This window comes from Haliotis rubra, unplaced genomic scaffold (genome assembly GCF_003918875.1).
Source record: "Haliotis rubra isolate DU_JTF1 unplaced genomic scaffold, ASM391887v1 Scf193, whole genome shotgun sequence".
Lineage (NCBI taxonomy): Eukaryota > Metazoa > Mollusca > Gastropoda > Lepetellida > Haliotidae > Haliotis > Haliotis rubra.
Window position 1 is genome coordinate 971,851 of NW_025765925.1, and position 72,089 is coordinate 1,043,939.

The following is a 72,089-nucleotide window of genomic DNA, read 5'->3' on the forward strand; positions in this document are numbered from 1 at the left end:
CATCCAATGGTCCTCAGTGCCTGGATCAAACATATCCGTTGGAGTGAGAGAAGTATCTGAAGGATCCTACTTTCTGGGTGGAACAGGAAGCTGTGATCTGTTCCTGTCAGGCTCGGGGAATGCCACAGCTTCATACTGTTATCCAGCAAGTACTGGCGCGAAAATCATCAATACAGTAAGTGTTTGAACTTTCTTCACACTGAGCGAATTTGAGTATACATCACGAATGATCGTGTCAGTGGGACCTTGGATACATTTCCGATCAATTGACGAGGTACATGCCATCAGGAGCAACATCCGTCCCAAATATTCGTCATGTAATATAGACAGGGAATATTTGGGATACGTGGCGTAACTCGTTAACGTTTCCTACATTCAGAAACCACATGAGCACACAATAAAAGTGATAACTTGGTCGAGCCCTTAATTAGCAAGATCCTTACGGAACAAAACCCTACACATAAAATTTCTGCTCATTACACGCCATAGTTATCTTCAGTATTATATATGCCTATGGTCGATTCCAGCATCTGGGGAACACACTGATTTTAATACCAAAGCGTTCGTGGAAATTCGGTAATACCACTTATATACCGTGAGCGACGTGTGAGTATTTGCTTGCGTGTGATTGCGTGTGTGTACATGTGTGTAGTCAGTACAGAAAGATCTTACTGATGTTATGGCTTGTTCTTCAGAGCTAGACATATCTGCCATCAAAGGTCAATAAAGTACCATGCAGTCAGGATACTTCTTCTTACGTACATTAACTGACTTCAAGTATGACGTTTCCAGAAAACCCTTCCATGGACCGTAGGCTTTTGAGCATACAGGCATCTTCTTCATCTGAACTTATGATGCATACGACACCTACTTTTCAGATGACTTCAAGTCAAACCCTTTCACTTTTAACTTCTGCTGGAGCAACATCTTCAGAAATAACTAGTTTCGGCGGAGCAATTGTTGAGAAAACCCAAAGTGATCAACATTCTTCCTTCCCCGGGGAGGGCTGTGTCAGTTTTAAATCACTCATGACAAACCTCACTCAAGATCAACGTAAGAAAATGATTGACAGTTTCCGACTTCATCTGCTTCTGAACCAGAAGGATCTGTCGACCTACAAGAGAAGGCACACCAGTGCCCCTGACACAAGAGTGTATGCACGAGCTCTGGGGACTTACGGTATCGTAATACTTTTTTGTGCTCTTTGTATCCTAGACCTGTCGGTACTTTGCCATGACGTCATCAACTTGGCGCCATCGAAACGGATTAGAATGAGCAAAAACATTTGAAAGGGGGTTCTTCTATGCACAAAGTACATCAATGTTAAGCAGTATATTGTAACAATAGAATCAGAAATTAATGGAATGCTGTGCATAATTGTATAATAGTAGGGGTACAAGAATCATCCATGTATGTCAAATTGTGTATAACTGACCCTTGTGGAGAAACGAAAAAAAACGACACAGTGAGTTTGGGTTCTGTCCAACTAATTTGCACTCTGCTAAATACTAAATATGACCATGGTCTTCAGGAACATATTCTATAGAAGTGACTAAGATTTGTTAATTACTTAGTGTTAATGACGCCCCAGCTGAGCTGCAGTAAGACGCGCCAGAGCTGCAAGATCGTTTGTTTGAAATATGAATTCGCCTTAATCACATATGAAACTTCTCCATTTATGGTGGCTTATACTTATCCACACTACTATTTCGTGTACTATCTGGATAAAAAGACCATCAAGGAGTAATTAACTGGCGAACCTAAGCGAAAACCTGTTGATGCCGAGAAGGAAACATTACAAAACATCGAGTCATTTTGTGTTGCTGATGCCCTCATTTTCAAGCTTGTGACATACAATCCATACAAGAGATGGCTTGTGTCGATATATGAACATTTTGTACTGGAGGATGTCTCGGACCTTTCGTTGTGAACTATAATTTCTGAAACATGCTCTTTGGGTGAATGAGTGAGTTAAAATTTAAAGTCACATCGGCAATATTTCAGCCATATCGTGACTAAACCAAGTTTAAAATTCACCATAAATACATGTAAATTATAAAAACCTGTCATCGAAGGACAGTAAAACCGACTAGAATATCACAGTATCCAGAAATAAAACAAGCATCACTCTCTAAAATTGGATTTTAGATTAGGACAATACAGTATAAAAATGGGCTATAGATTGCCAACAACTGAAGGTAGATCACCATACCAGGGACCATGGGGACTTACATTGCTTTTGCTACCTGCATGGACACATGCTCTTTGGGTTGAGATCTGGACTCCTTGAGGGGCCAAGGTAGAGTTTCTACCGCCTCTAGGCATCAGCAATGACCGGCGGCGCGTGACCAATGAGGCCTAGCATTGTCGTCCATACAGAATGGCATTGTGTTCAAAACATGGGTATCGAAAAGTGGTACTCTCACAGCAAACGGTACCTGCTCCAGGATATTCCATTATGCAGTCTTTCTGTGGCATCAAACACGAGCTCCACTATCAATCATTAGCAAAAGGAAATCGACTTTTGCTCGACCTGTGGACCCATTCTGATGACCTCAAAATCCAGTGAGCTTGACACGAAGCTGAGAGGTCGTCCAGCTATACACTCGGCCGATTTTCCGCGATTTCGGAACGTTCTGTTGGACTAATGACGATGTGTAAGCCTGTTGTCATGAACGGATCAATACTTGTGGTTCTGAGAAAGGCTGTATACTCTCTACGCTGATGGTTCTTACCGTCATTAGTTTGCTGATATTGTCTGACCAATCGGCTGAGATGACCACCAACGTTCTTTGCAAAAGCCATCCTCCTCCATCTATCCATCCATCCATCCATCAATCGATCGATGCACCCATTCATCCGTCCCAGCTTCCCTGTAACGCGTGTGTATATACTGTCCTGGACAAAAATAGATTAGAGAAGGTAGCTGTACATAAACTGTACATAACTGTACACAAAAGTATTTTTACGTAATGTTACCTAGTTTATATTCCATTACTACAATTGTGCAGATATGGTGAACAAAAATACACAATCGTTATTTGGTGGTGAAAAAAAAAGTAAGAAATATTTATGGGATGTGAGAAACGAAATAGACAAGAAGTTATTTGGTTGGTTGTTTAGCGCCGTAATATTCCAGCTATAAATAATCTGTAAAAATCGAGTCAGGACCAGAAAATACAGTGATCGACAGCATGAGCATCGATCTACGAAATTGGAATAAGATGACAACCAAGTAAGCGAGCATGACCACCCGATGCCGTTAGGCGCCTCTTACGACAAGCATGGGTTGCTGAAGACCAATTCTAACCCGAATCTTCACGGTTCCAAAAAGAATGAGTTAATAGGTGGTGAACAACGAAATAAACAAGATGTATTTATTCGATGGTGAAAAGGACGAAAAATAAGTCAATGGGTGGTGAAAAGAACGAAATCGGATGGGTATGTTTTTACCAGTACTGAGCCGAAAAACGTTTTTATAACGTTCGTTACGTTCGGATCATGGCCCATTTCCAGTGAATACTTTCTTTTGCGAGGTAGATTTGTCTCGAGCACTTCTCGTACATGAGGCATTGTTCCATTCACACACTGAAATGTACCAGTATTCTGTCATCAACACATTCTCCTTCAGCCTTGACACTTCACTACTACGACCTTCTTGCTGGACTCCACTTGCAAAACGCATTGGATGCAGGTTGAAAAACATTTGAATACGAACGAATGCAAATTTTTACAAACTAGTGTTTAAACAAAAATACGTACACATGTTTTTACCACAGTTTAACAACAATGTCAAATAAGCTTGGAGGACTAATGGGATCATCTGGTGAGTGAGGGGCGACCTCGAGAATTTAGTCGATATTTTGTTCAGAACAACTGTTCAGAACAACTGTTTTTGAACTCAATAATTTAGAATAGAATAGAATAATACTTTATTGCCTTTTCAGGAATTTGTGTTACATCAACAGAGCTACTGACACATCAGAGAAATACAAATACGTAACATATTTACATAAATTCATGAATTTAAGTATCTTCACATGTGTTTAAGAGAGATATGGTACTTAGAATAAAGGCTGTACGAGCTCTCTTAGTTTTCTCAATTGGAACTTCGTAGTAGGGCCCGAAGGGAGGAGGTTGTATTCCGAATGTAAGTAGTGAGTTGGGTCAGATATAATTTTGACAGCTTGATTCACGATTTGCCGCTCAAATATTGATGATAAACATTCAAATTTGACCCCAGCGATTTTACTTGAAGTGTTAACAATTTCGTCTATGTTAGATTTGAGATGACCTGAGAAGGAAAATGTTAAAATACTCTGAATAAATGCTACATAAAACGATGACATCACAGATGGGTTTACATTAAAAGATCTGGGTTTACACATGAGATGAAGACTTTGCTGACACGTGTTGTATAGAGCTTCGGTGTTTGAGTTCAGTTCAGCTAAGAGTCAATGAAGGTTCCCAGAAACCTATACTCCGATACTGTCTCAACACATTCACCGTTGATTATCACTGGAAGCATTTGTGTGGGTTTACTCCGAAAGTATATTATCAATTATCAGTCTTAAATGGTTAATGTCTTCCTTATACAGTTCTTCAGAATCAGTGTTGCTCAGTTTGCCGACAATTGCTGCATCATCTGCGAACTTTACAGTTGAACAGGTTGAATTAGAGCTTTCACAATCATTAGTGTAGAGGGTGAAAAGAACAGAGATATTACACAGCCTTGTGGTGCACCAGTGTTGGTGGTCCGTTTACTCGATACAACCCCGTTAGCTTTCACGTACTGCTGTCTGTCAACAAGAAAGTTTTCAATCCATTTGATGAGGTATGAGATAATGCCCATGTCTAACAGTTTCTGTATCATGATATTTGGCTGGATGGTGTTGAACGCAGATGAAAAGTCAACGAAGAGGATCCTGATGTATGACTTAAGTGTCTCTAGATGTTTATAGACATTATTAAGGAGTGACAGTGTGGCATCAACAACTCCTCTCCTTGACCTGTAGGCGAACTGAAGCGAGTCCAGTATGTTGGCAACTTCATTGCTATAGATGTGAGAGCAACTGGCATGTAGTCGTTGAGCTCTTTAGGTTTTGTCTTTTTAGGAACTGGTGCAATTTCTGATATTTTCCAGAGCAAAGGAATAACGTGTGCATCCACTGAGAATCCAGAGAAGACTGTACACAGTTGAACTCTGCACTCCTTCAACAAAATGCAAGTTTGTCAGGTCCTCTTGCTTGTCGGATGTTAATTCTCGAGAAGCTTTGAATGACGTCACCTTCTGATATATGTATACGACTTTCACTGTCTGTACGGCTTCACTGACATGAGCTCTCATTAGTAAAATCGTGACGATCAAAGCGGCTGTAGAAAGTGTTGAGGTCCTCAGCGAGGGTTTTATTGTCCCCGGCGTTGATTGTCTGTCGTCGCTTGTTCTTTACAGTCAACGTGTTCACGCCTTGCCAGCTTGTTGCAGATTGCTTTGCTGAAACTGTCTCTCCACTTTCTCTTTGTATGCTAGTTTACACTCACGAGCTTTCAGACTGATGTCATTCTGTATGCATTTGAGTTTTATTCTATCTTTCTTCATGTAAGCTCATTTCTTTTCGTTTAATAAAGATTTCATCTCTTTTGTAATCCACGGCTTGTTGTTTGGGAAAATTCTGATTTCTTTTTCTGGTATTATCTTGTTGACACAAAAAATTATGTAATCAGTAATGACGTCACACATTCATTCTAATGCTTGTTCTTCATCATAGAACATGTCCCAATATGTACACGTAAAACATCCTTGTAGAGTTTTAATAGATTCTTTGTTCTATGTTTTGACAGTCTTAGCAATAGTCTGTTTAACCTTTGACGATATGTGGGCAGCAAATACACAGAATTATGGCCCGAAGCTCTTAGGGGTGGTTTACTATATGATTAGTAGGCGTTCTTGATGTTACCATAACACAAGTCTAGGATCTTGTCTTCCCGTGTGCAACATGGTACATACTGATTGTAGGTGGGGAGCACAGACTTCAGGGTACATGCATTAACAACAATTATTATTCTGTTTGACTTGCTATATTGCTGTTTGTCACCACTCCTTTGATGTTCACAAGACCGGACTAAAATGTCTAGATGCTGACAACAGGTTAATCAATTTTTCACCAATCAATAATACAATCAGCGACAGCTTAAATAAAAAACAAACTGACCTCCACACGTATGGATATGACCAGTGCACGCAGCAGAAATGGACGAAGTCGGTCTAGTACTGTTCTTGACAATTTTTGTGGCGTATTTGCCAGATTCCGTGCAGACAGGTAAGTACAGTTATATGCGATTTCTATAAGTCGTCACTTTTTCGGGAACCTGCTTTATATTCTAAATGGTAGGATTTAAAAGAAGAAATGATAAATGTTTGGACCCAAAATTCATTTGGCCGCACCTAAAACAAAGACAAAAAGAACCGTTAAAACTCGGTGATGAGGGTTGCCTTCATCTTGTTTGGATCAATCTAAAACTGTTTGTTTGTGAACTTCAAGAAACACCCCTAAATATACAAACACACGTTCCTTCTAATCACACCTGAAAACAACAACGTAAATATTTTGAATAGTGTTTTGATTCTGAAAACATTGTGTTGATGTTGCCAAACCACGACAGATATCATTCCAAACGTCCAAACGTAGACGAATCAGTGTAGTGTTGACATGTTCATGACATATATGGAAATGGTCGAGTGACCCGTATTTGCCGGGTGGTAATCATCGGTCTTCCAGTTCTGGGACTTTCTGGGTAACGCGTCTCATTAGTCTGATGATGGTCTGCCTTGTACAGCCGAACGTTCTGGCAATATGGCGGTTCGAAGCCAAACTCTGCGACTTTCTTGTGGTTTGTTTTTACTTCCCTTCTGATAATGTTGCATCAACAATCACAATCGACTGATTCATAATACTGTTGGCGCATAACATGCATGTGCGATTCCACAAAATCACGATTTTCATCATATTCCACACACAACACTTGTAAATCACAATCAAAACAATTTTTCAAATATTTTAGTCGCCTTTAAAACATCCCTGAGTACTTTCTGTTGTACTTCTGTTGAATAATGCGCGTGAAACCTACATGGGGCATTTATCAGCAATAATGTATATGTTACACTCAATGGGTGCAATCGGCAATACATCTTGCCCATTGTATGCAATGGTCAGAGGCATGTTTAAGTTTTAAAATCTTATTCAACGAAGCCAAAATGACAAAGTATTTTTACAAAGATCTATTCACCGAGTTATTTTATAAAGACATAACTTCTGTAAAACACAAATAAAATACTACTATAATAGATGTCGTGTCTGATTAACGCTCCTGTTGAGATCATGCCAGATGTTGTTGACGCCACTGTTGGTGTGTCTGCTGATGTTCACACTACCGATGTCGTGTCTGATGTTAACGCTCCTGTTGAGGTCATGCCAGATGTTGTTGACGCTACTGTTGGTGTGTCTCCTGATGTCATGACAGTTGCACAGACTGAGTGTAACATGTAAAACAAATCACCACACACGCCACATTATTATATAGCCACTCCCAAAGTGGAAGAATAAACAAAAATGCACTGAAGAACACTGGAAATGTATCGAAATGAAAATTGAATAATTGTGTTTGTGTTTGAATAATTGTGTTTAAATCCTTCACAGATTGTTTCAAAACGTAAGTTTAACCTAATCTAGTTCATTCCCCATGCTATTTATGACCAGTTACACGATTATATTGTTTAGGCTTGCCAAAAGAGAAACATGTGTCACATTGTAAATTGTCGAATTCCAGGATATCTTACTGAAACGATTGAACATAAAAACGCAAAGAAAACTATATTTGAGAGTGATTTATCGTCCTGTCATCTAAAGCAAAATGTCTATTTGAAACGAAATCAAACAGTTGTAACACTGAAATCAGTTGGCTCACATACAGCTATATATAGGTATAAACAACGGTTACAGACGTACATGAAACAATAAATATAACTAGTGCTGTAATCTCTTGTCTTATAGCCTCAACCAAAGGAGACTGGTTCATCCTACCAACATTGCTCGGGGAGGGAGGAATATGTCCAGGCGAACTCCTTATCTCTTCGTTCAAAGCACGCGAAGATAATGGAACCATACGACATCATGCAGGAAATACGTCGACGTCATTCACAGCCAGCAGACAACGTGGTTATGGATGGAATGCAACTATGCATAATTCAGCACCAGGGCATACACGTTCAACTAACAGCCTCTCTGTGTCATCAGAACATCAGATGACTACTGTGATGGCTGTTAGCTCGTCACTTGGACCAACAGATGGTTACCTGGTCTTCGACGTTATATCATGGCGCAGGAGGTACTATGTCATCACTCACGACGAAGGTAGAAGTCAAGTTGCTATCACTGCAAGCACTGCCATAACTAGTGTATCGGTCAGGTTACCAACTGGGTGTGTGTTGGTCGTGGATGAAGTACAAATCACGGCTCCAGAATATGTCAACGTCACTTTGGATCAATTTGAAGTCCTTCTTCTCGAAGCTGATACTGACCTTACAGGGACCTATGTTCATGCAGACCAACGTGTTAGTGTGGTCAGTGGAAATAGGTTTATCGGAGAAGGAAGCCATCTTGTTGAACAGACTTTACCAATCAGATCATGGGGGACGAGTTTCGTATCTGTACTGAATACCGACAGTCACTGGGGTCCAATCGATACTTATAAGATCATATCCGCTTTTCCTGAAACAAAGATACTTGTTGGCAATAGTAGTTACAACATAGAGGTGCCTGGGGAGTGGATTGTTGTAAACATAGGCACACTTGTGGAAATCGTGTCAGACAAACCTGTGATGGTGATGAAATTTAGTAATAGCAACATCAATGGGACCCCGACATGCATGACACATATTGTCCCCATGGAGCAGTGGGAGACTAAATACTCGTTTATTACACCCATAAACTTCAATAGACACTGGGTGACTATCGTCACTCATACAGACCAAATACAAGCAATAACAATGGACACACAGCCAGTACAGTTCGACTTCCAATGGTCCTCCGTTCCTGGATCAAACATATCCGTTGGAGTGAGAAAAGTATCTGAAGGATCCTACATAGTGGGAGGAACAGGAAGCTGTGCTGTGTATCTGTCAGGCTCGGGGACTACCACAGCTTCATACTGTTATCCAGCAGGTATGGGCTCGACATCCATCAATACAGTAAGTGTTTCACCATTTGTTCAAACTGATTGAGTATTGTTTTATATATTTTACAGATTAAGATGAAAATGCAGCAGAGAGGGTTCGGGTGATCCTGGCACAGTCGGGCTGGTAAGGCTCATCATCAGCTCAGGGCCCTTGCCCCTCTACACACAGCCCAGACAGCGAATGGGACTTCTCCCAGGAAACGCTGCCTAGTCGAACCAACCAAGAACATTCCGGAGAATATGTATTATTATTATTATTATTGCTATTGTAGGGGTATTTATATAGCGCTTTAGTCCATCCCATCTACATGCATGTACATCATGAATGATCGTGTATGTCGGACCTTTGTTTCCGATCAAATGGTGACGTACCTGGTAAGTTGCATACCCGTCAAAGTTGCGTCATGTAAAATAAACAGGGAATAATGTGGGATAAGTGACATAACTCCCACTTCTAGAATTTAATTTTTTAAAATTATTATTATTATTGGATATTTATATAGCGCACATATCCACGCACTAGTGCATGCTCAAGGCGCTGGTAGTTTTTCCCTCGATCATTGGATGTCAATCTCAACGGCACATCTTATTATCAATCTCAACTCCCTGGGGAGCATACAACTCTTGCAGCCACTAAGCGCACCGAGTTATTGCGGCTTTCCCATCCGAAACCACATGAGCAAACAATCCAAGTGATAATTTGATTGCACGTATGAATAACAGATTCTGCACGCCGAGGTACGAAACTCCAGGACATATTGGGGGACATTACACAACTTGGCCAGTATTGTCATCTTCGTCAGTAATAGACTATCGATGTTGTATTCTAGAATCTAGAGAACACACTGAATTTAATACCAAAGCGGATCCACCACATATACACCGTGAGCGTCTTGCAAGTATTTGTTTGCTTTGGTTTGCGTGTGTGTAGTCAGTAAAGGAAGATCTTACTGATGTTATATCTTGTTCTTCAGAACTGGACATATCTGGCACCAAAGGTCAATGAAGTACCATGCATGCAGGAGACTTCCTCTTATGCACAGGAGCAAAATTCAAGTATGACGTTTCAAGTAAGCCCTACCATGGACATTGGGCTTTTGAGCATACAGGCATCTTCTTCATCTGAACTTATGATACATACCATACCTACTTCTCAGCTGGCTTCAAGTCAGGACCTTTCTCTTTTCACTTCACCAGCCGCGTCTGGCGTGGAAACACATCCCGAAACAGCTAGTTTCGACAGAGCAAGTGTTGAGAAAACCCAAAGTGATCAGCATTCTTCCTTCCCCGGGGAGGGCTGTGTCAGTTTTCAATCACTCATAACAAACCTCACTCAAGATCAACGTAAGGACATTATTGATCGTTTCCGACTTCATCTGCTTCTCAACAAGAAGGATCTGTCGACCTACAAGAGAAGGCACACCAGTGCCCCTGATTCACGAATTTCAGCACAAGCTCTGGGGACTTCCGGTATCTTGTTACTTATTTGTGCTCTTTGTATTCTGATCGTCATAGACCTGCCGGTACTTTGCCATGACGTCATCAACTTGGCGCCATCGAAACGGCTTAGAATGATGAAAACGGTTTAGAAGGGAATACAACAATTAGAAATGTATGTAATGCCGTGTTAAATTGTCCGTTGTAAAGAAACTAACGAAAAGCCACATTGAGTTTGGTTTGTGGGTTTACCGTCCCATCCAATTCATTTGCTCTCTGATAAATACAAAATCTTATCCCCTTGAAATTCCGGATTTGTCTTCAGGAACACGTGACAAAGCGACTGACGGAATCGGATATTCAGTCATGCATGTCATTGTATGATAGTTATGTAGATGCTCCCGGGTCTTTCACCGGATTGTTTGATCCAGACAGGATAATTTTCACATAGGTGTCATATACAATGGATTGGGCTTGGGCACTGTTCAATAAACAAGCAACAAAGCAACATTAAAACTTTTCTGAAACGAGTTTCCGAATTCACTATAATTTTTGTAATTAGTCATTTTAATTTGAAGAAACTCGGAAGGAACTCCGGCTGAACAAACCCTTACCGGACGTTCGTGAGTGTAAAATGCACAATCATGTACAGTTGATGAGTGTTGTAACCATGAAACTGAACTCAATCTATTTCCCTTATGAGTCAAACCAACGGTAATGTTTACAAAGTACACGTGCTTGGCTATTTTAGCGGACATCCAGTGCGCATATTTGCTAGAAGTGATGAACATATCCGCTCACAAGACTGGATGTCTAGGATTGGGTATTTTCTGTGTTGCACTCGGGCTCTTCATGTGAGTTTCTACTTACGTTTAGAGTTTGACTTCTGATAACTTCGAAGGTATGATCTGGTATCGGACGATTGTGAGTATAAAATACACAATTATGAACAGCTGATGAGTGTTGTAACTGTAAAATTGATCCCATTCTGTTCCCTCGTAGGTGAAACCTAATGTTTATACACAAGGTACACGTGCTTTGCTATTTTCAGCTGACATCCAGTGCGCATATCCGCTCACAATGCCGGATGTTTACGTAGGCTCTGTGCCGCAGTCGGTAGGGCTCTTCACGTGAGAGGTTCACTTTAGTTCACTTTACTTACTTTGAGAGGGGGGCGGTGGGGTAGTCTAGTGGTTAAAGCGTTGGCTCGTCACGACGAAGACCCGGGTTTGAATCCTCACATGGGTACAATGAGTGAAGCCCATTTCTGGTGTCCCCCGCCGTGATATTGCTGGAATATTGCTAAAAGCGGCGTAAAACCAAACTCACTCACTCATACTTTGAGAGGTTCACTTTAGTTAACTCTGAGTATTGGACTGTACGAACTCTCATCGACGTTCGTGAGTATAACATGCACGATTATCAGCTGCTGCTGAGTGTTGTAGCTATTAAATTGAACTCAATCTGTTTCCCTATTTGTGAAATCAATTGTAATGTTTATACACAAAGTACACGGGTTTTGCTATTTTTGGCTGACATCCAGTGCGCATATCCGCTCACAATGCCGGATGTTTACGTAGTTTTGGTGCTGTAGTCGTGAGTTAATACTTACTATGAGTGTTTGGCTGTAGTTAACTCTGAGGATGGAACTGTACGAACTCTTAGCGGATGTTTGTGCGTATAAGCTGATGAGTGTTGTAATTATGAGCAGCCGATGAGTGTTGAAACTATGACATTGCACTCAACCTGTTTCGATCTTCACGTGAGTTACTAATCACTTTGGAATCAAACTTATGTTAAATATTATGTTCGCATGCTATACATCCCATTTGCTATGCTTTTATACCGCATACACGAGGTTGTCATAGCCTTGTTTTGGTAATTCTTGTAGATACCGCTTGGAATGATACTCAGCCGGTGCATTTTGTAATCAAACCATTTCGTTAGCTTCTTTACTTTATTGATTGATGGGAAATATATGTGCAAGTTATTTTCGTTAATAATGACGAATAATGGCTGAGTTTGGAAGAGAAGTGGACAAGCCCACCTTTTTTCTTGGTTTTTACCTCTAATGGTTTTGTTCCTGCAGACACGCATCGATGTCACCCTTTTCGTTGTTTTGTATCTTTCTCTTTCCTCATTATTTTTCTTATGCAAAACATCTTTGTTCCCAGTACTCCAGTGCGAATCTCACATTCTCCTGTAACAATATCCCATTTTTTCGTTGTTTTGTGTCTTTCTCTTTCTTATTTATTTTTCTTATGCAAAAAGACTTTGTTTCCAATACTCCAGTACAAATCCCGCCTTCACCTGTAACAATATTCCAATTTCTTAATCATCTTAAAACAACTACTGTAACATACTGTTCAAAACCGTTTCCTTTTATATCCCTGATGAAGCATTTTATTTTATTTTTTTATCACTTTATTTAAAAACTATTGTTTTATCATCTGACTATGGGTAAGACAAAGAAACTTAGAATGATTTCAGCTAACTGTAGAGGCTTAGCTGGCAAAGATAAAAGAAAAGAAGTGATGAATTTATGTAAGAAAAAAAGCATATTCTATTATCTGTTTACAAGACAACCATGCGACTGAAGAAGATATTAACAGCTTGAAAAATGAATGGGGATTGTATAATTGTACCTTTTAAAGCTATACTTTTTGATAATGACATTGATCTTACTATAAATAAAACACGAGAGGATGAAAACGGTAATTATATTATTAGATATAAATAGAAAACTAGAAGATGAAAAAGGTAATTATATTATTGCAGATGTAACCGTACATGATAAAAGATTTACCCTTACCAATTTATATGGACCTAATATTGATGATCCCAATTTATATCTAAAAATATTTGAAAACATCTGTAAGTTTGACAATGAATCAATGATAGTGATTGTTGGTGATTGGAATTTGGTTCTGGAGCCTTCAAATGATTTGGCAAATTACCAAAATATTAACAACCCCATGGCCAGAGACAAAATTGAATCCTTAGATCTTATTGATATTTGGCGGGAACTAAAACCTGATTTAAGAAACTATACCTGGTGAAAAAAAAACCTAGACAGCAAGCAACACTGAACTTGTTTCAATTTCACAGGAAATGTTTAATCATACACTAGATTCTGACATCATACCTGACTATAAAACAGACCATTCAGGTATTAGCTTTACCTTCTCAAACACTATAAATCGAAAAAGAGGGAGGGGTCACTGGAAATTCAATAGTTCTTTACTCTTACATCCTGAATATGCTGATTTAGTCAGGTCAATCTTTAGGGAGACAACTAAAGAATACTCAGATACTGACTCTAATGTTGAAAATGTAAATGACTCAGACATCAAACTTAAGATAGATGACAGCTTATTCTTAGAAACATTACTGATTGAACGTCCGAGGTAAACAATATTTTTCATCTTATCTTAAAAAACAACAAAGGAAAAATCTAATGAACTAGAAACTAAAATAAGAGACTGCGAAGATGCTATTAGACACGATTTACAAAATGTAGATGAAGCCTTACTATATGAACTTTCCAAATTTAAATCAAAACTTCAACAAATTAAGGAAGAAGAAATGGAAAGGAATTCTACTCAGAAACATAATTGTATGGTATGATGAAGGGGAAAACCAACAAGATATTTCTGTTATTTAGAAAATAGGAATTATGACAGCAAATCAATAAATAATATTATTACAGATAAGGATGAATAAATTACTGACAGTGATGCAATTTTAAATGAATTTTATTAAAAAACTTTATTCTTCTGCTAAAAATTATGAGAATGATGCCCTTTTGGAAAATGTGATTCCGCCAATCTCGAGTCGCCACCTGAGACACAAATTGGAAAAAGAAATAGACATGAATGAAAATAGCATTGGCAATACAAAGTATGAAAAATTACAAAAGCCCCAGAATAGATGGATTTCCAGTTGATTTCTTTAATTATTCTGGAAAGAACTTAGGGTCTGTTTTTTTAGATTTATCAAAGATGTTTCAAGACGTAATAAGATGTCGCTTACCATGAAGAGAGGAGTTATCACTTGTATACCTAAGGTAATAAAACTAGGACCTCATTGAAGAACTGGAGACCAATTACTTTATTAAATGCTCTGTATAAAATAATAAGGGCATGTGTCTCAAATCGGTTAAAAACTACTCTTTATTCTCTGATACATGATAACCAGACTGGATTTATACCTGGCAGAATATTAAGTGAAAGTACAAGGCTATTATATGATATTATGTTTGAAACTAAGAAAAGAGACATGTCAGGTTTACTAATTTTGATTGATTTCGAAACAGCATTTGACACAGTTTCCAAACATTTTATCATTTCTGTCCTAGTAAAATTTGGTTTTGGTCCACAGATTATACGTTGGATTAATGTCTTAACTTATGACACATCCCCATGTGTTATTCAGAATCGACATCTCTCTGATTTCTTACCAAATCAACGGGGTTGTAGGCAAGGGGGTCCCATATCGCCATCCCTATTTCTTTTTTTGCGGAAATCCTAGGATGTATGATAAGACAACATGATAATATAAATGGTATTGTTCTTGATGATAAGGAATACAAATGAGGTTAATATGCAGATGATACTGAATTATTTTGAGATGGCTCAGATGAAAACTTGTATGCTCCCTTAGACACATTTAATACTATTTAGAATATGTCAGGGCTAAAGACAAACATCTATGAGACTGATCTGGACTGGCTCAAAAGCAGGAAGCAGAGATATACTTTGTCAAGATTTGACTCTAGAATGGAAAAGAAACCAATTTGAAGTGTTTGGAATACAATTTACGCCTGATTTCAATGATTTATGGGTTATTAACACAAAGAAAAGACTGGAAGAGATTAATAGATTACTGGCAACATGGAGAAAAAGACATTTGACCTTGATAGGCAAAATTATTGTTATCAATACATTTGCTATTTCAAAATAAGTTTATATTTTGAACACTTTACCTAACCCTCCTGAGGATTTTTATCACAGCGCTTAAGAGAATATTTTTAAAATTCATCTGGAATGACAAAAATGACAAAATTAAACGGAGCACTTTACGAAATAGGGGTTGGGGTGGGGACGGGGAGGTTTACGCATGATTGATGTTAACTATCTACAGTCAAACCATATTTAAAAAGAATAAATCCCAGTAACCCATGCAACTTTCCTTTAAAGGTTATAGTAAAACATGGACCAAATTGTCAGAATATAGTTGCAGTTGATAATCCGTTTTGAAAAGATGTCTTAAAGGCAAGGAACTTATATTGCATCAGAAATACTATATAGGCAGAGAACATTAATGAACGTTTATCCCAACCTTTATGGCAGAATACTAATTTGAAAAGCTCAAATCACTTAATTAGACACTGGGCTAAAAGTGGAACCTTGACAATAAAGGATCTTTGTGATGAACATGGATTTATATCCTTTGAAGATTTGAAGCTTAAATTTGATATAAGTGGTACACATTTAGATCTTGGATATGTTATATATATTTTACATGAACCTTGGAAAAAGACTATAAAGAAATATGGATACATAAGCATCATAGACCTCGATATACATTCTCTCCAACAGGATTCAGATCCCCAAGAAAAGGTTCGAGATTATTCTATGATGAATTGTTATCTGAAAATGTCAAACCACATATTTGCTAACAATGGGAAACTCTATTTGATTGTATTGATTTTATTGGCATATGATTTTTGATATTTGCAGAAAGAATTTAAGAGATGTGAAATTGTTACATTTTCAATATAAATTTCTGTACGGAATTGTTTATACCAAAAAAGAACTTTCCATAATGAATCTTGTTGACAATACAATATGTTCTTTTTGTAATGTTTCTAGTGAGACTTTATGCTATGCCATGTATATTGGGAATGTGATGAAACCTAACCTTTCTGGAAGAAACTTGAACAGTGGATTACAGAACGTATTCAGGAACTTAATTTGACAAAAACTTTGATTTGGTTTGGCATTTTAGGAAAGAACCCATTACTGAATCACATAATCTTCTCTGTTAAGAGAACACATGTCATCAGTTCCAAATTGCACAGATCGATGCTCATGCTGTTGATCACTGGATTGTCTGGTCCAGACTCGATTATGTACAGACTGCACCATATAGCTGAAATATTGCTGAGTACGGCGTAAAACTAAACTCACTCACTCACTCACAAGAGATATATTTCCGCTTACTCTTTGAAATTTGTTTTAACCAAAACATATTGCTGTTTATATTGATATTTAATGTATTATATCTCTATTGAGCCCACAAGCTTTTATGTACATATATTCGTCGGTATGCTTGTATTCAATGTATTTGGTACCATAAAAAACCCAAAACAAAACAAAAAACACACAAAAACCCCAAAACAAACGAAAAAACAACCAACCAAACAAAAGCAAACAAAAAAACCCAAACCAAACAAAAACGACAGGCCTCACACAACACTGAAAACTATGCACAATGAATTTCCCTCTAGTGTCATTCCAGAACTAAATCTTATTTCCAATACCACCAAAATATTGGTTTTGTGGTTATTTGTCACTGAGTATATTGTGTGTGTGTGTTTACAGTGTGTTAAATGAAGTTCACGAGCTATTGTGTCGTTAAATTTTGTGGAATGTTCACCAAATCGTAATGGTTTTGTGAGATGCCCTCCATGTTGTCTGACTTATCACCCTGATGTGGTAAATTTGTACCTATAACAGTTACGGTGCTGGACAAGTGGCACATTTGATCCCCAGTAAACCACCTGGTGCCCTCGGTAAGAAACACAATATAAAAACACCCAAAACTTACTGCCTGTCACTTAATCACCATGTACGTCTATTCGTTTATTTAAATAGAAATGCAGCCTCGTTAGTGCTGTTGTGTACAAATCGGTGTATTTCCAATTGTCCATCTTCAAAACTTCTTAATGTTTGATCACCGGTTATAATTAGAGAATTCCATCAACTTAAGATTCTGATAATGAACTGATTATGATTTATTCAGATGTAAGCCACCAACGTTTTATTGTGCAAATAAACATTTTATTGTTTGTGTCTTGGAATTCCATTGTCACTTTTCTTCAGGAGTTTGAAGTACTGCGAAAAGGTATTGATTATCGATTGACCAGCACTGGAAATGGGTGATGAAGGGGGCTATTGTTGTCAGTGACGTCGCATTGGAGATGTGCTATGTCTGGTGAATTGATGTGTGGAAACGGAGAGGTTAAAAAAGTATTTTTCATAGCGTGTATAAAACCCACTATAATTACTAACTGACGTTGACAACACAATGGCAATGGTATCGTGTTTATTTTACGCCGAAAATCACAAAGACTCTTTTCTTTTTTTCTGTCAACAGACAACTTATTTCACGTGAAGACCAAACTAGGGTAAAGATTAAAGCATGTTATGTCTTTGGAATGTCGGCTTCCATTTGTCACCTATCAAGGCCAGCTAAATGTTGGCTGCCATTGTTTAGCCTACATCTTTGTTGTGTTATTACTTTGGTTTTTCTCACATGTAGATATATATGCTCTCTGCTTCATAGCGTTCATTCACCTGATGAACTGTGTTCCTCATAATAAAGAAGTTGACATCCATAAACTCTCCTCCTTATCAAGACATGTTATTGTGTTAAGTTTAGTATTGAAGTTACTGTGGCGGTAGTTTGGAACTCTAAGACAAACAGAGGAAGTGTATAATAAGTGTATATAACGTACATCAAAGCTGTTTATCAAATGGTAAACCTTTGTTTTTAAAGGTGGAATGGTATAATATATTCTGACAAACAAATGTATCCATTCCGATGAAGGACATATCCGGTTTTCTGACAGTAGGTAGTTCATTTGTTGTATCAAAGAGTAATGAAAATTACAACTTACTTTTTCTTGTCTTTTTCCATTCCGCGGCCACGTATACTTCGTGAGTGGGGTTAATGAGTGGGGTTAGTGAGTGGGGTTAATGAGAACCCCGCCTGTATCTTTCTTTACAAAAATATCACTTGGTGTCTTGAATCAGAATTAGCAGCGTCAATCCAACATTCAGATGCAGACATTCAAAGGGCGGGTGGCTGTACTATCGTTGTGACAAGGCGCCTGGTGTTGATGGTATCCCTAGTAAGTGCCTTAAGTCACAAAGTGTTATCAATTCATTACATCATATTTTCAATGTGTGTTTTAATACAGGGAAAATTCCTGCTACCTGGGCTACAGGCATCATTAATCCAATACCCAAGTGTTCAACTTTAGATCCTATGGATCCTATGTCATATCGGGGTTTGACCCTTACCAACTCTATGTACAAACTGTATTGTAATGTTCTGAATAGTCGTTTACAGTCCTGGGCTGACTCTACTGGCGTTTTGAGTGATATGCAAAACGGATTTCGGAAGAAGAGAGCCACTACTGATCATATTCACAGTGTTTGTTCGTTTATTGAAAATAGAAAATGTAATAAAAAGGATACTTTTGCTGCTTTTATTGATTTTAAGAAAGCGTATGACTGTATTGATAGAAGAGTGTTGTGGGAGAAAGTAAGTGATATTCGCGTGAAAGGGAAAATGTTTTTAGCTCTTCAATCAATATATGATAAGGTAAAATGTAGTGTCCGTATTAATGGTATGTTAACATCGTGGTTTAATGTTAATCAAGGCTTAAAGCAAGGCTGTCTACTTTCTCCAATACTGTTTAATTTTTTCATTAATGGGTAAATATGCACCTAACGTTGCAGTGAATGGAGACATGGGATGGATCCCTCCAATTGTTAGACAATGGATATGTATTGTTAGACAATACTGTCGTTTTAGAAAAATGTCTTTTAGAATAAATAAGTATGTATTTATATGGTCGGAGAGTTGTGCGAGTGGATGTGTGAGAAATTGGAATTTCCGAGTAAAAGCAAGGTTAAATGAATGGGGCCTTAGTGTGGAAGCTGATGTTAATGTTAAACGGGTATGCGAGAAGGTGCGAGATATTTGTATGCAGAAGTATGTGAATGATTGGTATGATTTATTACACAAGCCAAGCGGTAGAACGGGAGGTAATAAATTACGAACGTATCGAATGTTTAAGGATGTGTATGGCTGTGAAAGTTATGTGAGTATGAGTATGCCCCGTTCTTACCGCTCTGCCTTCTCCAAATTCAGATCAGGTACTGCTCCTCTGCATTTGGAAACCGGCAGATATACAATGTGAATGTGAATGAGAGGGTATGTTTTCAGTGCAGTAAGAGTGTTGAGGATGAAAGACACGTTCTGTTGTATTGCCCTATGTATGATGATTTGCGTGAAAGTTTATATGAAAATATCTGTTTTAGCTATCCCAACTTCTTAGATCTTTGTGATGATGATAAGTTAGTTTTACTTTTTAAACACCATGTATATTTCAGTGCCAAAACCTGCTTTTATATCTTGCAAAGAAGAAAACATATTTTATACGGATAGATTTTACACTGTATGTACCTATATAATTATTTAGTATTTAGTATTTATAATGTTTTAATACATTAGTCTCTCATAACCCTTAAAGGGTGGCTCACTTATATGCTATATTTTTAAAATATATTTATATATGTTTTTTTATGTGAGGTGAGACTGAAATAAAATATCTGTCTGTCTGTCTGTGACAGGTTCCTATAATTGGGGGGCGGTGGGGTAGCCTAGTGGGTAAAGCGTTCGCTCGTCACGCCGAAGACCCGGGTTCGATTCCCCACATGGGTAAAATGTGTGAAGCCCATTTCTGGTGTCCCCCGCCGTGATATTGCTGGAATATTGCTAAAAGCGGCGTAAAATCAAACTCACTCACTCACTCCTATAATTGGTTTGATGGTTGTTTAACGTCTCGTATTCCAGCTATATGGCGGCGGTCTGTAAATACTCAATCTGGACCAGACAATCCAGTGATCGACATCATGAGCATTGGATAAACATACTGTATTTCCAGTATAAGATATGATGAAGACAGACAATACTGATTAGTTATGAAAGCCTTTAACAGATCTCGACTTCATTTCAGTTGCATTGCGAGCCGATTTGCATGTGCCACGCAAAGAGAAAACATGTTGTTTTCCAGTCAAAAGGTCTAAGGTTATGTATTGGAGCGTTGAGAACCAACTCTGCTAGGGTTTTACAAGTTGAGTCTGGTGCTCGTAATACCGTTAGGTCACAGGCGTTAGAAGTCAGACATATGTTAAAACTGAAATCGTTTCAGTAATAACACCTACGTCAACTTTATTGTTCGATTATGTTCGAATATTTTTAAGATCTTTGGAATTACACTGATGAATCTCCCAATGCCTAGAGCCCAGACGTGCTGGTGGTAGTCCCAACGATGACGAATGCGTTTACCAAAGGACCGAGTCACGCCATCATGTTACTAAGATACTGTGTTTGTACCAAAGCATTTGGTAAAAATGTTGGTAGACATAAATTATTGCATAAACCACGGGGAAAGGGCACCAGGAATGGGCTTCACACTATGTACCCAGGTGTGGAATCGAACCCGGATCTTCATCGTGACGAGAGAACGCTTTAATTACTGGGCTACCCAACCGCGCCTTGTAACAACATTTGTAAACACACACATTCACATACATGTACACACGCACACAGGAACAACATTGGTAAAACACACACATACACAGACACACACACACACACACACACACACAAGCACAACATTGGTAAACACACATACACTCACACACATGTACACAAGCACAACACTGGTAAACACACATACACTTACGCATGTAGACAGGCACACAGACACACAAGCACAACATTGGTAAACACACTCACACGCCTGTTCATACTTACACACATACTAACACACATCCACACAGGTATACACATGTGTTGTTGTGTGGTTATGTGTATAGAGCTCAGGTCACAAATCAGTTGAAATTTAGCAACGTTTGGTGCGGAGAATTCTTTGATGGGTGACCGTATTTGGCAGCATCACTCCTGAGAATTTCTAGGACTTCAGTCCCGACCAACAACGAAGCACGTGTGATACATGTGGTCTCACCTTAGGCAAGTGAGTTTGTTCGAAATTGCATCTGTTCACCCAGCAGAAAATTGGTACCCGGTGAAATAAGTTATGTGACTATTAACCTTCTTGCGCTGCACAGGCTGCTGCGTTTTCGGGGCAATAATTACAGCGCTTTTGAGCCGTGCTACATTGGGAATAAGCGATATACAAATGACTAACATTATTATTATAAACACATGAACATATTTCTTCGACCGCCTCCGCGGTGTAGTGGTTAGAGCGTCCGCCCGGAGAGCGGAAGGTCGCGGGTTCGATCCCCGACCGCATCATACCAAAAGACGTTAAAATATGGTACTTGTTGGTCCCTGCCTGGCGCTCGGCATTAATGGGTACAACAAGGACTGGTCGGCTCGGAGTCAGTATAATGTGTCAGAGTGGGGTATTCATGCTTCACTGTGGCATGACATCTCAGTGGGCTAGCACTATATAACCAACTTTAGTCTGGGCTAGTACAAGGAGCCGCACATACACATACACACGCATACACGTCGTCATATGAGCGAAATATTCTCAAGCACGACGTAAAACCCAATTTCACCTCACCTCACCTCACATATTTCTTCTGTAAAAGAACACTGAAAACATGATAACATTACTTCTGTTGTTATGGCCATAAATGAATTTGTATAACCGTGCATATACAGCAGACAGACAGACAGAAACCCGCCGCCCCTCATCCCCCAACACACACAAAAACACAAACACTCTTGTAATCAATGATGTCCGCAAACCGTTTACACTGGTAATATTACTTCACTGAAACCCTTCTAAATACACACATACAACTTGTCGGACGATTCAGGAAGGAATCTTTTATTAACAGAACATGAAATGTCCACACAGTTAAAAGCATTAACAGGTTTACGTCATAAAACCAGTGTATCTCAAATGTAACTTTTCACTCAAAATGAGGGCGTTACCAACACATATATCGCAATATATTGGCTCTATTAAGAAAACTGGTTTGAAATTCGTCAAAAATAAATTATATGTTTCTGAGTGATTGAGTGTAGTTTTACGCCCTTTTAGCAATACTCCAGCAATATCACGGCGGGGACTTAACACATTTCACGCATGTAGGGAATCGAACCAGTCTTCGGCGTTACGAGCTGACACGTTAACCACTAGGCTGCCCCACCGCATATATGTGTCTGAGAGAAACTTCCTGAGTGGTGTTGGTGTGTGAAACGCATCAAGGTAAGGATCGAATGTACGACCTCAGTTGTCTGTCAAATAAGTCTGCACGATTATACATGAAAAACACCAGCGTTTACCGAGTAGTGCACATTCTACTTTAATATCGATAATCTATGATACAAATGTGTACTCAAATGTGTAATCTCAGCTGATATCGATAATGTATAATAAGCGCATTTACAATACGCGTTTTAATCTAATGATAACACTTAAATTCATTTTCATAAGGTATCTCTGACATCTCTGGGCTTGCTCTGGTAAGATTTCGATACAGCTATTGTACATGATTCATTAAATGTGTAATCTCAGCTGATATCGATAATGTATAATAAGCGCATTTACAATACGCGTTTTAATCTAATGATAACACTTAAATTCATTTTCATAAGGTATCTCTGACATCTCTGGGCTTGCTCTGGTAAGATTTCGATACAGCTATTGTACATGATTCATTAAACCCCGTAGACATGGCAACGTACCCAGAAACAGTAGACGTAACAATGTAACTAAGCTGAGCACATGTCCTGTGCTTCATGTGTGCAAACGTCAAAGACCCGTGAGAATCCGGGTTAAAATTGGTCTTCAGCAGCTTATGCTTATGAGAGGCGGCTAACGGGATCAGGTGGTAAGGCTCGCTGAACTTCGTTGACACATGACATCGTAGATCGATGCTTATACTGTTGATCACTGGATTGTCAGGTCCAGACTCTATTATTTACAGACCGCGGCCATATAGCTTGAATATTGCGTTAAACAACATAAAAACAATAAACGTCATCGCATATGCTGTAAATTTCCTTCTGGAGGACGTGTTCTGGTGTGTGCAGTTCAACTGTTTTTTATGAGCTCAGATTCAACGTTTTCTTGTCGCCCACTGAGCGATCCGTCGTAACAGCAAACAGGTGGTTTGTGATTATGGCATTGGTTATGTCCGTCAGCAGATGTACCCCCAGAAGTTTGGTCAGAGGCATTTTGGTCCAGTTGTTTTGGGTACACACGCTTCTCACATGAGTTGCAACGCATAGCATTCACAGTCTCTCGGAATGGTTTATACAACTTGACGTAGAGAAATGGCTTCAAGATATGGTAGATCGAGTTGACAGTCCAGGCGATGGCCTTGAACCCTTTTAACGGAACCTCTACGGAGATGGCTATTAAGAGCGGGATTAAGGTGAGGAGGTAGACGGCGGCCACGGTGTGGATGAACTGAGACATCTTCACCTTCTTCACGCTGCGAGGACTCATCATCATCATGGAAAGTCTGTGTGTGGAGATGCGGAATTTCAGGAAACAAGCCATCACCAGGCAGAAAGGTACGACAATGATATTGAGAATCATGATAAGTAGGATCCAAAAGTTAAAAGGCGTTAGATGAATGTGTAGGATATTCAGCGACGTGAAATCAACAGTGTACATCGATGGAAGGAAGTGGTACGTTGAGGTGATCACAATGTTGAATATCCAGGAACAAGCCAGGAACTTGTAGATCCGTTCCCATGTGACCAGGCTCCTATACTGCAGTTGCTTGCATATAGCCAGGTACAGATTTACTGACAGGGCACATATACTGTGAGACACAACACCTTGGAGTGCAAATAGAGAGAGTCTCAGATATATTTGAAACTGGACCAACTGATAAGGAGCAACTAATATCGCAGTCAGCGTAATAATCTCCTGTATGATTTCAGCAACAACCTTGTTTATCATGAGAGCACCAGAGAACCCTCTCATCCCCGCCGTCCCGATAATGATGATGAGTATGATGACATTCGCAGATACTCCCAGGAAGTGTAATGTTCCGAGTAGATACGCTGATGTCAGTTCTGTTGCCGTGAACAATACAGTTACATTATCCATGTCCATGTCCATTATTAACAATCTGGACAGGAATAAGGCGAACAAATAGTTGCCCTCCTGTTGATATCGCCCTTCAACAGTATTTCGTCAACCACCCAAAGACGCAGAACCTTGTGTTGTCAAATGTCAAAATCGCACACCATGTCATCTGGTTTACACCACATCTGGTTTTCTTGGCCTTTTCTGGCTGTTTTTCTCTGCGATAATATAAAATAAATCATTACTAACAAACTAAGTCTGTGGCATAGACAATCAGGAAGTGTGAGTGAGTTTAGTTTTACGCCGTACTCAGCAATATCCCAGCTATATGGCGGCAGTCTGGAAATAATCGAGCCTGGACGAGACAATCCAGTGATCAACAGCATGAGCATCGATCTACACAACTGGGATACGATGACATGTGTCAACCAAGTCAGCGAGCCTGACCACCCGATCCCCTTACAAGCATGGGTTACTGAAGATAAATTCTAACCCGGATCTTCACGGGTCCAGAAAGTGTGCTGTTCTTAAAGGGTATTTCTTCAGCGATAAATATAGTCAAGATTCATGACATTTTGGAAAGTGTTTTTATAATATTGGTTGAAGTTTTATTATGTGTTTTTTTGACAAAACTGGTACGGGACTTGAGAATGTAGCATTACTTAACATAACATAGGTTAAGGAAAAACAAGTCCAGGTAAGCAGTTAGTATACTAAGCAGTTAGAAAGCAGAAGGTGATCCATTCTTTACAGAACATAAACACAAACGCGGTCCTCTGTTGGATATGACCAAAAACAATAACGCTCTGAATATGACAATAACCAGTCGGTGTGAAAAGGTAATATAAGATTGAGCAGAAGCGGAAACCACGTACATATTAATAAACGTTGAACCAAGTTTATCTGCCTTGAAACAATATATTGGAAGGAAGAATGATGGCGATAGGACTTATTTATGCATATAATGCATAGAGGATTTGGAAAATGCCAAGCAAAACATCAGAAGGGCTGGTAATTATAATAATAATAATAGTCCATTTATATTGCGCATATATCCATGCACATTGTATGCTCAAAGCGCTGATATACTATCTCTGGTCAACGAGTACAGAACACTCCCCGTGGACAATACAACCGGCCGCCTGTCAGGCGCTCAAGGTTCACATTCAGACTATCATCATATCACACTAGGTACCCAATGTTCTTCTGGGTGAACAGAGGCAATTTTGAACAAACTCACTTGCCTAAGGTGAGACCACATATATTACATGTGCTTCGTTGTGTGGCAGAACTCAGGAGTCCAGCTGCCAAACAAAGTGTGGAGTTGGAATGTCAAAACCAGAAGATAATGAAACGCCACGTCTTGTAAGGACAGCTAGATATAAGACATCTGACGTAACACCCTCTACAAGGTGAGGTGAAAATGGGTTTAACGTCGTGCTTGAGAATATTTCGCTCATATGACGACGTGCATGCGTGTGTATGTGTATGTGGCTGCTTGTACTAGCCCAGACTTAAGCTGGTTTTATAATGCTAGCCCACTGAGATACCATGCCGCAGTGAAGCATGAATACCCCACTCAGACACATTATACTGACACTGAGCCGACCAGGCCTTGTTGTACCCACTAATGCCGAGCGCCAGGCAGGGACCAACAAGTACCATATTTTAACGTCTTTTGGTATGACGCGGTCGGGGATCGAACCCGCGACCTTCCGCTCTCGGGCGGACGCTCTAACCACTACACCACGGAGGCGGTCACACCCTCTACAAAGAAGCCCACACTATACATTCATTCCCATCAGTGAACTGGCTATTTACAGCCACTGACTGAAGAACATACCTATTTTAGCAGAGAAATATAATATGACTCACCTGAATCTTGGGCCGACACTGCAGATAGCTGTCCCTTGGTCCTGTGTACCGACTTTAACAAGGGTCCCATAAAGGATGTTAGCCTTTGCGACGGAACAGCATCTCCAATGGGTAAGTCCCACCCGCGTGGAATTAGGGTTTATGCATCAATGACAACCAATAGTCTCTATGACACACAGTGTGGGAGCTCAACGCTTATCAGTGATCGCGGTTAATCTGACCCTGATTAGTGTATCCCACTGTGAACTAAGTTCATTAGCATCACGCCTAATCATATACTATTTGTACTCTTGTGAAGTGCGAAAATTAAGTAAAAATATAAACACAAAATTTCTGATCGCAAATTAGGGAACTTACTGATTTATGAAGCATAAAAGAACCAAACGGTCGGTGAGCGTTTGTTTGTGTGTGCGTGAGTGAGCGCAATGTTCAGCAGTAAGAGAGAGAGTTCGATTCCAGGAATGGTACAATGTGTGAAGCTCCTTTCTGGTTCCCATTTTGGGTGAGATATTAGCCGGAAGTCTGCCAAAAGCGGTGTAAAATCTTTTTGAAGTTTCGGCCAAATTTCAGCCAAATTCCTATTTTTATCACATGACTTACAAATACAGGTAAACGACCCAGAACATGTACGATCATAATGTTGCATATGCGATAAATGTCTTCTAATGCAGATCAAGACGAATATTATTTTGTACGTGGAGTTCAGAGATTTGGTTACCCATGTAATATAATCGACATCCATTAAGACAAAAAGTCTTGTGCGAATAAGAAATAACAAAACCATACAAGGATATCCCTTTTTCTTAAGAGGCATCTAAACACTAAGGGGTATCTTCACATGCTGTATTCTCATGCTGTAAACGACCCGTGAACATCCGGGTTAGAATTGGTCTTTAGTAACCCATGCTTGTCGTAACAGGCGACTAACGCGGGATCGGGTGGTCAGGCTCGCTGACTTGGTTGACACATGTCATCGGTTTCCAGTTGTGCAGATCGATGCATAATGCTGTTGATGACTGGATTGTTTGGCCCAGACTCGATTATTTACAGACCGCCGCCTTATAGCTGGAATATTGCTGAGTGCGGCGTAAAACTGAGCTGAGTCACTCACTCAGTTCGGATAGGAAGTAAAAAATACAACCGTGTTCAACCGATCAACACCATCTATTCAAGAACACTCGAATAGCTGTAACTGCACATTAACAATCTCAAAAACAAACATTCCAATGCGTAGCCAATTGGGGCGTAAAGACAAAAAGACAGATATCAGCACTATTGTAATTACAAAAGGTGAACAATTATTTTGAAGCTCGCATTCATCTATAGAAATTATTCGCTAACTCGAAAGGCAAATTCTCAGTTCCATGGCAAAATTCCCCAGCTTTCTGAGCACTTTCTTTGATAACATAGTTACATACCTGTAAAAGATGTGACCATAAATCAAGCTTATATGTTAGTGTGGCTGCCCCACACCGATAAGGCTTTTTACTATTTCTTTGTGTGTGTAAAATGTACACTGCTAAAAAGTAACATGTATTTCTGTTCTCATTACCTGAAAACCATAATATTTGATAAATATAAACAGATATTTGACTACTTCGGAAAATATGAAAATTGTTAAATCAGGCCACAATTTTATCACAAAATCAAACGTTTCAAAACTTGCAAAGCTAATGTTACTTGAAAGCAATTGTATCCGAAAGCGTATCATCAAATTAATCTGCACATGTTCCTTAATTCCATTAAATCTTCAGGCACACCAAATTGTACTCAGGCACTCCCAGTTGACAGACACCCATTTGACAGACAGTCGATTGACAGACACTGAACTAGATGATTAATTAGAGTAACACCTACTGGTATAATGGAACAGCCCACTGTCTAGTGAGTAGAGCAGGGTGAGCCTGAAACTGATTCGTTACTTGAAAGTTTGATTGTGTGTAAATAGAACTGTGATAATCATTCTTCTCTTCCCAAAATTGTTTTTACTGTCAGTTACTATCGAATATAAAACAGGTGTCACCGAGTGGTTTGATTGTGTTTCTTGACTGAATTTTTTTTTATTAATTCAAGAAAAGGATTGGGCACAAGTTATCCAACTTACAAAAGTTAACTGAGAAAACGTTTTTCTGAGAGATATAGATATGTACATATTATTCTTTCACGTGGATATAAATGATGCAACACAGTCACAAGTTCTAATACATTTGTATATAGCTAAGGAAATATTATTCCACATTTTAATTGCTGATGGAATAAAAGATGATGTTGAGTACCTCAGTCTTGTACATGGTTGGCTGAAATTATCGGAGTTTCTGAACTCATAGCTTGTCCGGTTACCCACTACAGGTGGGCGTAAATCCTAAAGAAAATTACTGGTGTTGTTCTATTTAGTAGGAACGTTAATTTCTGAAATGCTCCAATCATTTTAGATGTCTTTTTTACAATGTTCTCCTGTTAGACAAGAAGGTTAAACCCAAACGTTTATGAATATCAACTGTTTTTATATTAGTTAGGTAGGTAACAGGTCGTAGATAATCTGGTCATTGAACCGTAAATGTTGTTGTTTTAAGGTGTCTGCGAACTGCCTGTCTGCGTAATGGGAGGACACCAGTTGTAGCTGAGCAAGTACACTCATACATGTGTTCATCTGAATGGTTTAAATAAAACTACAAATACACATTACAGCAATGTGTTTTCGCCATGCTTCTGTGCTTCTGTTTAGCACTCTGTTGTTAACAAGTATAATAATGTATATCATGTTGTGACTTACACTTTGTATGATACGCTGTGTGCGTGCGGTGTTAATGTAAGCTTTAACGTGAATAGAAAATACACAAAAAAATGTTGAATTGCTAAAATGAAAACATCGAGATGAAGTTATAGTGTGGACATATAGCCGAAAAAGACTATAAGTTAATCTCCTGTTGTTTAAGGATTATCGCGCATCAGTGATTTTTTTTATCTAGAACAAAATCGTCCGGCAAAACGGGAACCCCCCCACTGTAACAGCTTGTTCACAAATCCCCATTCATTTATTTAATAGTGAGTGAGTTAAGATTTTAAGTTATAGTGAGTTAGTGCATTTATTTAATACAAATACGTTTAAATCATATGGTTGTCTTAATAAGGTTTAAAATACATTTATGTAAAGGATACATAAATAACACGGAAACATCACTTCTTCCAATCACGGAACTGTGCACTACGGTAAAGCTAAACGGGAATCGATAATCATTCCTTTAACATTCCTTAAAATCAATGACCTCTCCCGAAAGTTCTACTGAGATTCAGAACTTCAAATCATAATTATCTAAATCAGCAAACAGCAATCATCTCTGAAATTGCCTCTTAAAATGTAATGCCTTCGATAATGAGTGAGTGAGTGAGTTAAAATTTAACGTCACATCGGCAAAATTCCTTCGATAATGAAAGATGTTGATGCATATTATGTATGGCCACTTTCTTTAAATTTAATCATCCTCTATGTCCACAAAAATGGAAAGTCCTGAAAAGATGTCTAAAGTTATACTATAATCAACAGTATATAAGTAGATAGTCGTACATATATACCGTTAGGCCATCTTGTCATGTGCATTATGCAACACACAAATGATGCGTACAATATGCTCAGATACCACCATGGGTACTTCACAATGAAGTCTGACTGACGAAGAGGAACAAAACGGAAGGCAACAATCTCCACAATCTCCTTCAGAAACACACTTATGCCTAAGCTCACATAATCCGATTTACGCAAAGCCATCAATCACCACCACTTCATTGTTTATTCTTCTATTGAATTCCAGGCGCGCGCAGAACTAATATATTTCGCCGAAGGGACTACTTAAAATACAATTAAAGCCTTTTTTTATAAACCTTATTATTTGTTTTGGAAAATATATTTGTATAAATGTTGTAAATATTTTGTTAGCAGTAGATATCGATTTTTAAAGATAAAATATAGAGTTATGGTCCACATTCTCCTTATGACATTGTTACCTTCTGTGTGAACACAACCAGGAAGTATTCTACGTACGAAATGAAAATCACTAAGATTAGGAATAAAAGTGCCCAATCAACAAACGCTGGTAAACGTGTCAAGAAGAGAAAGAAACGTTATAGCTTCAACCTCAACCCTGACACCCATTCAAGACATATTAAAAGCAAAACATGAAACAGTCTTGTCACATTGAACCCCATAATAGAAGTAAAGCGTTCACTAATGTGAGCGAGTGAATTTGTTGTTTTTCGCCCTTCAATATTGTGAAACATGATGTGTATTATGCAGCTATAATCCAGGTAACAAACAAAACCGGCGGAGAAATGTGGATTGTGACATCATTTTATTGGAAAAATAATGTATGACGTTCCCCAAGACAACAATCGAGAAGGACCGTTGGCACAAAATGCTCCCCAAACCATTCCGCTGCCCCTCCAGATCGGTAAACCTCACGAACACAACACCGTTCCCCTTCGGCAAAGGGGGATGTGAAGCATGTGAAGGATGTACATTATGCTTGTCCAAATCAAATTTACTCAAGATTGTCTTCTCCGTTGTACGTGCAATTCTGTCATTGAGTGAGTGAGTGACATGACGGACCCCAGATATCATGCTTAATCCTCAACACGAACCAGTATTAATTCTATTTTTGTAAATAAATACAAACGTTTATATCGATTTTTGCCTAATCGTCCGGTCGTCACGCCGAAGACACGGGTTCGATTCCCTACATGGGTGCACAATGTGTGAAGCAACTTTCTGATGTACCCCGTCGTGATACTGATGGAATATTGCTAAAAGCGGCGTAAAACTAAACTCACTCACGACCAGAATTGTACCTACTACTAGAGGTTGGAGCTGATGACATATTGTTCGACATAAAGGGGGAAAGTCAATATTGTTACTTGATCCTTCTTGTTACACAGTCTTGTCACCAACTCCTTAAGCATAGGTCGAAATATATAACAAACTGGGCGACTCACTGGTTTCTCGTATTTTTAATAAAACAAAGAATTGGTAAGAAAGGTAAAACGTCCAATATAACATTATATGCATAATAATCGGTCGATGCTGGTCTTTTGTGTGCGTTACGTACACATCTGAGCCCTGATCTGCTGTTTGCGATTGTTTAATTGAATTAAATGCTAGAACCATAATTATAATAATAAAAATAGGGATATTTATAAAACGCCAGCGTCCACACATGCTCATGGCGCTGACAACCTATGTACAAGGAGAAATGAAGAGTCACTGGAAGGCTTTAGTGAAGAAAAAAGTCTTAAGATATTTCTTGAAAGAATCAGTTGTTGCAGAAGGTTTTATGTGGAGTGGCAAAGAGTTCCATAGGAGTGGAGCAAAATGCTGAAAACATTTCTTTCCGTAGGAAGAGAGGCGAGCCGGGGGGAACTACCAGTAGACGCTGATCTTGAGAACGAAGAGTCCTGGATGGAACATACTGGGTTAACAGGGATGATAGATTGTTGAGACACTTGTAGATGATGCACAGAACTTTGAAATCTATCCGGTATGGAACAGGAAGCCAGTGTAGAGATTTTAGCACAGGAGATATATGGTCATATTTAGAAGATAAAGAAATAATTCTGGCTGCGGTATTCTGAACTTTCTGGAGCCTTTTTATGTGTTCTTTAGAGAGTCCGTTGACAAGGCTATTGCAATAGTCAAGGCGGGAAATCACTAGACATCTAACTAGGATATGAGCACTCTTCTTGGTGATGTACTTCCTGAACCATGCCTATCTATGTCGGCGGAATTCAAATACCTTTACATAACTGTCCGACATAACATACATGAGACCTTCATTATCAACACAGACAGCACGGATATTGTCCACACCATCACGTCGTGTGAGAACATCCCTTACAAACTGCCCCGACTCTGTCAGCTGAATCACTTTGGAGTCGTAGTCTACAAGCAGGACATCCCCTGAACAGGTTGTTGTGATACCCCATGGGTATGTCAGAGCTCTGTCCCCTGTGGGAGTGTAGGTGAAGACAGTGTCCCCTTCACTGGTCACACATAGAAGGGACTTTACAGCTCTTTCACTGACTATAAGGTTGCTGCTGCTGGTCACATGGATGTAGTCTGGATTTCTTATCATTTTGTTGGTGACAGACCTCAGTACCCTCCCTGACATGTCCAGTATGTCCACTGAGTAGGGCTGCTCGTATATACTTGCCACCAGCTGTGAAGAATTCAGACAGGCGAGAGCGCAGTACACTTTGCTTGCTCTGATAATTGACCGCAACACTGGGGATGGGGTACAGTTCACTGTAACTATCTCCTTACTGTCAGGAACACTGACAAATACTTGACTCTCAGAGTACTTTGCTATTTGCCAAGGCCCATTAGAAAGCAGTAGCTGATTGTGACATGATTTGAGGTTTGATGTATAATATGTTTTGAGTCTCTTGTTATCATAATCTGCAACCACCGTAACGTTAATGCCGTCAACAGACAACACAGTGACGTCAAACAAGTCTGGTTTCTTCCTGTCGCCATCTTCCTTGCAGTGAATGGTGTGGAGTAAAAAAGGAGAAGACTCAACGTCACTCACATCATGCACAACTTTTACTTTCCCCAGCTGTAGCACATCCACTGCTTTTTTCAGCTTGTCCAGGTCTTGTGTGAACACAAGCCTTCCTGCTGCTGGTCTGTTGCCCGCAGACACCTCACCCACCGACCCAAGGCCCGCATGCATGTCCTTTAAACTGTTGGACGTCAGAGCATCAGCTGTGATGGCATATTCTTGCTGGTACATCTGCAGCTGGATCTCCTGTGATTCTATATCTGTTTCAAACTCACGTAATTGTTCACCCGTAGCCTTGTCGATGTAATCCAGAAGCTGCTTCTCTTTTCTTAAAATAGCACGCACCGCTGTCTCCTGTGCCTCCACGACTTGATCCGAGAGGAGTTTTGAACGGCTCTTTATAATCTCAATTTCAGATTTTCTCCGGGTTAATATTTTATCAATAACTGACATGTTAGTATGAAGCTGCTCTAGCTTGTTGGTCAGTTGTTCCCTCACAAGATGAGTCACACTCTCTATTGGTTCAACATCCTTACATGTCCTGTGATTTAAGCTACAGCACATAGTACATATTTCCAGCTTGCAATCCCTACAGAACAACTCTATCTGCTTGTCTGTATGGCGTTCACACATGACCCTTGTTTCTGTATGATCAGATAACTGTGCTACCTCATGGTCACACAAGCCGGTCTCCATGCGACTCTGGAAACATTCATCACAGAACACAACGTTGCAGACAGAGCACCCGGCGGTGGCTGGAGTTCTCTTTCCTTGTTTTGTACAAACACTGCACACGTGTTCCTCCACAGCTGAAACAAATACATTTGCTCAATGACATTTGTCTCAAAACATGATAAAATCATACATTGTCCTAAGATATAATAACATGTAACATATTGGTGTTGTCGTAACAGACAACGCGGATTATTTAGGTGAATGTGTAAAAGTACCAGGTTGTCACAATGGTGCTCTTTAACCAACAGAACTCCCTTGTCAACTACTGACTATATATAGAACTTAGAGCACGAAATATTTACGTGCAAGAAAGATCTTCATGGGTCAAAACAGGTCAATGCACTCTCTTCTTTCGTTAAAGCAGATACATTCCTCTGTTAATTTATGATTGCGATACGTCCCATCGCAATTCATCGATAGCTCTTTTCCAACAATAAACTTCAATTTGCTGGTTTACCTGACAAAAGAATATTTAATTTGCATAAACACTATTCTCTTGACGTCAAAATAAGTCCAGTTCCCATATTTATGAGTGCGCGTGCGTGCGTGCGTGTGCGCACGTGTGGGTTTACACATTTTAAACAAAAAGTAAAATTAATTACGTTCAGCACTTGGTCCAAAGTCGTCCATCAACCCCTGGATGACGTGGCTTGGTTTCAGCTGACTGACCCACTCCTCTACTGGCCTGTGCGGGTTGGTCACCTTCGTCAGCTGCCTGCAGGAGGGACACGGGAGGGACTTGGCTTGTATTGCTGCAGGCCTTGTGTTGATGTAGTTCAGCAGGCACGATTTGCAGAATGTGTGATTACACTGAAGTGTGGCAGGATCTTTGAACACATCAGTACAGATTGAGCAGCTGAGGTGTCTCTCGGTCAGTTTCTTAGCTGTCGCCATCTGAAGCAAAACCGCCAGCTAAATGAAGTACATATATGTTGTAATTACACTTTACTTGAAAACCCTAAAGAAGTAAAATATTTCTGTTACACAGTGAAAAAGTTACATAAGTTACAAGAAGACAACCCCTTGCATTCATATTTGCGGTACATTTTATAGTGCCGCTGAGCTTACCGGTGGGGCAAGATATGTTCACCATTTGGCAAACGCCTGGTAAGGTCAAATGGGGATGTTCTTAAGTAAATGTGTTAAAGAAATTTGAAAAATCCGTCGCACCTACCTCGAACTGGGCTCCTAGCTCAAGACGTTCACTTCCTTGTAGGTAGTCAAAACTTGACCGGTCAAGACGGCGAGTGGTCGGTCATATAGTAGACTCAGGAACGTTCTCGCCGCGTACCCTCCCCTGTAAAGTGAAATATACAGATCTAAGTAACACTAAGCAAATGTGTATGTGTATCTATATGACAATCGAGGAAGGGGGTGTGTGGGGTGTGTGTGGGGTGTGTGGGGGGTGTGGGGGTGTGTGTTGAAGACAGCAATCCACAGTCGTCATATACTGGCGACGTCAATACAGATTTTATGGACAAGTAACAACGCTAAAAGGACAACAATAATTGCATTGTCTTAACTTTGACAGCACACGTTACCATCATCTCGGGTACAGAGTCACGGTTGTATGTCTTTTATGTAATACTCTGCCTTCGTATGTGGAGCTTTATTTATTAAATAATTTTATTTTAAGTTTTGTTGAAAAATGCCCAGTCAAAGAAACTTAATACTTAAAGTTCAAAAACGCCTATTAGAAGTTTATTGCATTATCGGATTCAACATGATCATCAATAGCAAGTTCCATAAACATTTAGCTAGTTAGTTAGTTATTTACTTTATTTAGCGTCGCACGCACAACTAAGGTATTTCGGCGACGGGGACATTGAGCTGAAACTAACCTGTCATTTATATGTATGTACATGTGGACGTTGCCCCATACTAATCGTAAAGCCCGTACCAGTGTCAGGAATGGGCAGTGTGATAGCCCCGTACTGGTCGTAAAGCCCGTGCCTGTGTCAGGAATGGGCAGTGTGATAGCCCCGTACTGGTCGTAAAGCCCGTGCCTGTGTCAGGAATGGGCAGTGTGACAGCCCCGTACTGGTCGTAAAGCCCGTGCCAGTATCAGGATTGGGCAGTGTGACAGCCCCATACTGGTCGTAAAACCCATGCCTGTGTCAGGAATGGGCAGTGTGATAGCCCCGTACTGGTCGTAAAGCCCGTGCCAGTGTCAGGATTGGGCAGTGTGAAAGCCCCATACAGGTCGTAAAGCCCGTGCCAATGTCAGGAATGGACAATGTGATAGCCCCATACTGGTCGTAAAGCTCGTACCAGTGTCAGGATTGGGCAGTGTGACAGCCCCGTACTGGTCGTAAAGCTCGTACCAGTGTCAGGATTGGGCAGTGTGACAGCCCCGTACTGGTCGTAAAGCTCGTACCAGTGTCAGGATTGGGCAGTGTGACAGCCCCGTACTGGTCGTAAAGTCCGTACCAATGTCAGGAATGAACAGTGTGACAGCCCCGTACTGGTCGTAAGGCCCGTGCCTGTGTCAGGATTGGGCAGTGTGACAGCCCCGTACTGGTCGTAAAGCCCGTGCCAGTGTCAGGGGTGGACAGTGTGACAGCCCCGTACTGGTCGTAAAGCCCGTGCCAGTGTCAGGATTGGGCAGTGTGACAGCCCCGTACTGGTCGTAAGACCCGTGCCTGTGTCAGGAATGGACAATGTGATAGCCCCATACTGGTCGTAAAGCTCGTACCAGTGTCAGGATTGGGCAGTGTGACAGCCCCGTACTGGTCGTAAAGCTCGTACCAGTGTCAGGATTGGGCAGTGTGACAGCCCCGTACTGGTCGTAAAGTCCGTACCAATGTCAGGAATGAACAGTGTGACAGCCCCGTACTGGTCGTAAGGCCCGTGCCTGTGTCAGGATTGGGCAGTGTGACAGCCCCGTACTGGTCGTAAAGCCCGTGCCAGTGTCAGGGGTGGACAGTGTGACAGCCCCGTACTGGTCGTAAAGCCCGTGCCAGTGTCAGGATTGGGCAGTGTGAAAGCCCCATACAGGTCGTAAAGCCCCTACTAGTGTCAGGATTGGGCAGTGTGACAGCCCCGTACTGGTCGTAAGACCCGTACCAGTGTCAGGAATGGGCAGTGTGACAGCCCCGTACTGGTCGTAAATCTCGTACTTGTGTCAGGAATGGACAGTGTGACAGCCCCGTACTGGTCGTAAATCTCGTACTAGTGTCAGGAATGGGCAGTGTGACAGCCCCGTACTAGTCGTAAAGCTCGTACCAGTGTCAGGAATGACAGTGTGACAGCACATCTTCGTTATGCTTTTGACAATTTGAACAACTCAACTTGTAGAGGTAGTTCATGGAAACTAGTTGTGGTTCATCATACCCATTACATCGCAATATACGTAGAATTATTTACGTAAGGTAATATAATACTGTGATTCGGTAAGCGTCATGTTAACGCATGATGTATCGTTATCAAACTTAATCTTCAACTGGTATAAAACTGATTGTGTGAAGAATTAAGGTAAGAATATGAAACATATGAATTGTTGGACTGCATGTTACGTCCTGAATACGTGTGTAAAGTATGAATATAATGTGTGATTGTAGGAATGACTGACTGACTGACTGAGTTTGGTTTTACGCCGCATTTAGCAATATTCCAGCAATATCACGGCGGGGGACACCAGAAATGGGCTTCACTCATTGTACCCATGTGGGGATTCGAACCCGGGTCTTCGCCGTGACGAGCCAACGCTTTAACCACTAGACTACCCCACCGCCCCTTGTAGGAATGAAGCAGGGTTTTAGCATTAGGTATAGTTTAGAAAGGTTACTGATTACCCTGCAGTAACTGAACGTCTGTTTGTATTAAGATTGCTTTTAAGATGTTCATTTATTCGTCATGCAGATGTACCCGTATTGCTCACTCAGCGGTCGGTTTCTGATTGATGTACCCAGGTCCACTCACTTGGTGGGTTTACTATACTTTCTGTATTGAATATAGTAGACATGATAATAAATGTATTATATCAAGCTTGCTACTGCACATGATCATTCAAATGTATGTACATGCAAATTATAGGCATATTTGGATTATATCATTAATAAACTTTATCTGTTCGCAATTATAATATTTTTGTAATTAGTTATAATATTTGATGTGACATTACGTATCAGCACATATTGTTTTCTTGTCTAATGAATGTTTTGCAATTGTTTCAGGGTTTAAACCATTTATCTGAAATAAGTAAACTTAGCCACAGTGCGAAAACACCTGTCTGTTCATGTCAGGAAATAGTCCCAGTTGCATTTGCTAATCTATTTTAAGTTACTTTGTTCTCCCCAAACGCAAATCTGAAGGTCTTCTCAATAAAGACTTATCTGTCTTTTACAGATGGTTTTGAGTTACTATATACCTATTGTACATAACTCATGCATGTATTTTGAACAATATTGTACCCTGAACTTCAAGTTATAAAGCTGTTCGATTCTGACATATCATACACGGGGTTGGAGATTAAAGGGACATAACATATGAAAACTTACACTTCAACACATCTTGTCTGTCTCACAGTCCCTGAGCCCCAATATTTCCCTTCTTCAACGCTAAAGCCCTAAATGAAGCGTCTAGATTTCTCCAGGTTCTGAATCTCCCTTTCAATTGGGCCCCTTTTCAATTTGAAACGAATTGTTTGTTTCTGTCAAAATAATATATATTCGGAGACTAAGTGTAAGTCTACACGTCTCGCTGAACACGGGGAACTTGTCTATCTATCATTCATGCCCGAATTCAAGCACCCATTAGAGCTAGAGGCACTACTTCCGACCCACCCCTAATTTCATTAAATCTGAATGAGACGTGGATGCTCACGTCAGGATTAGGGCTGCAAGCGTGGCTCGAAGTAACAGGAGGGTCGGGACACCAGCACACGTTCTCTGACCCATGTTACTGTACAGCTTGTTCCTATTTATACCAGACAGGTCACCGTGACCTACTGGCACACGTACAGACAGGCGAAATATGCCCGCCTCGCTGGCGATAGTTGGTCTTGGCAACTGTAACACTCTAGATTGTGTAGCCTTTCATAAATGACGAAGATTCAGAGGCAAACTGACATTACACAGAAATATATGAACGTCGTCGACTTCTGATGGAAAGATCGATATCTACTCCACTGTATCATGCAGTCTGTATGTGTTGATGTGGAATGTGGTACACGCTATATAACAGTTAATGTAATTGCTAAATTTGTGAAGTTTCATCTATATATGTAACGTACCCACACAACACGACATGGTGAGCTCGACGAAGGTGCCCGTCTTCCTGTTGCTTGCCTCGAGTCACGTGATGTAACTTAGTTCACGTGACCTGTTGAAGGCCATGTACATAATCAATAACAACGTCCACGCCGGTTGTAACAGGGAAACGCCATCTAACGTTCCGTAGAAGTATCTCTGTTGCTTTGAATACGTCACGAAAGTAGCATCAGATATAGCTGTTCGGATTTCACGACAGAAACAGTGAGTGAGTTTAGTTTTACGCCGCACTCAGCGATATTCCAGCTATATGGCGGCGGTCTGTAAATAATCGAGTTGGGCCAGGTAATCCAGTGATCAACATCATGAGCATCGATCTGCGCAATTGGGAACCGATGACATGTGTCAACCAAGTCAGCGAGCCTGACCACCCGATCCCGTTAGTCACGAAACTCGGGCAATTAAAATTGTTCTCGTGTATTAACTTGACTTAGTCGCGTGAACAGGCAATAGTCATACAATATGTTTTCACTTTAAAACCAACATGGGGAAAGCAAAGTCCGAAACCTCTTATTGCGTCAAAATACAAAATTAGTTTTCAGTTATTTAAATTAACCATGTCTTCTTTGGACGGCTAACCCGTGAAGATCCGGGCTAGAATTGATCTTCAGCAACCCATGTTTGTCTTAAGAGACGACTAACGGGATCAGGTGGTCAGGTTCGCGCTATTGATCATTGGATTGTCTGGTCCAGACACGATTATTTACAGACCGCCGTCATATATACTCTTAAAAAAGTACGGGAACTTCATTTTTAATTTACGATTGAAAAAAAAATGGGATATCGGAGTCAACAAATGTTTACATCATAATAATGAATGTTTTGAGAGTGCATCACCACTTGCACTTCCTTATGAACATAGCTGGTTGTACAGTAATTGCTTTTGAAAGATGACTGATGTATGATGTGAAATTTGCATGTGTACGATCTTCATTTTAAATTAATAAAACGGCTTGAAACAAACACTAACAGCAACTGTGTGATGCATGATTGTCAAAATGAATGATATTTATCGACATTCTTGAAAGCGTCAAAATGAAGAATGATACCCAATGTACGTGTATGGGGCTACTGCGTTGTACACGTGCATCCCATGCGTAGTGTTCAGGGGTGGCGACAAAGAGAAATTGTGGTGCGTTCATAAGATGTCTGCCATTGAAAGGTTGTTAACGCTTATACTTCCTATCCAAATTAGTCACTTAGACGGTTGAATGTGATCACAGATATTTTCAAGGAGGGGGAAGACCAACATGGAGAGAACTCCCCTGTTCATAACACCAACATCAAAACGCCATTCAAATGAGTCAGGTTGGATTTATCTTCAACCATTATGTTATCTAAGTCTATCACACCAGGCCCCATATTTACCATCAACCATTATGTTATCTAAGTCTATCACACCAGGGCCCCATATTTACCATCAACCATTATGTTATCTAAGTGTATCACACCAGGGCCCCATATTTACCATCAACCATTATGTTATCTAAGTGTATCACACCAGGGCCCCATATTTACCATCAACCATTATGTTATCTAAGTGTATCACACCAGGGCCCCATATTTACCATCAACCATTATGTTATCTAAGTGTATCACACCAGGGCCCCATATTTACCATCAGCCATTATGTTATCTAAGTGTATCACACCAGGGCCCCATATTTACCATCAACCATTATGTTATCTAAGTGTATCACACCAGACCCCATATTTACTATCAGCCATTATGTTATCTAAGTCTATCACACCAGGCCCCATATTTACCATCAGTCATTATGTTATCTAAGTCTATCACACCAGGCCCCATATTTACCATCAACCATTATGTTATCTAAGTCTATCACACCAGGCCCCATATTTACCATCAACCATTATTTTAGCTAAGTCTATCACACCAGGCCCCATATTTACCATCAGTCATTATTTTATCTAAGTGTATCACACCAGACCCCATATTTACTATCAGCCATTATGTTATCTAAGTCTATCACACCAGGCCCCATATTTACCATCAGCCATTATGTTATCTAAGTCTATCACACCAGGCCCCATAGTTACCATCAACCATTATGTTATCTAAGTCTATCACACCAGGCCCCATATTTACCATCAACCATTATTTATCTAAGTGTAGGCCCCATATTTACCATCACCAGGCCCCATATTTACCATCAACCATTATGTTATCTAAGTGTATCACACCAGGCCCCATATTTACCATCAGCCATTATGTTATCTAAGTGTATCACACCAGGACCCATATTTACCATCAGCCATTATGTTATCTAAGTGTATCACACCAGGACCCATATTTACCATCAGCCATTATGTTATCTAAGTGTATCACACCAGGCCCCATATTTACCATCAGCCATTATGTTAGCTAAGTGTATCACACCAGGACCCATATTTACCATCAACAATTATGTTATCTAAGTGTATCACACCAGGACCCATATTTACCATCAGCCAACCAGTTTAGCTAGATGCATCAAACAAGGCCAGCGATTTACCATTAATCATTTTAGTACAGCTAGGTGTATCAAACCAGGCCCCTGATTTACCACCAACTAAGTTAGGTGTATCAAACAACGCACCCTGATTTACCATCAACCATTAAGTACAGCTAGGTGTATCAAATGAGGCCACTGATTTACCATCAACCATTAAGTACAGCTAGGTGTATCAAATGAGGCCACTGATTTACCTTCAATCATTTACTGCAGCTACAAGTATCCAATTAGGCATGTGATTCACCATCAGTAGATTGTAGCTACATGTAGGTGAACCAAAGATGAGGTTTCCACATGTTGGCTGCTGCTCTAGCTATGACTCTGATGTGGGGATTTACAATCTGCAATCACTCATCAAAATGTGGTTGACTACCATGGTGTAGTTTGGCTGGACTTGCTGTTTTCACACAGCATCATCACAGTATCAACATGGACATGGAAAATGAAATCACAAATATGTCATCTGATCTGCTGAACATCTTTAATGATGTTTATTATTCTTTTTCATGTAGATTCCCTGGGCTCACAAATGACAGGATTCATAACATATCTACAACGATATAATAGAATAGCTTTATTTTTTTCTTCAGGTATTCCTTCGTTATATTTGTTTCAAATTACAAATATCAGAGTGGCTTTTTCAAAGGTCTCCCTCAACCACACCTGTGATTGACTGAGTGATTTGGATTTTACACTGTATGGTAATAACACATGATATCGAATAAAGAATTTAGAAGCCTCATTAATGACTGGTCAGCTAGAACATTAACTTGAATCTTGACCATAATAGGCAACATCACTGACTTCAACTAACACTAATATGGTAACAATGGAACTTAAATCAAGGATCTATACCATAGGAAAGTATTGCATGTTGGCCCTTGAAAGTCCTGTTTGTCAAATATATATGAGAGTTAGTCTGTCATACAGACCCTGAAGTAAATATATCCAAGAAATCCCACGCAAGTCTAGAAAATGTGGCAAGTCTAGATAAGTCTCAGGGCTCCTTTTCATCATATATTATTTTTTTCTGTAAAATATGTTCATTTCAGAGACTAGTTGTTAGTCTAATATGAGATTATGACAGTATATATAACAAACTAAAGGGGACCACTAATATTAGTTCATATTAACCCTAAAATATACAGAAAGCAGCTGGGACCAAATAAACAGTTTGCTATATTGTTATAAGCATGGATATATATGTAGTTTACAGTAATATAACCAGGCTATTATCACACCCCGGACACCCTCAGGTAACAGTAATCCTACTCATCTACTGCTTGACCACCATGATATTATGTCTTGACCAGCCATTAATGATTTCCTCATCTTTGGGGCAGGTTTGCTTGAACACATCTGTACTTTCTCCCTTCCTGATATAGTCAAGAAGTGCAACACAGTCCTCTGGGATCTGAAATCCCTGAAAATACATCCCCGCTACCTGCACATGCCGCAACTTTGGGAGAATTGCACAGTCTAGTTCGCAGATCCTATCACTCACCAGGAACCCTCCTTTACAATCGGCACAGTTCAAGTAATCATCTAATGTTCTCAGCTCCCTCTCAAGGTCTTCCTTCAGTTTAGGTATAGACGCTAGGTCGGAATTCTTCAACAAAGCAGCCAATTTCCCGAACACCCCACCTGAGGCCTCTACAGCAGGACCACTATAAGTCTGATGCAGATCTGGAGATGGGAAGCTGTCGTGTATGTAACCAGTGATGGTGCCAGAGTCTGCAATAACTTTATTCTTTTCATGGTCTACAAGTACTGGAACTTTTCCTTCTGGGTTCAATTTCAGAAATTCTTCTGATTTGTTGGTGATGTCAACGGGTATAACTGTGACCAGTTCGGATGGAATCTTCAGCTGTGAGTACATGTAGACACGTTGTGAGAATGGACAGTCGCCAATATTCTTCCCATCACTTCCTGCCTTCACATACATCTCGAATCTTGTTTTACTCATTGTGCTAAAAACTCTGAAACAACACAAGAGAATCGCCATTACTTCATGCTATAAACTTACAGAAGGTGAATATTTTATCCATAGTGTACAGATCTGAATCTTAAATGACTCTTATATCTTTGGGAAAAAACTAAAAGTTTTGCATTTGAAGCCAGTACTGTCTTAATAGTAGGCAGACTGGAGGTTCATAGCATGATCATAACTTGATGCTTAGAAAATCGTAAAACTTTTACTAATTAAAACTATAGAATTGGAATTAACTCTGCCCTCTGTGCTCATGGAATAACTTTGTACTTGTTATGACTTCTTTGAGTGGCATTTTAGAGGCTGGGAAGTACAATATAGACAAACTGTAAGATAAGAACTTCTTTATTTTGTCACGAACTTCTTTATTTTGTCACAAAATAAAGAAGTTGTTATCCCTAAAGTTTGACTGTGAATGAAATGACTGGTAATTCTTAAATCTTTGGGTAGACTAGTAGTAGACTCTCCAATATCTATTGTCTTTCATGTCACAAAGGTTCTGACAACTGTTCAAGTTAATGACATCATAAACAATTTGGCAAGGACGTCAGGATGGTTTAATTGAGAGCCGTGATACAGGGTCATGTCTTGACAGTAGGACCCTATGAGCGCTCTTGGCTAGGGATCGATATGTTGCTATTCGAATTGATAACTATATATACATGCAGAAAAATATTGTCCTGACCCATTGTCTGGAGACGCTGATGAAAACACTGTTCACAGAGTGACACAGCTACACTGGTCTACACTGGTGTGCGAAATAGCCACTGGCCTGCTAGCCCCTGGCTAGTAAAAATCCACTAGGGCCAGTAAATCTCCACAGTCACTGGCCCAACTGGCTAGTGAATTTTTCATGGGGTCATTTTGTAAATATATCACACAGTCCAACCTGTTAAGTTATAATACACTTTTAAATCATGCAAGATTATGGCCTGATAATAATGAGAATATCTCTCATCTATTTTTGTAATCTATTGCTTAGTTTCTACATTCAAAGTTCGGGCTAGTGAATTATTTTGTGGGCAAGTAACTTTCAGGAATAGGTAGTCTGACCGGCTAGCAAAATTTGGAAACGTTTTCGCACACTGACTACTAGTCAATCTCACAGTCTCTGAACCACACAAGCTTCCCTACTGCCTATACCTCCCTGCAATGCTGATGCCTTAAAAAATTAAATGAAGCAAGTCTAGATTTCATAGACATCTCCTGCCTCACTGGGGCTCCTTTTCAATTTAAATGGGATTATTTGTCACTATAATTCAGAGACTGAGCGTTAATCCAGTGTGACTGCCAGCCCCATGTGATATGTGTCACGTGACGTCACGTCTTCAACACGGGACTCCCTTCTCAGCTGTCGGTAGATTAATGCTTAGTCTCTGAATATATCATTTTGATAGTAACAAACAAACATATATTAACTGAAAAAAAAGCCCCAGGGAGACCAGAGATTCAAAACCTGATGAATCTGGACTCATTTCGGGCTTTAGAATTGCAGAGACGGCTTGGCAGTAAGGAAAATAATGTGGTTCAGGGACTGTATACTAGTGTGACTGTGAGTGTCGACAGTGTTTACAGGTGCTGTTGTCCGGAATTCGGCAAATGCTACCTTCTATGTCCTCGGGTGTCAACCATTTTACAACACAACCTCATCACGGTTGCTTATCAGTGAACGATTTTGCGTCTACGTTTGTATATGTTCATAATCACCTTGTACCGCTTACCTGAACACCTGCTTAACCGGTCTCACAAGTGACATTCCCTGATCCAGAAGTAAGGGAGAAGTTATTTTAATCAGATAAACAAAACTCATTCACAAATGTTGGTGCCACTGACGTTAATTCTGTCAGAAAGAATGACATTACATAACAGGAATTAAACCGAAAACAATTAAGTAATGCTGTTATAATCATGTTATGAGATTGAATTATGACTTATGGACACTTCATGTTACAAGATACCTCCCTCAGAAGCGGCCCCTAGAGTTATGTCCCCTTATATCTCGAGAAACGCCCATAAAATAATTCAAAAATGAGTTTGTGGCATTTTCAAATTGTCTGAAAGACTGACTGACTGACTGAGTTTGGTTTTACGCCGCTTTTAGCAATATTCCAGCAACATCACGGCAGGGGACACCAGAAATGGGCTTCACACATTGTGCCCATGTGGGGATTCGAACCCGGGTCTTCGGCGTGACGAGCCAACGCTTTAACCATTAGGCTACCCCACCGCCCCATTTGTCTGAAAGAAACATATGCAATTCAGACCATGTAAATATATACCATTTGGCAAGTAGACATTAGTGCAGTGTCTGAAAATAATGAAACCCGCCTGCCTGCTTTTCATCAGATTTTATAAGGATGAATTAAGGACAGCCTACAAGATAAATTGTACCCATAGAGATTCGTACCTAAGCCTTTTTGACAGAGTCGTACCAAAATATTGGACAATCTTTAGTTACCAACACGTACCTAAACACATAGACGTACACCAAAAACACAAGGAATCGGCCGTACTCAGTGAAAAGATATAACTTATCATTGCTATTCTTCTAAACTGCATCAATGATTGATAAAATCGTATAAGTAAAATAGCGACCTTTTTTTTCTTGTTTCTTGTGAGAATCCAATCACCGACTGTGTAAACTTCTCCGACCAACTCCCAAGCTGAGTTTGAATACAAAATTAACAATAAACAACTTCGGCTATTTGAGTTTAGTAAATTCATTTAATCCTAATTTTACATGTATATAAGAGAGGGAATAACTGTTCAGCAGTCATTTGTTGTATCCTCGTGGCAAAATCAATATTATTCCAAGATTGAAAAGATGAAATGGCGTCGTGTATCGTCTGTTACAAGAAGGTGACAGCGCGACAATATGGATTGCAGAGCGACGTCGCGACAACTGCCGCACCGTATATACAGATCACTTAAACATCTGATATTTGTTTGTTCACGTTTAAGTATCCGTGGCAATATTCAAAAGCATATAATGTATAAAAATTATATAAATACAAGGAACAAGAAACACTATATAACTAAATATTTATGTTGTTGGTTATCTTTTACATTGGTAGATTTGACAGTATACCGGCAACTAGTCAGAAGTGAAATTAGAAATGACTTCAGATGCTACTTAATGAATGAAGTCTTTCTGAACTCATGATGACTCCCTTGTGACTGAGATTGAAAGGTTGTATAATGAATGAAGTCTTTCTGAACTCATGATGACTCCCTTGTGACTGAGATTGAAAGGTTGTATAATGAATGAAGTCTTTCTGAACTCATGATGACTCCCTTGTGACTGAGATTGAAAGGTTGTATAATGAATGAAGTCTCTCTGAACTCATGACGACTCCCTTGTGACTGAGATTGAAAGGTTGTATAATGAATGAAGTCTTTCTGAACTCATGATGACTCCCTTGTGACTGAGATTGAAAGGTTGTATAATGAATGAAGTCTTTCTGAACTCATGATGACTCCCTTGTGACTGAGATTGAAAGGTTGTATAATGAATGAAGTCTTTCTGAACTCATGATGACTCCCTTGTGACTGAGATTGAAAGGTTGTATAATGAATGAAGTCTTTCTGAACTCATGACGACTCCCTTGTGACTGAGATTGAAAGGTTGTATAATGAATGAAGTCTTTCTGAACTCATGACGACTCCCTTGTGACTGAGATTGAAAGGTTGTATAATGAATGAAGTCTTTCTGAACTCATGACGACTCCCTTGTGACTGAGATTGAAAGGTTGTATAATGAATGAAGTCTTTCTGAACTCATGATGACTCCCTTGTGACTGAGATTGAAAGGTTGTATAATGAATGAATGTTTGATTTTGTAAAAGAAATGTGCTCGGAATAAATTGTCATCACAGTTCAAAATGAAGAATTATTAGAATAATATATTCTGTATCTTTTGTCGTTTAATGCGCTCCAAATTGTCAAATGTTACATATATTATATTTGGGATTACACTTTCTCAGTAAAGTACCGATTCTAGCACTTTTGTTAGGTTGAGTCCAATCCGCGATTCGAACCCAGGTACCTCTAACCCATTCAGTCGGCCATGTAACGCTTTCAGACAACAGCGGCTTCCACTAGCCAAACTTACTAGAATAGGTACTTTGCACAGGAAATGTAATCCCAAATATAACATACTGGTTAACGTATGTTCCCGTCTATACCGGTTAAAGAAATCTGCAAGAACTACATGGGTACGGGTCATCTAAGTTTGGTACGAATCATAAAAAATGTGGGTAAGAGTCGTCGAAATTTGGGTACGGTTATCTCAATTTGGGTACGGCTCGGCCAAAAAGGTACGAGTTGTACTTTGGGTACGCCAGTTCGGTGGGGTACCGAGCGTCTAGTATCCATAAATTAAGTAGTATTCAGAATTTTCTTTCTGTAAAATACGTTCATTTCAAAGAATTTATGTTTTTCTAATGTACAGCGCCAGTGAAGATATCAGTAAATAATCCCTGAGAGGACACTGTGGTTATAAATAGGTCGCACATCTTATTTTCAACATTTACTTCTTTGTGTATAGTGAAGCCTATTTCCGGTGTCCCCCGCGGTGATATGGCTGGAATAGTGCTAAAAGCAGCGTAAAACTAAACTAACTCACTCGCTCTTTGTGTATAAAAGGTGGATGAGTTTGGGATTAAAACACAAGATGCTCTGCAACTTTTGATCTGCTTGGACCCTATTCACAAGGCGTTCGCAACATTACGCCATTCGTACGTGCAAGAGTTACGATGGGTCGTAATGCTACAAACGCTTTGTGGACCAAGACCCTATTTCACAGTACTGAGACTGGCTGGTATTTAATGAGTATGATAATATTTACAGTGTACGGTAGGACAGGGACGTTTAAGGCTGGTAATAGACAATCGATAGGTACGAGAATAGCAACGTGCGAGTCTAACTCGTATATTCCCTGATAGAAATACAATTTCTGAGGTGAATGCTCATCTATTGCCTATTGCAAATTCCACAGAAAAAAGTACGATAATTTTATACTGTTCAACCCAATACGTTTTCTACTGCATAAAACATGGTATTACAATACGTTTTCACATATCTACTTTCAGGCATTGGTTAGGCTCTGGACTAATTCTTAGATAAAAACAAACACACCTTAGAAGCGTCAAGGCCAACCAATAACTCGATTATTTGACGAAACACAATTCACTGGTCGCGAAAGGCAAAATGCATGAATTGGTCAATGATATATAGTCATTGATGACTCCAGGTATTGAGAAAAGGGAAAAAAACCAACAACCCAACAACAAATAAACAAACAAACATAAAAAGAAACAAAACAAAAAACCAAAAACAAACAAGCAAAAAATAAACCCCGTGTGTTTCTGTCAGTATGGAATGGCTATCGACTACATGCTTCTCCTGCAACATCAACTGAGAGATGCGAGTAAAGAGAAGCTGAATCACACTGTACCTTACTTTCGTATACACTACAGGTGTTGAAACTTGTGTGAGGCACCCGATCCCGTTAGTCGCCTCTTACGACAAGCATGGGTTACTGAAGGCTCATTCTTACCCGGATATTCACAGGTCAAATACACAAGAGGCCACCGTATGTCTCTATCATCTCGAAATACGTCAAGACCAGCGGTTGTTTAACGATAATTATTTTTATCTTGGATTTCCAGTCTTGGTCTGTTTTGAAATGTCCGATGTTGATCCTACATGAATATCATGATCACTAACATTGTTGGTGTTACCACTGTTATTATCCTTGTATTGCCACTCTGTTTTGTACTACCACTGTAATTCCTTTGCAGTAATTTGCATTGATTAGTAAGTGAGTGAGTTAATATGTAACGTCACATCGGCAATATGTCAGCCATATCGTGACGAAAACAATTTATACAATGAAAAATGAAAACATTTTGGAGAGTAAAAACCTGTCGACGATGGACAGTATAAATACTAGAATATCACATATATGAAAATAAAACTAGCTTGTCAAACTAAAATATTTTCATTCAAGTGAGTGAGTGAGTGAGTTATTATTTAACGTCACATCGGCAATATTTCAGCCATGTCGTGACGAGAACATTTGACATTGAAACAGAATATATATAGATATTATAAAAACCCGCCGACGAAGGAGGACAGTAAAACAACTAGAATATCACAATTTCAATTAAAACTAGCTTCGGTTTTTATAATATAAGAGTCCCGACTTTCTATGTAGGTTTTTTTCTCTCTGAGAAATCACCTTTTTCTCCAACCACTGGATGCATGTATTTACATACAACCCCAGTACGTTTGATATGAAACCACGGAAAGTGAGTGAGTTTAGTTTTACGCCGTACTCAGCAATTTTCCAGCTATATGACCGCGATCTGTATATCACAGAAAGCTATGTCACCGCAAAACAGAAAACCCCCCATTTGATTTGCTGATTTGAATTGTAGAAAGTCACGCATTGAAACAAACGATCAACGTGAAATATATATACCTGATGGCCATACAAAGTTATTGTTTGTGGATATAGAAGATCTAAAATCAATTTCGATAACATGCTAAACTCCTCAGAAAGGGAACTTACATCGGAAAGGAAAAGAGTTATGATATTTGAAGTGAACAATGTAAGAGCTGAAGTACCTGAAGAGGTGGAAAACTAGAACAGTGCATGAAATTGTCGATTCAACACGTAACACAAACAAGTGTGAACATCCAAGCGACGTAACCAAGAGCAAGATTGTATTGATGAATGTGCTTGAATCGAACAATGTAAACGCACAGATAAGGTCACATCAATCAAACTAGACGACGTAACCTTATATCATATTGGAAGACGTCCATCAAGAAACAAGTATAAGCCGGATGCGATCCTTGCAAGCTGTACTATACCTGAAGACAAATATGAAATCATGAAGAGGAAAAATCGACTGAAAGACTCTAGAAATTAAAAAAAAGGACACGTTTTTTTGTCCCGTTTCAAACAGCAACCGAACAACGTGACATGCAAAATCTGCGAAGGATAGGAGACGACACAGTAACATTAAAGGCTATATCATATCACACTTCTCTAAAACTAAATAATACATTTCTCTCAAAAATACTAACTATCATCCTTCACGAAAGCTACTATATAAATTATTTAAAAACATTTAAAAAAAAAATACTACAAACAAAATTAATTAAAAAACAATTTGCATTTATACAATATTGAATTAAAAAAGGTCGAATGAATTTATGCAACGTAGCATTAAAGCGGCTCTCGCGCCCTCTACCGGCTGAACATTTCTTCAGGCGAACCCCATAAAACACTTGAAGAGCTCTTTACGAATATACTACGCAAAACCTGAAATTCACGTAACTACTCGCCTCCTTCCATGACATATAGCTACAAGAAGACCACCCTGCTGGCCGAAATGACATGAGTAGTTACAAATGCCTGTGACTGAAACCAGTTCGGCAAACACCGACAACACAGCGTGGAACATCATATAAATGGATGTCAACATGGTCTCCGCTTTGGTGAAGATGGACGACAGGAACGACATTGGGGACATCGCGACGGTATTTATACAGGTAGACAAGAAAGATCCCCATCTAATCGCCGGCAGGTAACAACCGGGTTTGGGAATGTCAATGGATGGAAGGTAAACTGTGAATCAGAAACTATTACATAATTTTCATGTAAAAGCAAGTAGCCCTGGTTTTATAACAAAAATCAAATCACTGACTATGATATTTTATGTTAGGTAGAAACAAAATTAAACCAATTCGATTTAACAATTGATGTATTTAACTGTATATTGCATTTTGAAGGAAATGTACGTAGTATAACTGAGAGTTATTGTAAATGGGACAAGAGGTATTCACATCTGTTAAATGAATCATTTACAGATAACGAAGTGAATAGGGTTCATCATTAATTATTGTTACTTACAGATAAACACAGCACCGGTATCAATACGGTTGCCGATGATATACTAGGCGTCATTAAAAAAGGGTCAAATGATATATAGCACATGTAAAGAAATGTTTCTCAGAAATAATAGAGCTTGGAGTGTCATCATAATGTTTAATGTGTTGACAAACGTGACACATCGTGGCATACAGACAAAAAATTCAAACAGCACTAACAAACATCAGTTGTATAGACCAAGTCCCCAAAATGAAAATGACAAACATGAAGCACTAGGTCGTTCAGTATCTTGGGTACCCTCTTCGCCCGTCCAGGACACAGGTGCATTTTGTTCTCATGTTCCTTATCAAGTTCATAAAGAAAGCTTGCGGAATCGCATTCCATTCCTCTACTAGAGCTCTGCGGAGTCCTAATTTAGGAGATCCACTGATGCTGGGTGACATGTGTGCACACGTCGACCGTGTTCATCCCAAGCAAGCTCAATTGTGTTGTGTGTGGCGAGCATGCTGGCAACTCCATCCGCTCTATACCCTGCTGCCTAAGGAATTCATCCTAGCGTTGTCGTCTTGTAGTAAAGACGGTCGACCATAAAAGCCATGCATAGCTTGCAGGAATGATACTGCTATAGGAGCCAGAATCTCGTCCCGATAACGCTGTCAGGTAAGATTACCGTCGATCACGTGCAGTGGAGTATGTCCAATAGGAGTTTCGCAGCAACCTGCCGCCGAGTTGGTTGCTGTCCGCTGAGTTTGACCAGATTCCAAGAGGCCTATTGCTTTGACCCCTTTTAGCAAGTGCACGTGTATTGTCCTCCACTTTCCATGGATAGAGCGACTTGCACGTGCAAATCATTGACATGAAGTGGCATGTGTGTTTCTATATTGACAATCTAAATAAAAAAAAGAAATTGCCATTTGTAACAGAATGTATCAGACGCTGAAGAACGTAATAATGACATTTCAACGGCATGGTGTATTTTTCCATACTGTTAAGAAAATTTGGAAAACATTCAGTTATATATATTTCAAACAAAAACGAAGATTTTACAACTTTTAAGAAATAGTGTTACCAATAGCTTGACCCATCATTAATGACACTGAGTATATATTCGAAATGTTTATTTATTAAGCTCTAACCATATTTCGGCCTTTGCCCTAAGAACACATTCATCCATGGCAAAATGTGTGCAAATCGCCTCGGGTTTTGAAAGCAATGCTACATTACACATGGAAAGTACTTGAAAACACCAACTCAGTTTAGAGTGAGTGAGTGAGTGAGTGAGTTTGGTTTTACGCCGCTTTTAGCAATATTCCAGCAATATCACGGCGGGGGACACCAGACATGGGCTTCACACATTGTACCCATTTGGGGAATCGAACCCGGGTTTTCGGCGTGACGAGCCAACACTTTAACCATCAGGCTACCCCAGCTTAGAAATCAGAAGTAAATTAAAAAAAGACATTATCTTATTTGTAGTCGCAGTTATAAGAACACTATTAGAAAGCATTGAAAAACACTAAGTTTGGTTGCAAAATAAATTTGATCTGTTATAGATAATGGTCGTTCATTTTGGAAGATACTACGGGAACACGATAAATAGAAACAAATGATAAACTCCCAGGTATGGCAGATTTATACGAGTCTTAATTACAGACGATGACATCCGGATCGCAATGCAATGAACGGATATGGGTAATGATTTGAACAGGCGATTTGAAAAAGAGGAAATATTTAAAATAACACATAGGTTAAAAACATAATAAGGCCAGTGGAGATGATGGAGTTTTAATTAAATGCATACATAAAGCATTCCAAGGATTCAATGACAGATATTTATGAAAAGACATTTTCCCAGAAAGCTGGACGAAAGGAATGATACTCCCAGTTAGACTAAAACCAGAACAGTATCGGTGGGTAAGTTTACTAATTTGTGTTCGAAAATTATTTACATCATTTCTGAGTAGGAGACTGAAGTTTGTGAAAGATATAATATTTTATCAGAAGCCCAGGCTGGCTTGAGAAAAAACTATACAACTACTGACAATATATTTGCTCTTTACGCCATAGTTCACGTGTTAAAATGTGGATCGAAAAGGTTTTATAATACATTTATCGATTATGAGAAAGCTTTCGACAGTGTCTAGAGAATACGCTAATGGCGTAAATTGATACATTGTTAAAAGGGTTCTTATTAATCAGTTTTATCAATCTTGGAATGGAACAGTAAGTACTACTTCAAAAAGTAAATATTACAAACTTTAAAAAGAAATACCTCATTTTGATTCTTATCTTCTGGAACTACCTACACATCTTATAACATGGTATCCCGTTTTAGAACAACTAATCATAGATTACCCATAGAATCTAGAAGATGGAGTAGCCTTGTTAGATGTGACAGACAATGTGAAATAATAAAATGAAGCAATGGGCGACGAATATCACTCCCTTTCACCGTGCCCAAGTCTAACAACCCTTAGAAAAAATCCACTTAAGTATTTTTGTAATACTCCGTCAGTAGATAAATTCACCTCTTATGTATGCAAAAGATCTATTAAATAAAAAAAGATAATTAAAACTTTTTCTGCCAGACGTTGTGTTTCATCTGAAAAATTGACGGAATTGATTTTACTTCCATTAACGAAACAAACAAACTGACGTTATGTACAGAGCGCAAAGGTGCAATGCGTCAAAATACTGATGGTATCGACAACAAGGACAAGACAAGTGAGTGCTGACTTAGTTGGCGTGAAGCAGCGGGACTGTCAACATGTTCCTCCTACTGATGTGTCTCTGTGTTATGGGAAATAACGGTAAGATATGTGAGCTACACGGCATAACAGTAAAACTTAACACTAGTGATTTCCTGATAATGTTATTTTTCTCTTGGTATCATATATCGTCACTTGCGAATAACTAAAAAACAAGTCATTTCACAATGTTTTAATGTTGTGTCATCAATGATTTCCAGTGATTTGTTCATGTTGCTTTCACCACTATTTTGCCTTTAGTATCAGGTATGGTTAGTGTAGTGCGGTACTGTAATAAAATTGAAGATGAGTAATTTGTATGAATAAAATAGAAAGACACATTTTGCTGCCTTCACAAGTCAGCGCTTTCCCGTCTTAATGATAACGAAAGATCCTAAACTTCTACAAAATGTCAAATATTTCTTCACACTGAATTGTCACAACGACAAACTGCAGTATAAGTAGCATCTCTGGAACTGGTCTTCGTTTTACTGTGGACGCTGGTCCCGCAGTTTAGAATAAAAGGCACTTTTAATTTTCAATGAATCATTTCGTTGGATCATGAAATGGTTTTCACATGATAAGGCTTGTGATCACATCCTGGCACAGAGACTCGCAATTTTGTAGTAAAAGCGTGAATCATCGAAACCTCTCTGGTGAATACTCAACAGTAGACGTTTAGACCAAGGTTCAAATCAGGGATTCGAACATTGAAACGCTAGTCCATGTAACAAGAAGGCTTCAGATTATTTCGCTCTATTGTTGAATATCAGTGAGGCAAATGCATGACCTTGTATTGACTTTACATTATTTTTGAGAGCGATTCAGGCAAATGAAATAGACAAACCATTGTGTCCATTTATGTTTTTAAAGCCCTTTCATGTTTCATATTTGATTACATACATGAATGACGTTCACTATTTTAACAGTTTTCTATTACTGAAACTTGTTTCAACATAACATACCATTGTTTTACATAGCAAATGGCCAGAACAGCAGTGGAAGGGAATTCCTGGTTACCTTTCCAGAGAACAAATTAATGGTTAACAAGCCGGAACAACAATGTATCATTATTACAACCCTTCTGAATGCTGCGTCTGTGCAGGTCACCAGTCTGTCTCAGAGCATCAACTTCACACATATCGTGAACATCACCAGCGCTGCGGGCGATTACATTTGCCTAGAAAAAGGCATCCAGCTGTCAGGGAGTGGGATAACGGATAAAGTAGTACGCATCATCTCCAATAATGACGTGAATGTTCTTGCTGTCGATTTTGCAACCAATTCCATGGATATTTATCTCGCACTACCCGTTGATCAGTTCGGGTTCAGTTTCTATGTAGTGACATACCAGAGTAGAGATGATAAGACACAGTTCTCAGTGACGTCTTCTTCCGCCGATACTTCAGTAACCATAGAGTTCCCATCTGGTCTGGCTACATTACAGTATAATGGTATCACCATTCTGAATCCAGACATAATAAATGTAACCCTACAAAAGCACCAAGTTATCCAGTTCCAAAACGACAGAGACCTGACAGGAACGTATGTGTCCTCAAACCATCCAATTGCTGTCATAGCGGGAGCACGGAAATCCTCTTTGGACACTAGAAAAACCCAGGATCATCTTGTTCAACAAATGACCCCCGTTACCACATGGGGCAAACATTTTATTTCCGTTCTCTCCCCAGAAAAGACTAACACATCAGAGGACCTGTATCGCATCCTTGCAAGCACCTCAAACACAAGTGTTCATGTGGGTGGTTCAATTTACAGCCTAGAAAAAGAAGGGGACTGGTTGGAAACAAGGATTTCTGCAACAGCTCCTGTTGAGATCACGTCAAATGAAGCAATATTGGTGGTAAAGTTTGTGACAGTTACAAGAACCTTTGATTCCTGTATGTTGATTGTTCATCCCAACAGCCAGTGGCAATATCAGTACAGCTTCCGGTTTCCTGACAAAATACATTTGCTTATGCAATTGTCGTCATTGAATCGTTCTTCAAATCAACTTTAATACTAAACTCACAACCTCTCGATATACAGACATGGGTTGACGTTATGGACACGAACCTGACATCTGGATATATCCTTCTTCCAAAAGCCTACTACGTCATACAAAGTGCTAGCGCTTTGTTTGGGATATACATACACCAGAAGGGAAGAGAACAAGCCTTCTGCTCAGGAGTTGGACTTGATCTCACGCTGATTAATGAGGTAAGGGAAACAGAAATCACTTAATATCACCCTTTTTTGAGTAGTTACACCCACATTTACACAAAACACTTTCTGATCTAAAAGACCCAGTCGTTATTTTACCTTTGCAATCTGGGAAATATGGAATAAAAAATAGAAATATGGAATAAAAAATAAAGATAATAATAATAATAATATTCAGTTCCCACAGTTAATTAAGTACTTATGCCAAATGATATTGAGTAAACTTTAATTTTGTCTTTAAAAAATTAGTGCAATCCCGTTGAAATCTCTTATACCACATTTCAGTTCCTACACATGTCAGTTTTATTTCTTTAAAGAATTGGATACATTCAAAAGAAGAGACAGTTTGTCAGCCAAGCACTATGTCAGCAACCACAACAGATTCCGAAGCCACAACGATCACGACATCTGCGAGTACTTCCACCAGTGCAACCACTACCACTGGAAACACAACATCGACAATTCCGCTAACAACTACCACAGTTATCCCAACTACTACTGCCGCTACTTCTTTAAGTACCAAAGCAGAATCCACGATCGCCATGGATACAACCGTACCCGCTTCAGGAGCTGAGGAATCAACGGTCGGTGGTAATGTGGACCCGGGACACAATTGTTCATGTCAAAGCGAATCCAACACCAGGCATCAAAATATGACCCTTGAGGAACTCCAGATAATCGTAAAGCATCTGCAAGCCGGCCTCCGGATCCTCCCAAACCAAACGTCCAAAGCGAAGAGGAGAAAGATAAGTGCCCCTGATGACAGAGCCTCGTCAAAAACATTTGGAGCAACAGGCTGTGTTTTTCTCTCTTTTTGGTACGTGGCTATGTTCCTTGCTGACATTCCACGAATATGGAAGCACCTGAGAAGAGTCATCTATCCATGATGAACGTTTTGCTTTCCAGGGTATTTTGGTTGTCAAAGTGTCTGTCCTTCACTTTGCACACCCACGCTTGATTTCAGGCTTTATAGTTGGTCTGATGTTAGTGCGAAAGGCGAATTGTTAAATCATTGGACAACATCAGCACACCGAAAGTTGTACCATGTTTTCTTTCTCCACGACTGTGTTTATTCTGCAGTATATATGCAGGAAAATTAATGACTTTCCCATGTGTGCACATACCATTTGGAAGGATATGGACTATTTCAAATTGAAACATTATCACAAACGACTCCATTAAATTTCCAGACAGAGGAATTATTAGGAAATTGTAGAACTGAATATGTTTTGCGCACGTTTGGATTACTTATAGAAACAGGCCCCAAATCAATGACGTGTGTGTCAATTTATTCCCTTTCAATGCCATATACAGGTTGAATGCCCGACCAACCCATAACAAATATGTTCGAAATATATGACCATTTAACTTCTTATTTCCACAGGCGCTCAATATCACTACAGAGCCCTTGAACAAAGTAACACTCGTTTACTTGGACAAAAGAAATGCTCAGCTTATTTGCAAGGGCGAATTTAATTGCTAGTGACCTCGGGAAAGATTTATCGAACTTATTTGCTTTCTCACAGTGGATTATTTTAGCGAGAACTCCACCAACAGAAAAGTATTGCATTACAAACAAACGTTATTTCATCACTCCTTGCAATCTGGGAAATATGGAATAAAAATAGAAATATGGAATAAAAAATAAAGATAATAATAATAATAATATTCAGTTCCCACAGTTAATTAAGTACTTATGCCAAATGATATTGAGTAAACTTTAATTTTGTCTTTAAAAATTAGTGCAATCCCGTTGAAATCTCTTATACCACATTTCAGTTCCTACACATGTCAGTTTTATTTCTTTAAAGAATTGGATACATTCAAAAGAAGAGACAGTTTGTCAGCCAAGCACTATGTCAGCAACCACAACAGATTCCGAAGCCACAACGATCACGACATCTGCGAGTACTTCCACCAGTGCAACCACTACCACTGGAAACACAACATCGACAATTCCGCTAACAACTACCACAGTTATCCCAACTACTACTGCCGCTACTTCTTTAAGTACCAAAGCAGAATCCACGATCGCCATGGATACAACCGTACCCGCTTCAGGAGCTGAGGAATCAACGGTCGGTGGTAATGTGGACCCAGGACACAATTGTTCATGTCAAAGCGAATCCAACACCAGGCATCAAAATATGACCCTTTGAGGAACTCCAGATAATCGTAAAGCATCTGCAAGCCGGCCTCCGGATCCTCCCAAACCAAACGTCCAAAGCGAAGAGGAGAAAGATAAGTGCCCCTGATGACAGAGCCTCGTCAAAAACATTTGGAGCAACAGGCTGTGTTTTTCTCTCTTTTTGGTACGTGGCTATGTTCCTTGCTGACATTCCACGAATATGGAAGCACCTGAGAAGAGTCATCTATCCATGATGAACGTTTTGCTTTCCAGGGTATTTTGGTTGTCAAAGTGTCTGTCCTTCACTTTGCACACCCACGCTTGATTTCAGGCTTTATAGTTGGTCTGATGTTAGTGCGAAAGGCGAATTGTTAAATCATTGGACAACATCAGCACACCGAAAGTTGTACCATGTTTTCTTTCTCCACGACTGTGTTTATTCTGCAGTATATATGCAGGGAAAATTAATGACTTTCCCATGTGTGCACATACCATTTGGAAGGATATGGACTATTTCAAATTGAAACATTATCACAAACGACTCCATTAAATTTCCAGACAGAGGAATTATTAGGAAATTGTAGAACTGAATATGTTTTGCGCACGTTTGGATTACTTATAGAAACAGGCCCCAAATCAATGACGTGTGTGTCAATTTATTCCCTTCAATGCCATATACAGGTTGAATGCCCGACCAACCCATAACAAATATGTTCGAAATATATGACCATTTAACTTCTTATTTCCACAGGCGCTCAATATCACTACAGAGCCCATGAACAAAGTAACACTCGTTTACTTGGACAAAAGAAATGCTCAGCTTATTTGCAAGGGCGAATTTAATTGCTAGTGACCTCGGGAAAGATTTATCGAACTTATTTGCTTTCTCACAGTGGATTATTTTAGCTAGAACTCCACCAACAGAAAAGTATTGCATTAAAACAAACGTTATTAGCTACTCTGGTGGACAATGCAAATATGTTCCTGGAAAATATGAGAAGGTTAATGAATACATTGATTCCTGTGTTTGAGAGTAGGTAATCCCCAATGCTGACAGTTTATGATAGATAACACAGTGTGTGTCATTCACTTTACCAACTTACATGTAATCGCTATCAACCATTCAATACACGCATAAAGTTGGTCTAGACAGTGGCAGATCTTACTTGTCTGTCATTCAGACCCTGAAAAAGAACTACGATGTGAACACCAATTAAAAGGTTGTAATAGTTTAGCAAGCAAAGAGGTCGTCAGGTACTTCATTTAAACTCGTACGAAACAATAAACGTTTGCTCACAATTTGGCAATACCTGACAGTCTGAACATTTGAGTCTACAAATGTCTTGTCATTTCTAGCTAACGTGTTTTAGATTTCATCACTAGTTTTAACTGGATTTCTGTGATATACCAGTAGTTTTACTGTTCTTCGTCAACAGGTTTTGATTTCTAATTTTATTGATATATGATATAATCATTAATTGTTCTCGTCACGATATGGCTGAGATATTGCCGATGTGACGATAAATATTAACTCACTCACCTACTTAACCAACAAAAGCGTTTTTTTCTCGCAAAACTGTTAGATCGAATAATCCGACAGAAGGTTGCTAAGCGACGTAGATACAGTTATACAACGGCAGGACAATAACCCTCACGAGATCTGAACGTACATACTTTCAATCTGAAAAGTACGCAAATGTTAAGCTGAATGCTTTGTTTCGGATGATAGGCAAATAACATCGAAGGTTCTGGCAGAAGCAATTGCATATAACTTGTTGAATAAAATATTCAAAGGCCAAAGTTATTGTGACACAGAAACAACAAATGGTATCAATATCAAACTGTTACTGCAGTGACTGAAAAGTCATTACGTGGAAAGACAAATGTGTCTACTACGTGTGGTAACGATCAACAGTTCATAAGAACAGCGTAAATGAGCCACAACACAAGAGGGGATCACAAGCAAGTTTAGGTCAGCAGCGAGTGTGTACACCTTGTGCATTGATGCATGCCTGGCGTTGGAACTATTAAACGTCGATGTCAGTGTCTGGAAAATTTCCTGCAGCGTTGTTGGAAGATTCGGATGACGTCCTAAATGTAGTAAATGTCTCTCCATTTCATCCCAGACGTGTTCAGTGGGTGACAAATCAGGGATATTCGGGCCTCATTGACACATTTACAAGATTACTTAACATTCCACGTCACAATACCTTTTGCCTCTGATAATACACATACAAGATACCAATATATGTGTAAGTACTCTGACACGGTGGTATCCGATAAATTAGTCACTTTCAGTTTGACATAAGCGTACATATTTAGATTGTACTTCACTGTGAATGTTCTGTTCATTTTCTATAGTGTAGCAGTTATTGAGCTCTGCCCATTCTTAACTATTTCAAATAGTATTCCCACCGTTATCATTATGTTCTTACTTAAGAAATGCGGGCCTCAGTTACCAATAGTTATGACTTGTTACATCAAGTAAGTGATATAAGCAATTGACAGAATCGAACGGCGGAGAGCTTCAAGCATCGAGTCAAACGTTTACATTGCAAGATAATTTTATTATTCCAATCTTGTTTATGTACCTGTCTGTAAAATGTCTCCAAAATGGACAAAGAACCGTGACTATCTGCTTTATCGTTCAGCTTAATTGTCTAAAGCACTTCTGTTTCTATTTGAACGATGAAGTCTCAAGAGTCTCTCACGTTCACCAGCATTCTTTGCAAATTGATTAAATGCTAATGATTATTTACAGCTTCAATTTTATCCCCAGTCACGAAACAGGGAGGAAGAATTCAATGGGTGATGCCCATCCCGTCCGAAAGACCTTCAATATCTTCTTATAAAGTTTTGCAACGACATCAAACACATGCTGAACGAGTCTCGTGTTTTGTTATTTCTAAAACAGAATATTGTGTCAAGATTGACTAAAAATACGCGTAACATTCGCTTGTGGAGCTTTCAACATTGTATCATGAACATGTGCACGTGTATCAAATACTTGGTGTATTGGTGCCTTTTGTTATTTACGTATTTCTAAATAAACATTTAATGGTTTCTTCCACTAGGACTCACTATCTATACTAGGCACATAAAGAAACTGTGCATACAAAAATTTAAAATCTATTTAGCTGTTCACATCCAAAAGTTCTGGGTTTGCAGCTAGCCATACGTGCATTATCTTCCCACAAAGGCTACTCAAGTCATATCTTACCACGTTACATGGGAAGTTATGACTTGAGTAACCTCTGTGAGACGAGAATCGCTATACGGCAGCCATATAATCGAGTCTGCACCAGACAATCCAGTGATCTCGTTAACTGGGAATACGATGACATGCTGTCAGCGAGCCTTATCACCCAATCCCGTTAGTCGCCTTTTACGACAAGCATGGGTTGCTGAAGACCAATTCTAATCCGGAGCTTCACGAACGGGTTAACGGTACCGGGAGAGAAAGATTCAACCACTCGGCCTCCCCACTTCGGGCAAACAAGAATCGTGAAGCATGTTCGTGTGGTCTCGTCACTACTACATGTCCAGGTGTAACATATATTGTCTGATTAAACAGGAGTAATGCAATTGCGAATCAACTTGAATATGTATATATAGCTTATTTCTGTCAAAGCGGCCACAAGCCCATGGGACAATACAATTGCAGAAATACACAAACATATGTTTTACAAAAGCATCATATAAACAATTGTCCCCAAATTGAATAGATATGTATACTGACATATGTACAAAGCATATAAATAAATACAACATTTTACTACTGTTACAACTTTTATGAAGTGTATCATAAGTTTAAAAGCAAAATAAATATATTTACCAAAATTTGATTTGACAATTTGAGTACATTAAGTTTGTAAAAGATTCCTGTGATCGATTAACAGCACAGTTACATGTAATATACCTTTTCCGTAAATCAGTATAAGTTTTACATACCAATAAAAAGTGGAATTCATTTTCAATATACAGTCAACTCTCGTTAATCCGACACTTGTGGTTGCAGAGAAATATGTCGGATTAACGAAAATGTCGGATTAATGAAAATGTCGGATTAATGTAGTTGTGTGAAAATATCAATGTTTACTAAATGTCATGATCGTAATACTGTTGCATGCATATCAGAAATGGTAGATCTAGTTATCTTCATCGTATGTAAAAATATTCACAGAAATAAAAAATACTAACAATACATACTTGTTTTCATTTATTAACATTCATAGATGGCATAACATACATATACAATCGAACAGTTTCTGGTGATGAAGATGGACATTTTACATGCGTTTCAAACAATGGTCATAGTGTTGTTGATTACACGTTAGTTAGTTACAACTGTTTTAAATCTTATTTCAGATTTTAGAGTTTGTAAGCTTGATGAATCAGACCATGTTGTATAATGATACTGCTAGTAGCAGCGACTCGTGTGTGACCACAGGGGCGTGTCACGCTTAGAAACAGCGTTAGAAAGACATATAGGTATATAGACCCTATAGTAGTATATAAAAGGAAAGGGATGTAACGACGGAACCACCCCCTACTCAATCAAAGTTAGATTTCACCACGTAAACTATTTTTAAGGCGCCGTCGAGGCCTACGGATCGAAAGCGACATAATGTCCCTACAAAATGAGCTATAAATGGTCACAATCGGATCATTATTTCAAAAGTTATACACCACGACTCACCGAAAACAGCTACCTCCGCAATTCCAAGCCAAAATCATGGATCACCCAAGACAGCGAAAACTCACCTTTTAAATTCGTTTATTAATTCCAGCCACGTTGACAGCACCTATGTAGCGCTAGATTCGATCGGCAGCGGCATTCCACGGGTCTAAGGACTTATCTACATCTACAAATCATTTCCTCGACAGTAAGCAGGCATTTTCTCCAAAACCATAGGCAATCATACTCACTTGACCTTACTCCTTATCAATGTCGGAAGGGCGTTTTTACTTTTTTTTCATTAATTTTTCAAAAGCATTTGACTGTGTCAATCATAATCACCCGTGATCGTCTAATGAACTATGGTATTCATGGACGAGTCTTGAATCTTTTGAGAGATACGTACTCAAAACTAAGCTCCTGTGTTAGAACTGAACATGGATTGAGTGATTATTTCACATGTCATAGGGGAATACGGCAAGGCTATATGCTGAGCCCCTTACTGTTTTCGCTATATATCAGTGAATTAGTTACAGAGTCACAAACATGGGTTACTGAATCTCAATTCTAACTCGGATCTTCACAAGTCAGATGACCCGTGAAGGTCCCGGTTAGAATGACCCTTCAGTAACTCACGATGCAGAAGTATCCCCTCCTCTATGGCATTCATTAGAACCAAGTGTAGTTATGTCACTGGATGGTCAAATTTTAAAATGTCCTCATCATCCCTTCCATGAAACGTTTTGAAAGCTTGCTGCTCCTCAGGACATTGTTGATAATATCATTGATAAAACTCAAATTGTTCTTTAAAGAGGTCGATGCCGTCCTCGAAATACAACTGTTGCATGGCTTCCACGGCTTCTACAAAGGCACCCACGTACAAATTGTTATACCTCTTGAGGAAATCTCGGAATGTTGACATACCTTCCCGTCTCCAGGTGGCCTCGAGGTCAGAATATTTGTCCTCGACCGATTTCAAGACATCATCGAGGGCAGATTTCTGGTTGAGGCTGGAATACCAAGCTTCACCCAAAGTTGGAAGCCGAGTCTCTTTCAACTTTTCCGGAGAGTCGAGACACTCTGAACTCTTTCAGAAACTCAGCATAACTCGTTCCGGGAGAGAGATACTGCGTGACGTCAAGAAATTTGAAACGTTGGTTACTTTGACAGAAGTAAGCATTGTTTTTCTTAACAGTGAAAGTCCAAGAAATATCTCTTCGTCGAGAGAGAGATGTTTGGTAAGCTTCTCCTTAATAGTATTCAGATCGTAATGAGCCGAATTAAAGCCAAGGATGGGGACTTGCGGACGTTCCCCTCAAGCTTCCTGTACAGTTTTGACAAGCGCTCTCCATACAAGTCCTCGCTAGTTTTACCCTTGCCTTTTTTTATCCTGGTCGGTGTCATCGTTGCCGTTCAGTTAGTGTCGAGGCGATCTATGTCATGTACTCCAACATGGATCGGAATCGACGATGCAGTGGGGTGAAGTATACCCCTCCACATTGGAGTGAGTGAGTTAGGATTTAAAGTCACATCGCCAATATTTCAGCCATATTGTGACTAAAACTAGTTCTAAATTTATAATATATACATATAGAACCCTGTCAACGAAGGACAGTAAAACCACTAGATTATCACAGATTGAGTTAAAACTAGCTAGCATATATCTTTAAAAGTAGAAAATTATTTCTGGACAATACAATGTAAAATTGTGCTATAGATCGCCAACAACTGATGGTAGATCACCATACTAGGGACTATGGGGACTTACAGTGCCTTTGCTACCTGCTTGGACCTTAGTTGGATTTACACCATCCCTTCAGCCATTGGCGATTGTAGGACAAGTTTAGCCGAAATTTAAAGGAACAAATATACTACGTTTAAAAATCAGGTAAGCAAAAATTTAACTTTGAAAGTTTTGGGACTTACGTACTCTCTCAGGAGGACAATAATTTAACGCTACTTCAACCCCCTTTGAGGGTACAGCCACTAACAATCTCAGTTACTAATCTAAACTACCAATAATAAAATATGTATCTATTTACAAATCAGTTAACACGTCTAATTTTTTTAAAAAGGCAATAATTAAATGAGAACTTATATTACTAAAAAGATCCTTCATAGTTTGTGATTTGAAAGAGATAACCCTTGTGATGGAATATTCAACACAGTCAAGCAGGACGTGCTTGACCGTGATTCTTTCATCACAAGGGATACAAAACGGAGGATCCTCACCTTTCAATAGGTACTCATGAGTATATCTTGTATGGCCAATACGACATCGTCGCATGATGACCTCTTCAAATCTGGGTTGACAACCTAAGTAGGTGTGTAACCAATATAGGGGTTTATTTTATGTAATTTATTAATACCCACCTGGGTGTCCCACTTCTTCTGCATCAGATCACGGATGTAAGATCTAATGCTAGCTTTGTAATCAGAGTATGGAATAAGAAGTGGCGTCACAGATTTGTTGAGTGCTGCCTTAGCAGCAAGATCAGCAGTGTATTCCCAGAAATGTCAACGTGGCTGGGTAACCAACAAAAGACGATGTCGCATTGGCCAGTAGCAAGCTCATTGTACAATTCAATAATTTCTAATAAAAGTGGATGTGTACAAGAAAGATTTTTAATAGCCTGAAGACACGAAAGAGAATCAGAAAAGATTATGTATTGTTTATATTTAAGGTGTTTATTTATATATTTAAGAGCTGTTAATATGGCGTTAGCTTCTGCTGTGAAAATAGAGCTATTATTTGGTTGTCGAGAAGATGTTGTTCTGGATCCAATGACAGTGGCACAAGCCACCGCGCCACCATCCTTGGATGCATCAGTAAATAAGGATTATATGTATTATATTTATTTCTTAATTGGCTAAATTCTTGTTTATACTGTAAATCATTAGTTTCGGATTTTTTAAATGTGGTTAATGCTAAGTCAACGTCTGGCCTCACCAATTGCCAATTGCCAAGGAGGAGAAGAAAGAAGACGAGAAGGAGATATATTCTCCAGCTCAATTCCGGCAGCAGCAATGACTGGTTTAATTCTGTGTCCAAGAGGCGGAACAAGAGAAGACGTTTTGTTATACAAATCCTCATAAAGAGGATTGAAGACACAGTTAAATGCAGGGTTAGACTCGTTAGAATATAGTTTGGTAATATATTGTAAAGATAATTTAAAACGGCGTTGGGAACGAGAAGGCGCATCTGCCTCGACATAGAGACTTTCAACTGGAGAAGTTAGACCTTGGTGGTGAACAGAATCAAGTAGTTTAAGGTTGCTTTTGCAGGCTCCGCCATATACGATCAAGCCATAATCAAGTTTAGATCGCACCAATGATCTGTGTAAGTGAAGGAGGGTAGATTGATCCCCTCCCCACTTTGAATTGGAGACAACCTTTAACAAATCGAGTGCCTTCAGGCATTTAGCTTTAAGGGATTTAATATGTGGCAGGAATGTTAAATGGGAATCGAAAATTAGGCCCAAGAATTTGGCCTCCTTTACAACTTTGATGGGAGTGCCATTTAAAGATAGTTCTGGGTCCTTATGAGGCTTATATTTTCTACAAAAATGTATACAATTAGTTTTTGATTTAGAAAAGTTAAAGCCGTTTTCAAGACACCATTTATTTATTTTGTTTAAACACAACTACAGTTGCCGTTCAATAGTATGCATATTTTTACCACGACAAGAAATATTGAAATCATCCACAAATAATGATACATCAACTGAATCATTTAAAACCGTTGATAAACTATTGATCTTGATGCTAAACAGTGTGACAGACAAAATACTGCCTTGTGGGACACCCTGATCCTCCTCCACATTGGAACATACGCTGACAGATATGGGGTGGTGTTCTTGCATCCATCTCAGTTTCTGGGTGAGTGAACATTCAAAATTAAACACCACGAACCATGGAAAATATCTCTCTTCAGGTTCGATGAATAAGTCGTTCTCTTCCAACTCCTCAAAAACAGTCTTTACAGTGTGGTGGAAACCACCCGGAAACTGCAAAGACGTCTGAACGGTGCAGTGGCGGTGGTGTTCGTTACACTTGTCTTTGCGATGAAAGAGACTGTCACATGTGGGACATTGGTAGCGGTTACAATACACCTTAATATTGGTGATGAGGGACAAGTGAGTTTTTGATTTATTTTAATACATGTGTTCCTGAAATTGACTGCAAGATTTATACACGGGTTGAGCTATTCCTGTGACATCGAGACTAAACACGGTAACAGTCACACTGAAACAAGATTCAAAGTGAGACAGCTGATATGGCGAGAGACTGGTGTACTGATCGGGACGAACGCCTTTCAATGATAGAACATGGTTATCCCGACAGTACACCACCCACTGAGTTGTTTGATAGTCTTTTCTAAAGATGCTCGAACCGAAGGCAGAGCCAAACACCGGAAAACACACAACTGGTCCTCATAACGTTGACCACAATAATTACAATCTAATGCTATAATGGCTTCATGATGTTAATGTAATCAGGGAGAGCAGTAGGGGGTCGCCAAGAGGAAAACTGGTTCTGTACACAAAGAAGTTTACATTACTAATGAACACAGGTTTCCATTTCGTATCGGGACGTTGTTTCATTACAAAAGGCATGACATCTAGGCTTTCTAGTCTCTGGAGCAACCGTTCGAGATCTTTGAACACAGTGATGTAGAGAGGACTAGACAATCGACAAAGGATCGACAGCAAAGGGGTGGAAATAGCGATAGCGCCCTGTCTTCACGTGATGCAGGATGACACCGAACACTATACTGAGCCTAAAACTATCATTTAGGGTTTGATAAATATCCCTAGCGCGTTTCATCAACTCACCTACACTAAACAAATAAGTCACCGAGACGTTGAACGTTGACATCACATCCCCGTGTTGGTCCCGGGCGAGGATAAAGGGAGCATTTAGGTCATAGGCTTCCTGAAGTCCGGGCTCCTTCACCTGGCCACTATCTTCGTCTTTCCATGGGGCAGGACCCTCTCCCCATGGGCATGGTTTGAGCTATACCCACTACCAGACTGTGAAGGTAGGTGCCGGTGTCCTTCTGTCATCTGCTGACGGTAGAGAGACAACCTGTCCTCGAAATGCCTATGACACGTACGACAGGTACAGGCTTCGGTTGTTGCACGGGAAGCTATTGAAAGGCAAACGAATTCATGATGAATACTAGGTTAAGTACAGACTCAATATAGTACATAACTCAGTAACTAAAGGCGTAGTTTAGCAATAGTTGGATGATAGTTCTAGACAAAATATTAGCTTTAAAACAGTATACAACTATACCTCGAGCATGATCCATTCCCGCATGTACTCCCGAGGAGGTCGACGATGTATGATTTATTGAAGTCGACGGTGTAGGATTTGTTGAGGTCGATGATGTAGGGTTTGTTGAGTTGTATACAACACATCTCATATAGCATATCTAGCCCTGCATATGCATTGAGACGTGAACCTCATTCACACCGACCCCTTTAACTGTTACTGTGATAGAGTTAACATTATAAACTGAAACTGTTGTAGGCTCTAATATAAGGATTTATTTTAAATAACATAATTCAACCGTTACCTCTTGGGTAATGGAAATTTTAGATTAGCGTTTGAAACTTACCACTACAATGACACTGTCGAAGATGTACTCCCAGCGCACCAGAAGAACAGAACGTTTTAGGGACATTTCTGTAAATAACAGCGGTAAGTGTAAGGTCTTAATATCATCCTTACATATATTTAATTCAATTCCTAACCCACATGTAATAATAATATGCCAAAGTAATGTGTTGAAGCACAATAACATGACATTCGCCTCCATGTTTAAAAATAAATCTTATCATATGATGAAATAACTATTTCGTTTACACATCACAGGTAAAAGGCATGTGAAAGTACACCTTGCGTTATAGCACGGTTGTAAGTATGTGAAAAAAAGGACAATGGTCTCTCTCTCTAGACTATATCTATTTCAATACTTACGCTACATCGGAATTCCGAAAGGCGTTGCTGCGAGAAGGGACATTTGTGCTTTTTCATGTCTTCATTTCTGGAAAAGGACTTGGTGCACTTCTCGCTGCTGGAGCGTTCTCCCTGGTGTGGGGGATAGATTACCTTTTCTGGAACATTCTGTCCCGCATGTGTGCGCATTTCAAGGTGATGAAATAAACAACGTTTCTATACATCCCGCTAGAGATAAAATAGCTTCTATACATGGTTTTAAACACTTTTTGAATGGGAGATATACATATTTTCGTTTGTAACATATACTGCTTCACTAAAACAATAATTATTAATTGTTGCATATTTATCCATAACTGTCAATACAATCTAATAACATTTAAATAGTTGAACATATATGACAAAATATGACTTACGGGTTTGAAGAGTCATTGTTCAAGTCTTAGTTTAGATTCACTGCTAAATCCAAAAAGGGTGATGGGATGTCTCTGATAATAAATTCTCGATTGACAGAACTATTGCGCGCTAAGTGTTTTCAAAGGATGTTTGACAAGGGATTGACATTATATATTAAAATGCAAATAGAGCTAGACCTTGTAGAAAGCAACCGATGCGATGAGTTTTATGTTGTGGTGTGATGTATGTATGTATGAATGAATGAATGTATGTGTGTATGTGGAATTCCAACCTGCCATTAAACGAAACCATTTTTCCATCGCCTTGAATGGCTATATGTATACAGATGATATGTTCCGTCTAGCATAACTATACTTGTGATCAGTGAAGCTTAACTATCATTTTAGAACATAGGCTCTCATAACCCTTTTGGGTGGCATTTGTACCTTTACGTTTCAAAATACTCAATGCTGTATTATAAACTCTGTTGTGAAAATGGTGAGACTTTGATAAGCTATATTGTATTGTGTTGTGTTGTGTTGTAATGTATTATACTTGTACAGTTACACAGTATGGTACGTATTAACTATATACACGTTTTATATTCGTATTTAGTTCATATATACAGTCCGTTTGAGTCAGAAACGGACCGATGAATTGCAAATTTTATCATTGTACAAAATTGCAACATAAATATAAATAGTACACATGTTTATCATTTACTAATACCCAACAGCTTTCTTATATTTGAAAATTGTCCGGACTCCACCAAAAAAGTTGTTTAAGAAACTATCATCATTGAAAACGCAAAAGTTGTTATCTGTCGCGGCGGGGTGAAACCGCAGAAACGGAACAGCCAGTCATGGCGGGGGACATCTCAAAATCTATTCCGGGAGACCTGTCGGTTCTTCGTCTGTCGTAGTGTCATAGTCACGACTTAAAGGGATGACAAGTGGTGCCACAGTTGCCTGTTGTAAGCCATTCCGAGACCAGTAACCTTGTTCAATGACGTTAGCTACCTTGTTGACACAGTTTTGCCAAGTTTTAGTCGTGATTTTGTTAAGGGATTCCTTAACCAAAACCTCTACGTCACGTAATCTAAAAGTTGTGTTTGATCTGGCAACATCTCTTTTGACAATACCCCATATCATTTCAATAGGCTTAAGGTCACAGTGATAGGGTGGAAGTCGCAGAATATCGTGATCCTTACTTTTTATGTAACTGTCAACTTTGTAGGTGGGTTTTTATGATCTCATATAGCTGAGGCTTCGTTGCCTTTGAAGGCCGTGCGATCTGAAATTTGTCGAGCCATGATATCATATCACCTTTTCGACTGTTCGATGTCGGGGCTTTGCTGTCGGGGTCCTGCACGCTGCGGTATGGGGCATTGTCCATTACGATAAAAGAATTCTCTGGTAGAGCTGGTACCAACTTGTTTTAAACCCAATCGAGGAAAACCGCACCATTCATCTCGGAATGGTAGTCTCTGTTATCTGTGGACTTTGCCCTGAATACCAAGTCGCAGCCTGGGAGAAAGCCTTTGCTGGAACAACCAACATGGAGAATGATTAGTCTCTCTCCTTTCCCTAGAGGCAGCTTTCTACGTGACCCCTTATCACCCCCATCGGGTACCCACTGACTGCTGGCAGTGTGCGAGGGATTGACCCAGCTCTCATCCAAGTACACTGGCTCGAACCCTTCCTCGTGCTTCTTTATAACCCTGAGAAAATTATTTCTCAAGCGAACGATATCAGGGCGTTCACAGAGTACTCACCTATTCTCCCCAAAATGTTCTTATAACGATACCCGAAAGAGTGTAAGTGTGTACCTTGATACTCTGGGGTTGTGTTCTTGCTTCAAATGCTTTTTTAAAATTTTCAGCAACATGTATTTGTTTTCAGAATAGAGCTTGTTGATAGAGTGCCTTACAAGGTTCTTTTGAAAGTTGTCCAAATGTTTTAATTTGTGTGATTTTGACACGACCCCTACCTGCTTCGCATCACCCTTACAATGTTTGTGTTCCAGAACATTTGTCAGTACCTTTGCTGATACTCCTAAAGCTTTTGCTGCCCGCTTACGGAATTTATTAATGGCATAAAATGGTTTGCCCCTTTCGGCTTCAGCACGGAAAAAAATCGTACACTTTAATCATCAACTGTTTCACGTCAGCATTCAACTTCATTTTTCATCAGGCATGTGTATCCCGTGCACGACGAGATAGAGGCTGTTCCGTTTCTGCGGTTTCACCCCGCCGCGACAGATAACAACTTTTGCGTTTTCAATGATGATAGTTTCTTAAACAACTTTTTTGGTGGAGTCCGGACAATTTTCAAACATAAGAA

General features: G+C 39.4%; 3 protein-coding genes across 5 annotated transcripts; all 3 read right to left on the reverse strand.

Moving 5' to 3' along the window:
- Positions 1-23,767: 23,767 nt before the first annotated feature.
- On the reverse strand, positions 23,768-24,808 carry LOC124274689 (mu-type opioid receptor-like). The gene has a single exon (XM_046710054.1). The coding sequence runs from the start codon at positions 24,806-24,808 to the stop codon at positions 23,768-23,770; it is 1,041 nt and encodes a 346-aa protein (XP_046566010.1).
- Positions 24,809-32,255: 7,447 nt separating this feature from the next.
- LOC124274674 (E3 ubiquitin/ISG15 ligase TRIM25-like) lies at positions 32,256-39,235 on the reverse strand. Its single transcript, XM_046710035.1, has 4 exons — positions 39,170-39,235; positions 35,111-35,233; positions 34,539-34,830; positions 32,256-34,010 (listed from the first exon to the last, which is right to left on the reverse strand). The coding sequence occupies exons 3-4, from the start codon at positions 34,828-34,830 to the stop codon at positions 32,407-32,409; spliced, it is 1,896 nt and encodes a 631-aa protein (XP_046565991.1). The 5' UTR covers positions 35,111-35,233; positions 39,170-39,235; the 3' UTR covers positions 32,256-32,406.
- A 2,956-nt stretch (positions 39,236-42,191) lies between these two features.
- On the reverse strand, positions 42,192-45,538 carry LOC124274675 (glutathione S-transferase DHAR1, mitochondrial-like). 3 transcript variants are annotated; one of them, XM_046710036.1, is made up of 2 exons: positions 45,433-45,538; positions 42,192-43,700 (listed from the first exon to the last, which is right to left on the reverse strand). In XM_046710036.1, the coding sequence occupies exons 1-2, from the start codon at positions 45,519-45,521 to the stop codon at positions 42,998-43,000; spliced, it is 792 nt and encodes a 263-aa protein (XP_046565992.1). In that variant the 5' UTR covers positions 45,522-45,538; the 3' UTR covers positions 42,192-42,997. The 3 variants fall into 3 exon arrangements, with proteins under 3 accessions (XP_046565992.1, XP_046565994.1, XP_046565993.1); XM_046710038.1 differs by having other exon boundaries at positions 45,419-45,473; XM_046710037.1 differs by lacking the exon at positions 45,433-45,538 and adding an exon at positions 45,318-45,396.
- Between the last annotated feature and the right edge of the window lie 26,551 nt (positions 45,539-72,089).

Excerpts from the sequence above, each read along its gene's own strand:
- LOC124274674 (XM_046710035.1), bottom strand. The coding sequence starts at position 34,830 with ATGGCGACAGCTAAGAAACTGACCGAGAGACACCTCAGCTGCTCAATC. Across the intron at positions 34,011-34,538 it reads CTTTGGACCAAGTGCTGAAC|CTGTGGAGGAACACGTGTGC; the intron begins GTAATTAATTTT and ends TATTTGTTTCAG.
- LOC124274675 (XM_046710036.1), bottom strand. The coding sequence starts at position 45,521 with ATGAGTTTTGTTTATCTGATTAAAATAACTTCTCCCTTACTTCTGGAT. Across the intron at positions 43,701-45,432 it reads CCGGTTAAGCAGGTGTTCAG|AGTTTTTAGCACAATGAGTA; the intron begins GTAAGCGGTACA and ends GTGTTGTTTCAG.
- LOC124274689 (XM_046710054.1), bottom strand. The coding sequence starts at position 24,808 with ATGGACATGGACATGGATAATGTAACTGTATTGTTCACGGCAACAGAA.